General features: G+C 33.8%; 1 protein-coding gene across 1 annotated transcript; it reads right to left on the bottom strand.

Moving 5' to 3' along the window:
- Positions 1–15323: 15323 nt before the first annotated feature.
- Positions 15324–41894, bottom strand: LOC139902189 (lon protease homolog, mitochondrial-like). The gene is made up of 11 exons (XM_071884841.1): positions 41670–41894; positions 41475–41540; positions 38769–38951; positions 16929–16994; positions 16768–16809; positions 16568–16683; positions 16272–16377; positions 16129–16194; positions 15949–16035; positions 15821–15860; positions 15324–15508 (listed from the first exon to the last, which is right to left on the bottom strand). Exons 1-11 carry the CDS (start codon positions 41892–41894, stop codon positions 15324–15326), a joined length of 1182 nt encoding a protein of 393 aa, XP_071740942.1.
- Between the last annotated feature and the right edge of the window lie 30195 nt (positions 41895–72089).

Here is a 72089-nt window from a genome sequence, read left to right on the forward strand (position 1 = left end):
TGATTATTACATTGTATTAGAATGATAAACTACTGTAAGAAACAAAGATTTCTTGAGGTTGGATGATCACCTTACAAGATTGGAAGTGAGCTAGCAAACTTGAAAGTATTCTTGATTTTATGAAACTAGAACTTTTGGAATTTATGAAGAACACTTAGAACTTGAAGATAGAACTTGAGAGAGATCAATTAGATGAAGAAAATTGAAGAATGAAAGTGTTTGTAGGTGTTTTTGGTCATTGGTGTATGGATTAGATATAAAGGATATGTAATTTTGTTTTCATGTAAATAAGTCATGAATGATTACTCATATTTTTGTAATTTTATGAGATATTTCATGCTAGTTGCCAAATGATGGATCCCACATGTGTTAGGTGACTCACATGGGCTGCTAAGAGCTGATCATTGGAGTGTATATACCAATAGTACATACATCTAAAAGCTGTGTATTGTACGAGTACGAATACGGGTGCATACGAGTAGAATTGTTGATGAAACTGAACGAGGATGTAATTGTAAGCATTTTTGTTAAGTAGAAGTATTTTGATAAGTGTCTTGAAGTCTTTCAAAAGTGTATGAATACATATTAAAACACTACATGTATATACATTTTAACTGAGTCGTTAAGTCATCGTTAGTCGTTACATGTAAATGTTGTTTTGAAACCTTTAGGTTAATGATCTTCTTAAATGTTGTTAACCCAATGTTTATAATATCAAAAGAGATTTTAAATTATTATATTATCATGATATTATGATGTACAAATATCTCTTAATATGATATATATACATTAAATGTCGTTAGAACGATAATCGTTACATATATGTCTCGTTTCAAAATCATTAAGTTAGTAGTCTTGTTTTTACATATGTAGTTCATTGTTAATATACTTAATGATATGTTTAATTATCATAATATAATGTTAACTATATATATAACCATATATATGTCATCATATAGTTTTTACAAGTTTTAATGTTCGTGAATCACCGGTCAACTTGGGTGGTCAATTGTCTATATGAAACCTATTTCAATTAATCAAGTCTTAACAAGTTTGATTGCTTAACATATTGGAAACATTTAATCATGTAAATATCACTCTCAATTAATATATATAAACATGGAAAAGTTCGGGTCACTACAGTACCTACCCGTTAAATAAATTTCGTCCCGAAATTTTAAGCTGTTGAAGGTGTTGACGAATCTTCTGGAAATAGATGCGGGTATTTCTTCTTCATCTGATCTTCACGCTCCCAGGTGAACTCGGGTCCTCTACGAGCATTCCATTGAACCTTAACAATTGGTATCTTGTTTTGCTTAAGTCTTTTAACCTCACGATCCATTATTTCGACGGGTTCTTCGATGAATTGAAGTTTTTCGTTGATTTGGATTTCATCTAACGGAATAGTGAGATCTTCTTTAGCAAAACATTTCTTCAAATTTGAGACGTGGAAAGTGTTATGTACAGCCGCGAGTTGTTGAGGTAACTCAAGTCGGTAAGCTACTGGTCCGACACGATCAATAATCTTGAATGGTCCAATATACCTTGGATTTAATTTCCCTCGTTTACCAAATCGAACAACGCCTTTCCAAGGTGCAACTTTAAGCATGACCATCTCTCCAATTTCAAATTCTATATCTTTTCTTTTAATGTCAGCGTAGCTCTTTTGTCGACTTTGGGCGGTTTTAAACCGTTGTTGAATTTGGATGATCTTCTCGGTAGTTTCTTGTATAATCTCCGGACCCCTAATCTGTCTATCCCCCACTTCACTCCAACAAATCGGAGACCTTCACTTTCTACCATAAAGTGCTTCAAACGGTGCCATCTCAATGCTTGAATGGTAGCTGTTGTTGTAGGAAAATTCTGCTAACGGTAGATGTCGATCCCAATTGTTTCCGAAATCAATAACACATGCTCGTAGCATGTCTTCAAGCGTTTGTATCGTCCTTTCACTCTGCCCATCAGTTTGTGGATGATAGGCAGTACTCATGTCTAGACGAGTTCCTAATGCTTGCTGTAATGCCTGCCAGAATCTTGAAATAAATCTGCCATCCCTATCAGAGATAATAGAGATTGGTATTCCATGTCTGGAGACGACTTCCTTCAAATACAGTCGTGCTAACTTCTCCATCTTGTCGTCTTCTCTTATTGGCAGGAAGTGTGCTGATTTGGTGAGACGATCAACTATTACCCAAATAGTATCAAAACCACTTGCAGTCCTTGGCAATTTAGTGATGAAATCCATGGTAATGTTTTCCCATTTCCATTCCGGGATTTCGGGTTGTTGAAGTAGACCTGATGGTTTCTGATGCTCAGCTTTGACCTTAGAACACGTCAAACATTCTCCTACGTATTTAGCAACATCGGCTTTCATACCCGGCCACCAAAAATGTTTCTTGAGATCCTTGTACATCTTCCCCGTTCCTGGATGTATTGAGTATCTAGTTTTATGAGCTTCTCTAAGTACCATTTCTCTCATATCTCCAAATTTTGGTACCCAAATCCTTTCAGCCCTATACCGGGTTCCGTCTGCCCGAATATTAAGATGCTTCTCCGATCCTTTGGGTATTTCATCCTTTAAATTTCCCTCTTTTAAAACTCCTTGTTGCGCCTCCTTTATTTGAGTAGTAAGGTTATTATGAATCATTATATTCATAGATTTTACTCGAATGGGTTCTCTGTCCTTCCTGCTCAAGGCATCGGCTACCACATTTGCCTTCCCCGGGTGGTAACGAATCTCAAAGTCGTAATCATTCAATAATTCAATCCACCTACGCTGCCTCATATTCAGTTGTTTCTGATTAAATATGTGTTGAAGACTTTTGTGGTCGGTATATATAATACTTTTGACCCCATATAAGTAGTGCCTCCAAGTCTTTAATGCAAAAACAACCGCGCCTAATTCCAAATCATGCGTCGTATAATTTTGTTCGTGAATCTTCAATTGTCTAGACGCATAAGCAATCACCTTCGTTCATTGCATTACTACACAACCGAGACCTTGCTTTGATGCGTCACAATAAATCACAAAATCATCATTCCCTTCAGGCAATGACAATATAGGTGCCGTAGTTAGCTTTTTCTTCAATAATTGAAACGCTTTCTCTTGTTCATCATTCCATTCAAATTTCTTCCCTTTATGCATTAATGCAGTCAAGGGTTTTGCTATTCTGGAAAAGTCTTGGATGAACCTTCTGTAGTAACCAGCTAGTCCTAAAAACTGGCGTATGTGTTTCGGAGTTTTCGGGGTTTCCCACTTTTCAACAGTTTCTATCTTTGCCGGATCCACCTTAATACCTTCTTTGTTCACTATGTGACCGAGGAATTGAACTTCTTCCAACCAAAATGCACACTTTGAAAACTTAGCGTACAATTCTTCCTTCCTCAATACTTCTAACACCTTTCTCAAATGTTCACCGTGTTCTTGGTCATTCTTTAAGTAAATAAGTATGTCATCAATGAAAACAATGACAAACTTGTCAAGGTATGGTCCACACACCAGGTTCATAAGGTCCATGAACACAGCTGGTGCATTAGTTAAACCAAACGGCATGACCATAAACTCGTAATGACCGTAACGTGTTCTGAAAGCAGTCTTTGGAATATCATATTCTTTCACCCACATTTGATGATACCCGGAACGTAAGTCAATCTTTGAATAAACAGACGAGCCTTGTAGTTGATCAAATAAGTCGTCGATTCTCGGTAGTGGGTAGTGGTTCTTGATGGTAAGTTTGTTCAACTCTCGGTAGTCGATACACAACCTGAATGTACCATCTTTCTTCTTGACAAACAAAACAGGAGCTCCCCACGGTGATGTGCTTGGTCGAATGAAACCACGCTCTAAAAGTTCTTGTAATTGGCTTTGCAGTTCTTTCATCTCGTTGGGTGCGAGTCTGTAAGGAGCACGAGCTATTGGTGCAGCTCCTGGTACAAGATCTATTTGAAATTCAACGGATCGATGTGGGGGTAATCCCGGTAATTCTTTCGGAAATACATCGGGAAATTCTTTTGCAATGGGAACATCATTGATGCTCTTTTCTTTAGTTTGTACTTTCTCGACCTGTGCTAGAACAGCATAGCAACCTTTTCTTATTAGTTTTTGTGCCTTCAAATTACTAATAAGATGTAGCTTCGTGTTGCCCTTTTCTCCGTATACCATTAAGGGTTTTCCTTTTTCTCGTATAATGCGAATTGCATTTTTGTAACAAACGATCTCTGCTTTCACTTCTTTCAACCAGTCCATACCGATTATCACATCAAAACTCCCTAACTCTACTGGTATCAAATCAATCTTAAATGTTTCGCTAACCAGTTTAATTTCTCGATTCCGACATATATTATCTGCTGAAATTAATTTACCATTTGCTAATTCGAGTAAAAATTTACTATCCAAAGGCGTCAATGGACAACTTAATTTAGCACAAAAATCTCTACTCATATAGCTTCTATCCGCACCCGAATCAAATAAAACGTAAGCAGATTTATTGTCAATAAGAAACGTACCCGTAACAAGCTCCGGGTCTTCCTGTGCCTCTGCCGCATTAATATTGAAAACTCTTCCGCGGCCTTGTCCATTCGTGTTCTCCTGGTTCGGGCAATTTCTAATAATGTGGCCTGATTTTCCACATTTATAACAAACTACATTGGCATAACTTGCTCCGACACTACTTGCTCCGCCATTACTCGTTCCGACACCATTTGTTCCTTTTGTTCTATTAACCCCTGGTCCGTAGACCTCACACTTCGCCGTGCTATGACCGTTTCTTTTAGACTTGTTGCAAAATTTGGTGCAGAACCCCGAGTGATACTTTTCACACCTTTGGCATAGCTGCTTCTGATTGTTGTTGTTGTTGCGGTTATTATTGTTGTTGGGATGATTGTTGTAGTTGTTGTTGTTGTTGTTGTTGTTGGGCCGTTTGTTGTAGTTGCGATTGATGTTGCGATTGTTGGGATAATTGTTGCGATTATTGTTGTAATTGCTGTTGTTGTTGTATTGGTGATTCTTATCACCGTTTTCCTCCCACTTTCTTTTGACTTGCTTCACATTGGCCTCTTCAGCAGTCTGTTCTTTAATTCTTTCTTCAATCTGGTTCACTAGTTTGTGAGCCATTCTACATGCCTGTTGTATGGAGGCGGCTCGTGTGAACTTATATCTTCTTGGATTCTTTCCGGTAATCCTTTCACAAACGCGTCGATCTTCTCTTCCTCATCTTCGAATGCTTCCGGACACAATAGGCACAATTCTGTGAATCGTCTTTCGTACATGGTAATATCAAATCCTTGGGTTCGTAACCCTCTAAGTTCTGTCTTGAGCTTATTGACCTCGGTTCTGGGACGGTACTTCTCGTTCATCAAGTGCTTGAATGCTGACCACGGTAGTGCGTACGCATCATCTTGTCCCACTTGCTCTAGATAGGTATTCCACCATGTTAACGCAGAACCTGTGAAGGTATGCATAGCGTACTTCACTTTGTCCTCTTCAGTACACTTACTTATGGCAAACACCGATTCGACCTTCTCGGTCCACCGTTTCAATCCGATCGGTCCTTTGGTTCCATCAAATTCCAAAGGTTTGCAGGCAGTGAATTCTTTGTAGGTGCATCCTACACGATTTCCTGTACTGCTAGATCCAAGGTTATTGTTGGTATGTAGCGCAGCCTGTACTGCGGCTATGTTTGAAGCTAGAAAAGTACGAAATTCCTCTTCATTCATATTCACGGTGTGTCGAGTAGTCGGTGCCATTTCCTTTAAAATAGTCAAATGGAACAAGTTAATCATACAGAATATTAAGAGTAGTTAATAGTATTTCATAGCATAATATGAACTCATTTATAAAAGCTTTTTCTTCATATTAGCGTTTTATAAGTTTAAATTCGGGTAGTACCTACCCGTTAAGTTCATACTTAGTAGCTAATATACAATTCAACTACTACAATTCTATATGAAAAACTGATTATAATAATATTTCGCGTTCAAACTTTTATACAATATTTTACAAACTTACAATACCGCTTATTTTACATAAAGCATGAAATATAGCACACAATAACTTTGATACAAGATAGTTGTGAAGATAATTCTAGCTAGTACACAAGTCGTTCAGCAAAGGCAATAAAGACACGTAATTCATACGTCCAGAAACAAGTCATGCATTCTGGTTTTACTAGGACTACTTCCCATCCTTGGTCTTGTGGAACATAACCGTTATGGCCGTTGATAAGACAGCGTGTTGTAACGTCGTCAAAGGGACGAGGGTTACGTAATGTCCAACAGTCCCGTAATAATCTAAAAACCTCATTTCTTACCCCAATTACCGACTCCGTCACTTGTGGGAACGTTTTGTTTAATAGTTGTAGCCCGATGTTCTTGTTCTCACTTTGGTGAGAAGCGAACATTACTAATCCGTAAGCATAACATGCTTCTTTATGTTGCATGTTAGCCGCTTTTTCTAAATCACGAAGTCCAATATTCGGATATATTGAGTCAAAATAATTTCTTAACCCGTTGCGTAAAATAGCATTTGGGTTCCCCGCAATATATGCGTCAAAGTAAACACATCGTAACTTATGGGTTTCCCAATGTGATATCCCCCATCTTTCAAACGAAAGTCTCTTATAAACCAAGACATTCTTGGAACGTTCTTCGAATGTCTTACAAACTGATCTCGCCTTAAATAGTTGTGCCGAAGAATTCTGACCGACTTTAGACAAGATTTCATCAATCATGTCTCCGGGTAGGTCTCTTAAAATATTGGGTTGTCTATCCATTTTGTATTTTTATACTGTAAAATAGACAAGAGTTAGATTCATAAAAAAAAATACTTATTAATACAAGCAATTTTTACATATATCATAAAGCATAAGCACACTATATTACATATATTACACCACACGAATACAACTATCTTATTCCGACTCGCTTGTTTCTTCTTCTTCGGTTTTGGTTCGTTTTGCCAAGTTTCTAGGGATATATGATGTTCCCCTAATACGAGCCATCGTTATCCACATTGGTTTAGAAAAAACCTGGTGGTTTAGAGGTTCCCGGGTCATTGTTACAACTTAAGGACTTCGGGGGTTGACGATACATATAAAGTTCATCGGGGTTGGAATTAGATTTCTCTATTTTTATGCCCTTTCCCTTATTATTTTCTTTTGCCTTTTTAAATTCAGTTGGGGTAATTTCTATAACATCATCGGAATTCTCGTCGGAATCCGATTCATCGGAGAATTGGTAATCCTCCCAATATTTTGCTTCCTTGGCGGAAACACCGTTGACCATAATTAACCTTGGTCGGTTGGTTGAGGATTTTCTTTTACTTAACCGTTTTATTATTTCCCCCACCGGTTTTATTTCTTCATCCGGTTCCGATTCTTCTTCCGGTTCCGATTCTTCTTCCGGTTCCGACTCTTCTTCCGGTTCCGACTCTTCTTCCGGTTCCTCTTCGGAAACTTGTGAATCAGTCCACGAATCATTCCAATTTACATTTGACTCTTCATTATTATTAGGTGAGTCAATGGGACTTGTTCTAGAGGTAGGCATCTATCACATAATATCAAACGCGTTAAGAGATTAATATATCACATAATATTCACATGTTAAAAATATATAGTTTCCAACAAAATTTGTTAAGCAATCATTTTTCAAGTAAACACGGTCGAAGTCCAGACTCACTAATGCATCCTAACAAACTCGATAAGACACACTAATGCAAAATTCTGGTTCTATAAGAGCAACGCTCGGATACCAACTGAAATGTCCCGTTCTTATTGATTAAAAACGTTCCATATTAATTGATTTCGTTGTGAGGTTTTGACCTCTATATGAGACGTTTTTCAAAGACTGCATTCATTTTAAAACAAACCATAACCTTTATTTCATCAATAAAGGTTTAAAAAGCTTTGCGTAGATTATCAAATAATGATAATCTAAAATATCCTGTTTACACACGACCATTACATAATGGTTTACAATACAAATATGTTACAACAAAATAAGTTTCTTGAATGCAGTTTTTACACAATATCATACTAGCATGGACTCCAAATCTCGTCCTTATTTAAGTATGCGACAGCTGAAGCTCTTAATAATCACCTGAGAATAAACATGCTTAAAACGTCAACAAAAATGTTGGTTAGTTATAGGTTTAACCTATATATATCAAATCATAATAATAGACCACAAGATTTCATATTTCAATATACATCCCATACATAGAGATAAAAATCATTCATATGGTGAACACCTGGTAACCGACATTAACAAGATGCATATATAAGAATATCCCCATCATTCCGGGACACCCTTCGGATATGATATAAATTTCGAAGTACTAAAGCATCCGGTACTTTGGATGGGGCTTGTTGGGCCCTATAGATCTATCTTTAGGATTCGCGTCAATTAGGGTGTCTGTTCCCTAATTCTTAGATTACCAAACTTAATAAAAAGGGGCATATTCGATTTCGATAATTCAACCATAGAATGTAGTTTCACGTACTTGTGTCTATTTTGTAAATCATTTATAAAACCTGCATGTATTCTTATCCCAAAAATATTAGATTTTAAAAGTGGGACTATAACTCACTTTCACAGATTTTTACTTCGTCGGGAAGTAAGACTTGGCCACTGGTTGATTCACGAACCTATAACAATATATACATATATATCAAAGTATGTTCAAAATATATTTACAACACTTTTAATATATTTTGATGTTTTAAGTTTATTAAGTCAGCTGTCCTCGTTAGTAACCTACAACTAGTTGTCCACAGTTAGATGTACAGAAATAAATCGATAAATATTATCTTGAATCAATCCACGACCCAGTGTATACGTATCTCAGTATTGATCACAACTCAAACTATATATATTTTGGAATCAACCTCAACCCTGTATAGCTAACTCCAACATTCACATATAGAGTGTCTATGGTTGTTCCGAAATATATATAGATGTGTCGACATGATAGGTCGAAACATTGTAAACGTGTCTATGGTATCTCAAGATTACATAATATATAATACAAGTTGATTAAGTTATGGTTGGAATAGATTTGTTACCAATTTTCACGTAGCTAAAATGAGAAAAAATTATCCAATCTTGTTTTACCCATAACTTCTTCATTTTAAATCCGTTTTGAGTGAATCAAATTGCTATGGTTTCATATTGAACTCTATTTTATGAATCTAAACAGAAAAAGTATAGGTTTATAGTCGGAAAAATAAGTTACAAGTCGTTTTTGTAAAGGTAGTCATTTCAGTCGAAAGAACAACGTCTAGATGACCATTTTAGAAAACATACTTCCACTTTGAGTTTAACCATAATTTTTGGATATAGTTTCATGTTCATAATAAAAATCATTTTCTCAGAATAACAACTTTTAAATCAAAGTTTATCATAGTTTTTAATTAACTAACCCAAAACAGCCCGCGGTGTTACTACGACGGCGTAAATCCGGTTTTACGGTATTTTTCGTGTTTCCAGGTTTTAAATCATTAAGTTAGCATATCATATAGATATAGAACATGTGTTTAGTTGATTTTAAAAGTCAAGTTAGAAGGATTAACTTTTGTTTGCGAACAAGTTTAGAATTAACTAAACTATGTTCTAGTGATTACAAGTTTAAACCTTCGAATAAGATAGCTTTATATGTATGAATCGAATGATGTTATGAACATCATTACTACCTTAATTTCCTTGGATAAACCTACTGGAAAAGAGAAAAATGGATCTAGCTTCAATGGATCCTTGGATTGCTCGAAGTTCTTGAAGCAGAATCATGACACGAAAACAAGTTCAAGTAAGATCATCACTTGAAATAAGATTGTTATAGTTATAGAAATTGAACCAAAGTTTGAATATGATTATTACCTTGTATTAGAATGATAACCTACTATAAGAAACAAAGATTTCTTGAGGTTGGATGATCACCTTACAAGATTGGAAGTGAGCTAGCAAACTTGAAAGTATTCTTGATTTTATGAAACTAGAACTTTTAGAATTTATGAAGAACACTTAGAACTTGAAGATAGAACTTGAGAGAGATCAATTAGATGAAGAAAATTGAAGAATGAAAGTGTTTGTAGGTGTTTTTGGTCGTTGGTGTATGGATTAGATATAAAGGATATGTAATTTTGTTTTCATGTAAATAAGTCATGAATGATTACTCATATTTTTGTAATTTTATGAGATATTTCATGCTAGTTGCCAAATGATGGATCCCACATGTGTTAGGTGACTCACATGGGCTGCTAAGAGCTGATCATTGGAGTGTATATACCAATATTACATACATCTAAAAGCTGTGTATTGTACGAGTACGAAAACGGGTGCATACGAGTAGAATTGTTGATGAAACTGAACGAGGATGTAATTGTAAGCATTTTTGTTAAGTAGAAGTATTTTGATAAGTGTCTTGAAGTCTTTCAAAAGTGTATGAATACATATTAAAACACTACATGTATATACATTTTAACTGAGTCGTTAAGTCATCGTTAGTCGTTACATGTAAACGTTGTTTTGAAACCTTTAGGTTAATGATCTTCTTAAATGTTGTTAACCCAATGTTTATAATATCAAAAGAGATTTTAAATTATTATATTATCATGATATTATGATGTACGAATATCTCTTAATATGATATATATACATTAAATGTCGTTACAACGATAATCGTTACATATATGTCTCGTTTCAAAATCATTAAGTTAGTAGTCTTGTTTTTACATATGTAGTTCATTGTTAATATACTTAATGATATGTTTAATTATCATAATATAATGTTAACTATATATATAACCATATATATGTCATCATATAGTTTTTACAAGTTTTAACGTTCGTGAATCACCGGTCAACTTGGGTGGTCAATTGTCTATATGAAACCTATTTCAATTAATCAAGTCTTAACAAGTTTGATTGCTTAACATGTTGGAAACATTTAATCATGTAAATATCACTCTCAATTAATATATATAAACATGGAAAAGTTCGGGTCACTACATGCACAAGGGAAGAGCAATCTCTAGTTGGGACTTGGTGGCCATCCTAAATGTATCTAAGTGTGTTTTACGATTACAAGTCATTTCTAGTTTAATCTTGAGAGCATGGTTCTTCATTTAACCTTAATTAATCACTAAGTCATTTCTAATAGCAATTATTGTTCTAGTGATATTGGCTTAAGTGTGTTGGTACTTGATGATCATACTAAGGATATTTAGATAAGAATTAAGATCACAAGTTGTTGATTAACACTTATGTGTTATGCCTAATCTTGGATAATTTGTCATTAAGATGTCATTAGGCGTAATTAATCACAATTAGTGTTTTTATGATCAAAACTCAATTGAGTATGGAGAAGGCATATATTCTAAGCATGTTGAGAAAGGTTTCATGAATTATAGATGTCGGAAACTAGTCAAACTTTATTTGGTCAAAAATGGTGACATAAGAAACTGCGGTCGCACTGCGGTTGACCGTGGTGGCGACCGTGCAACTTATTTTCACAAAACTGCGTTGCAATTCAGTTTGGGGTTTCACGGTTGACTATGAGGTCGACCGTACCTCGACCGTGTGTTTTCTGAACTTTTAATTTCATTCTTAATCCTATGTTTGACTTGGTCGTTTGCAAGATAAAGTATGGATTAGTGACCTTGCGTGTTTTATGTTAAGATGTCAGTCATCACTTATGCATATGTATGTGTCATCATCAAAACATATTCTTTGGTTAATTACACTTTGATTAATCATACTTAAGTTTATTGTTTAGTGTATTAACACACATTCAACCAACAGTAATAACACACATACAAAAGTAATCTAGACATTGTATTGATGTTTGCTCACTCACTCATTTGCAAATATTCATCCTACATATCGGGAGCAGTTACATACGCCAATTGGCGTATAGCCGACGTACATTTTTATAAAGTAGTAAATGTAGGCCTACCGATAGCATCAAAACGTTGAGAAAAGTAACTACAATATTCTGGCATATTATCGCTTTGAAAATTAGTTATACCTTGCACTATCCGGAGAAATAATTGTATCCGCATACGGAAACGCCTTTTAATTTTTTTTTTTTTGTGTGGTTATTTTGGCGTCTCACAAAAATAATCATTCCACAAACGTTCTGCAGCAACCTCACTTTCTCTCGGAATGTAACCTTTAACTCTCGGAATAGACGGTGCCGATTCGACTTCGGAGTCATCTTCTTCTATTTCTTGAATTAATTGAACAATCCGCAAATCTTCGATGTCGGAATTAGACCCCCGTAACCTTAAACCCATTTATAAAATTGTAATGTTTTATAAAAAATATAAAGAGAAAAAGAGTAGAATGAGAGGTGTAAAATTGAAATGGTGTTTGGTGTTTATATAGATATAAAAAATGATTTAAAAAAAATAAAAAATAAAAAAAATTAAAAAGGGTAAATATCTGTTGGGTAACGGATATAATTCCCCAACCAACCAAAAGCTGCCAAGTGTCCTTTGAAGCCCCTTTTTTCGTTGAATTTTAAACTGACGCCCCCATGCGTCAGTTTTTGACGCCGCGATATAGGCGTCAGGGGCGTCAGATTTGGCCAACTCAGTTGACGTGGGCCAATCTGACGCCACGTTAGGATTGGCCTTAGTGATGGTGGCGAAACCGGGTATAGGAGGGAAGGAGGGAGGAAAGATGTAGATCTAGGGTTTGTGTGTACTTAGAGATAAAAATGAAATGTACTCCGTAATATGCTAGCTATATAGTTTAATACTTCAAGATTAGGGGAGGGTAAACTTTAGACAAAATTGCGCTGTTGGTTCTTGAACTTTGTTCAGAATTGCACGTATGAACCTAAAGTATTTTTTTTGATGCGGATGACCATAATGTTTACACATGTTGCATGATTGATACCTGACTCTAACGATAGTTGATCAAATTCCGTTAAGTCACCTTACATGTCAAGTACATGAAAATATTTTTTTCATTTTATCATCCTTCATCACCTCCATTCTCATCTTCAATCCCTACTAAAAGTTATAACCCTTTTTTTTATCTCCAATTTTATTAACTAACACTAATAATCAAAATAAAATATCCAAAGTCAAATTCAAATTAAAACCTACAAATTAATAACCCTACTGCACTTCAATTACTCGATTACCTGTTGCACTACAAATTAATAACCATACTCCGTTTCCAGTATGCTCATCAGATGGCCGATTCGAATAAGTTGTCAAAAACTCGATTCCACCATTGGTCAAATACCAGTAGTAACACACCCTTAATCACCTTGTAGATTAGGTACATTAATTTCCAGATGCTTCGCCAGTTTGTATGCTTGGTACAATTGCGGCGGAAATATAAGTAAAAGCCATAACTTCGATTCAATAATAAAAAACGCAGAAGTGAGTACCATATACATATTTATATGTACGTATATATAATTATGTGTGCGTTAAGTGTGTGTTTATGTGGAGCCGTGGAGGTGCAAGTTATATCACGAATTCACGATGCCTCCTCTTTGTTTCTATTTCCCCCCATAATCACATTTTTATTCCAGCCTAGAAAGATTGAATGACAATTATACGTAATTTGTTAAATATATCTTTTTCTGTTCGATACTTCGATCAAATTCCTTTTAGTTGTTCTGTTCAATTTGTTAAATACATTTTTGTTATATCTTTTTCTGGGTTTGTTTATGCAGTAGGATGAACTAAAGAAGAAATACGTAAACGACGTCTTTACCCTCATGTGTCAAGCACATGACTAATTTTAGCTAAAAAATCTAACAATCATTAAAGTCTGGTATCAACCGCGCAACACGTGTAAACATCAAGGTCATCCGCATCAAAAAAAAAATACTTTAGGTCTATATATGCATTTTTAGACATACTTTAAAGACCAACCACACAATTTTGTCTAAACTTTATTTGAGGAGTTTTATTAATTAATTAATAATTAATAATTAATCAATAGTTACTTATAAATGGATTGATGCACAAACATATCGTGTCATTTTTCTTGAAGTAAACATCTACAAATAATAACGTGTTCACAAATGATAAATAAAAGATTTTTAATTTGTTATAAAAAATTAACGTAATTATTTAGTTTGTTATTTGATTTATATTTTTTTATTTTTAAATTACAAAGCGCAATAAACAACTAAGACCCTTCTTTTTTTCATTCAATTATTTTTTTAAATAAACATTTAATTAATTGACCTTAAACCGGTTTTTTAATTTTCAATTAACCGACCAAACCAACCCACAAATGGCCGTCAACCGTTTTTTAAGTGTTAAGTTGACCGACCAAAACTACCCGCATCGAAGCGCGGTCTTTAATCCTCGTTTGATACTACACATCCTATATCCCATCCTATAATACAATATCTTAGTGCGAAAATTTAATAAGTTTATCATTCAAAATAGTTAATATAATATCACTACATAAAAAATTATATAAATATGAGTTGTATTCCCTTGAAACCAAAAATTTGCTTGAAATTCAATGGACCAATCAGAGCGCGACATGTGGCGCGACAATCACATGTGATTGGGAAAAAAAAATTAAATTTTTTTTAAATTTTTTTTTAAAAATTTAAAAAAAAAAGTTTCGAAATTTTTTTTTTATGAATTTTTTTTTTTAAAATTTAGCATGTCAAATCCAATCACATGTGATTGTAAAACCCAATCACATGTGATTGTGGAACTCAATCACATGTGATTTTGCATATCAAATCCAATCACATGTGATTAAAAAAATTTCAACCGGAAACATACTTTAATCGGTGATTTGATCAAGTTTGTTAGCGTTTCGTGATCGTATCTTCAAAATTTTAGACTTTAATTCGGTGATTTGATCAAGTTTTGATCAAAAACTTGGTGTTTGAAGGTTTTAGCACAAATTTAGTGAAATTCGTCATTATTCGTCATTTTACTGAATTTTTTTTTCCAATCACATGTAATTGAATTTGACATGCGATAATCACATTTGATTGGGTTTTACAATCACATGTGATTGGCATGCACAATCACATGTGATTTACTGCATGTCAAATTTAATCACATGTGATTGGAAAAAAAAATTAAAAAAAAAAATTTCGAAAAAAAAAATTTGAAATTTTATTTTTTTCGAAAAATTTTACTTTTTTTTGAATTTTTTTTCCAATTACACGTGATTATCGCGCCACGTGTCGCAATCTGATTGGTCCCTTGAATCTCAACTTAAAAATTGGTCTCATTTGAATATTTCTCATATAAATATATATAAACATAAAATGCAAGTATATAAAAACATGCCACTTTTTATGCAATTCAAAGCACGAGCTTTTGACTCCCCTACTTACTATTTACTAACCCGGGCGGGGTAAGGCACTGAAAGCTATCAAGATATCTCCGTGTAACATTGAATTCCCATGAATTGGCTTCCAAAAGTTGCAGTTTCTTCAGTTCTTCTTCGATAGCATATAGAATATGAGGTGAGATTTTCTCCTTGTTTGCATCGATTCTAACCCGATACTTATCTGCAACAAAAACAAACTTATTGTCCAAGAGTTACAGTTATATGTAAAAATCGGTTTTAAAAGCAGGCGGTAAATCTTACTAAATCGAAGATATGAACCGGTCCACGTGTATAAATAGGTAAAAAGTCAGATTTAGTCCAGTTAAAGGTCAGATTTATTCAATCAAAGTTGGAATAAGTAGATCAAAAGTCAAAGTGAGTCAACATCTGTGAATTAGCCGATTAATCCCTACAATGTCCCGACTGATCAATTCCCGATTAGTGATTTTTACAACTTGCATCCACATCTTATAAAAATGAACAAGAAAGTTACCAATGAGTGCTGTTTTTTCATCTATTTCAAGCCCTAATTCCTGCATCAAGATGGGTTATAATCCGAGGAATTTGAAAGGTGGTGCAAACATAAATTGCAGAAATAGAGAAGAAAAAAAAAGAAGCCACCTTTTTGATAGTCTTAAACTGTTCATTTAACAAATATTGGTGCCGTTCCTTGATTACTTTCTCTTTGATAGATTTTGCTATGCATTCCTAAACAAAAAACAAAGAACAACATTAAATAAAATGATATAAAAACCTATTATTTTTTTCTAAATATGCATGTAATAAATCATCGGAACTTGCCTGAGTCTTATGTATCTCCATTTCTTTCTTCAATAGCTCCAGACTTAGTAACAACCGTTTGTGCACCTACATTGACAATTATAAGGATACTTTTAATCAGTATGCACCAAAAATACCTTTACGGAATATTAAATGTTACATACATCTAGCTCTTCAAGCACTTGCTGACATTGTAGTTTGTTGGAATAAGATATTGCAGCAGCAAAGTCTGCTAATTTTGGATAATTAGAATCACCAATAAACTGTAAAAAAATATAAGAAAAAAGTTAGCACCGTAATTTGGTTAATCTTTTCAATAAGCTAGGTACACGATAAAAGCAGATGGAAATGTAAAAGTATTTCAGATTGATACAGACACATAACATATACCAATCAAACTTTCTTAAATTCGTTATGGAATTAATTATCTAACCATAAACACCAAATAAGACAACATTTGTAAGTTTTAACACGACCCCTCCAAAGAGAACACGTCTTCATAACATCTCTAATGGTTGTTAAGACCTCAAAAGATGTTGCCTTACACACATCATCATCCTTGTCGTATGCTGAATTCTGAAATACAGAGAGATTTATACAAATATAAAACCCTGCGAGCGAGTGATAGTGATGAAAAGCATTATCTATCATATTTCCTACCTTAAGATGATCCACTTGGACAGTAAGGGGATCTTCACTGACCTGTTTATAATGCAATGGTTACATTACAGTCTAACAAAAGAAAATGATAAAAAACAGAGTAAAATTATGTTCAAATCGAGTTACTTATATAAAGAAACTATCCACTCAAATCCACTCACCATCTCTGTTATCCGAAGCCGCTTATGACCGATAAGAACAACCCGATCTCCTTGAATACTTGTAATCTACAGTACTTAAAAAGATCAAAAAACATAAAAAGTAATATATAGTATGTTGGAAGCTTTGACGAGCCCAACACACCCACTATAGAGGATCTAGACTATACTAGACTCACTACACCAACACTTTGACGTTGATTAGCCTTTAATTTTATAAATCCTTAGTGCACAATAATACTTAGGCGACAGTGTCGACCATATATCGTTCAGGCGGTATAACCGATCATATATCACTTAGACGGCAGAGCCGACCATATAATAAGAACAACACAAGTGCACTAAGAACTTAAACACAAACTAAGGCTTAACCGGAAAACTTAACAAAGAACACTTTTATTAATACAAAATACAATTACAATATTACTTACTTACAAGCTTTTCTTCTCTACTCACACTCTTCTCACTTCTTACTTCTTCTCTACTTCTCAACTCACTCTTTTCACAACTTATACACAAATGAAATCTTCACCCCTATTTATACTACTCCATGGAAGTTTCTAGAGACTAGATATTTCCATGGATATATAAAAATATCTAGATATTTTTATACATATAAATATCTAGATATTTCTTACACATATAAATATCTAGATTTTTCTTTACATTTTAATATCTAGATATGTTTCATATACATATTAATATCTAGATATTTTATCCATATACATTTACTAATTCCATATTATTCTAAATTTGCATTGTATTTTAACACTCCCCCCTCAATGTAAATTTTCTTCCAACGATGTCTTGCAGACCATTCCAAGTGCTTCTCTGAATTTTTCAAACTTTGGTTTACTTAGGCTCTTGGAGAATATATCTGCAACCTGTTCATCTGTCTTTGTTGGCACCATCTTGATTTTTCCTTCAAGGACCTTCTCACGAACATAGTGATAGTGCACTTCTATATGTTTTGTTCTTGCATGAAAGACTGGATTTTCTGCTAGTCGTATAGCTGATAGGTTATCGCAAAGAAGATTTACTTGATAATCTGTTGATTGATGAAGATCTTCCATTAGTTGTTTCAACCATGTAATTTCTTGTGTTGCTGATGATGCCGATCGATATTCTGCTTCAGTGCTTGACAAGGATACTGTTGGTTGTCTCTTGCTGCACCATGATATTACTCCTGATCCAAGACTAAACATGTATCCAGTTGTTGACCGTCGTGTATCATAGTCTCCAGCGTAATCGGCGTCACAATATCCAGTCACGTGACATTCTTTTGTTTTCTTGTATAAAATAACAAAGTTGATAGTGCCTTTAACATACCTTAAGATGCGTCGTACAACATCAAGGTGAGGCTTCTTCGGATTGCTCATGTATCGACTAACCACTCCAACTGCATAAGATATGTCTGGCCGGCTTAGTGTGAGATAAATAAGACTTCCGACCATCTTTCGATACATGGTAACATCTTGAAGACTTTTTCCTTCATCTGCTCGTAGTTTTGTATTCGGATCCATCGGAGTTGAGATAGGTTTACAATTAAGCATTCTGTACTTTTGTAAAAGATCTCGCGCATATTTCTGTTGTCCCAGAAATAATCCTTCTCTTTTCTGCTCTATTTCGAATCCAAGAAAATGTTTGAGTTCTCCAAGCTCCTTCATATGAAATCTGATAGACAGATTCTCTCTTGTTCTTTGGATCTCCTCATAGTGATCTCCCGTGATGATTAAGTCATCCACATATACTAGCACTATGGCTAGTTTTCCTTGATTTTGTTTCACAAATAAACTAGAATCTGAAGGAGCAACTGTAAAACCACTTTGTACCAAGAACTCACCAATTTTCCCGTACCAAGCTCTTGGAGCCTGCTTTAAGCCATATAGTGCCTTCTTTAATTTGCAGACATGCTCAGGATGGATCTTGTTCTCAAAGCCTCTTGGTTGCTCCATATAAATTTCTTTGTCAAGTTCTCCATGTAAGAAAGCGTTCTTGACATCCATCTGCCACAACTTCCAAGATTTGCTAGCGGCTAAAGCTAGTAGAGCTCGAATTGTTGTGATCTTTGCCACTGGACTAAACGTTTCTTCATAATCCAGCCCATATTGTTGAGAAAAACCACTAGCAACAAGTCGAACTTTATACCTTTCAATGGAGCCATCTGATCGAGTCTTCACCTTGTAAACCTATTTACAAGATATTGGTTTTACATCTTTTGGCTTTGGAACTAAACTCCATGTCTGGTTTTCTTTTAGTGCATTAATTTCTTCTTCCATCGCTTTCTGCCATTCTCGATTTTGCGCTGCTTCTTCATAAATAGAAGGCTCAATAGGTATTGATTCATCCACATGAGCAGCATTGGCATACCTTGGATTAGGTTGTCTCGGCCTTGGTGACCTCCTTAATTCTTGTGTATGCTCCTCGACTTCCTTTTGGCTTGGACGAATCTCCTCGGATATAGATTGATGTACACCTGTTTTCTATGGACTCTTTTCCTTAGAGTACGACCCTTCTCCTTCTTTTATTGGATCCAATATCTGCTCTTTAGGTTCTTCTTTTTCTTCTGGACCTTTGATAGTGCTCCAAATGAACATATATTTAGTAGCAATATCCTTCCGATATGTAAAGTTTTCAGTTGCAATTTTTCTATTTTCAAGTAATATTCGTTTAAATAAATAAGTGCGAAGACAAAAGGCGAAAACGAAGATTTGAAGACAAAAACGTCTAAAAAGCTCAAATGTACAAGATACAATCCAAGTGGTTCAATTTAATGATGAGAAACGTCTAAAAATTACAAGAGTACAAGTTACAAAACGCAAAGTACACGATATAAAATAGTACGCAAGGACGTTCGAAAATTCGGAACCAGGACATGAGTCAACTCTCAACGCGCGACGCAACGGTGCAAAAATTACAAGTCAACTATGCACATAAATAAAATATAATATATAAATAATTCTTAAAAATTATATATATATTATATTATTATTTAATAACGTCGACAAGCAAAGATCCAAAATGATGTGAGCTGGAAAATCAAACTCCGCGACTCGCGGAGTTTGAAGGCTTAAAATGTCGCGACTCGCGGAGCTGCAAAATTCAGAAATGGCCTATAAAAGCTCGAGCATTCTGTCGATATTTTTACACAATAATAATAATACTCTGTAAGATATAATAAATAAATATATATATAATATATATATATATATATATATATATATATATATATATATATATATATATATATATATATATATATATATATATATATAGGGTAGTTTTATATTAGACTAGTTCGGGTTATGTAAAGGTTATTTTACGGGTTTTTGAAGTCGAAATTCTATCCGTGTAACACTACGCGATAAATACTCAATGTAAGTTATGTTCTCCTTTTTAAATTAATGTCTCGTACTTAAGTTATTATTATGCTTATTTGAGCCAAAGTAATCATGATGTTGGACTAAATATTAAAGACGGGGTAATTGGGCTTTGTACCATAATTGGGGTTTGGACAAAAGAACGACACTTGTGGAAATTAGACTATGGGCTATTAATGGACTTTATATTTGTTTAACTAAATGATAGTTTGTTAATTTTAATATAAAGATTTACAATTGGACATCCCTATAAATAACCATATACACTCGATCGGACACGATGGGCGGGGAATTTATATGTACGAATAATAGTTCATTTAACCGGACACGGGAATGGATTAATAGTCACTAGAATTATTAAAACAGGGGTGAAATTATGTACAAGGACACTTGGCATAATTGATAATAAAGTATTAAAACCTTGGGTTACACGCAGTCGATAACCTGGTGTAATTATTAAACAAAGTATTAAAACCTTGTTATATTTTAAGTCCCCAATTAGTTGGAATATTTGACTTCGGGTATAAGGATAATTTGACGAGGACACTCGCACTTTATATTTATGACTGCTGGACTGTTATGGACAAAAACCATACGGACATATTAAATAATTCAGGACAAATGACAATTAACCCATGGACATAAAACTAAAATCAACACATCAAACATCATGATTACGGAAGTTTAAATAAACATAATTATTTTATTTTATATTTCATCGCACCTTTAATTATTCGTCATTTATATTTTTTGTTATTTATTTTATTTTGTTAATTAAATTTACTTTACGCTTCGCTTAAAATATAAAATAGACAAACTGGTCATTAAACGGTAAACCCCCCTTTTATATATTATTATATATATATATTTATATATTTTTGTACAAATGTAATTATATAAAAATATAGTGTAACCGTCTCCCTGTGAAACGAACCGGACTTACTAAAAACTACACTACTCTACGATTAGGTACACTGCCTATAGTGTTGTAGCAAGGTTTAGGTATATCTATTTTGTAAATAAATAATTAAAACTTGTGTAATATTTCGTCGTATTTCGTATTAAAATTAAGTAAATCGGGTGAAAAACTATATTTTTGTAAAAATATATTATTTCTTATTTCGTAAAAATATTTTCTTATTTATTATAAGTGTCCAAAAATAAAAAATAAAAATAAAAAATTTTAAAAAATTAAAAATCGAAAAAAAAAATATATATATTTATTTTTTTAGATTTCTATTTATAAAATTATAAAGTATTTATATTTTAGTTTTTAAATATAAGTTTTATTTAATTAATATAAATATTAAAAAAAAACGAAACTTGTCATTTTATTTTCAAATCTCCGCGACTCGCGGAGTTTGTTGCCAGGCGGAACCGCGACTCGCGGAGCCGCCTTGTCAGGCCACCACAAACCCTAATTCGCATTAAGTACGGAGTAATTATTATTTATTATTTTTTTTATTTAACCCTATTTATTTAATTATTATTATAATTAGTTTAGTTTTATTAATTAATTTGTAATATTAATTATAATTAGTTTTAATATATATAAAAATTAATACTTTTATAAAATAAATATAAAAATAATATTTTTATAAAAATAAATAATTTTATCAATTTTAAGCTTAGTTTTATTTTTGTATCTTTTTATTTGTTTAATCGTAATATTTGTATTTTTGTCGTTTGTATCTAGTTTTAAGATTAGTGTTTTTATTTCTAGATTTTTAGGATTTGCCGTAAAATTCCTTAAGTGCTTATTTCTTTAGACTAAAATTTAGGTGCTTTAGAATTTTGCGACGCTGTTTATAAATTTTAGTACCTTTTAAGTTACGATGCGCTATTTTCTTATTTTTATTTTTCGACGTTTTTTGACGCTCAATCTTTTTCTTTCTTATTTCTCGACGCTTTAGTTTTTAGGACTTAGAAATTTTCTCTACTTCTTATCTAATTCTGCAAACGGAAAGAAAAATTATTTTAAGCGGTTAAATTGATAGACATCCAAATTTTCTACTTCGTAATAATAGTTGGATTTGTTAGTGGCTGAGTTGTGAGCTTCCGATTTAAAGGGTTCTGGCTCCCTGCTGCATCTATTGGCTATTCGAAACGTGGGCAAAAGCAGAAAAGTCTATTAATTTGATAACTTATATAATTTTTTTTATTTTATTTTATAACTAATAGGATAATTAGTAAATGCACCACATTGTAGCTAAAATTTGGTAATAAACGCATTATGGAAAATCTCGAAAATATCTTAGAAACTCTTTATGACATCCGAAATCAATTTCATCAATACTCTCAAACAGGTGTTGATGACAATTCATTCGGTCAATCTTGGATCACGAATGACGAAACAATAACTGGTTGTGAAATATGTGGAGATTATCACTCAACATGGGAATGTTATTATTACGTTCCTATGGAAAATTATGAACCCATAGAACCTGAATGGAATGATTATGAGGAATACAATTCTAATTGGGATTATTCCCAAGAATATATCCAAACTCAACAACCAGAGGACGAGAAAAAGTATGTGTCTGAAAATTCTTTAGATTATATGAAAATCAAACTCGAAGAACTTCATGCTCAAAATGAACAAATGAGAGAGTTTGTAAATAGGCAAGTTGAAAATCTATCAGATTATACAGCTGTTGATCTGAGGAGTAGTGTGCAAGAAAATCTCAGATCATCGAATTTTGATGAATTCGAGAGCTCCGAAATCACCAACTATCCCGATGATACTTTTTATTCAGTCTTACCAATTTCACAACATATCGACACATTAGCCTCTACCGACAAAATCATCGATCCATCAATGAATGAAGAAGAAGTAAGGGTGACAAATTGGTACTCTTGGGAAAACGATAACGTTGAAAATTTTACCCCCGAGACCAAAATGGTGAGACCAATAAGTACCATTAATGAAGAAGAATTTGCTTTGATCCCGAAATTCACCATTCCACAACCTTCCAACCCAATATTCTCAATAGACGAGTCATCCACCGGAAATGAACTACGAGCTGTAATAGATAATGACACCTCGAGTTGTAAGACCCGAATATTCGTAGTGTACATATGTGTATATGAGTTACTCAAGTTTGGGGTTTTTGTTGCACATAATTAAAAAGACAAAAGATGCTGAACAGGGAGGTCGCGCGCCGCGCGGCTAGGTGGCTCGCCGCGCCATCTGTCTGCGACAGATTCCTTTCTTCTTTTTAAAATAGATATTTTGAGGGCGATTGTGTAATTTTACTTTGGGGCCGAATTTAATACCCTAGATCAGTTTTGGGGAGCTCATTTACTACTCCCACAACAACCTCATCTTCTCCAATTAAATTCTAGAGAGAGAGTGCAATCCTTGAGAGAGAAAGATCCATTAAAGGGTAAAAGAGGTTGAATCGGGTCTCGATGCAAGTTATAAAGTCGTTCATCTAGTCGATAGCTACGTGGTGATTGTGTTGGTAAGTTATAAAACCCAATTTCTTACTTTAATTGCTTTAAGGGTTAGGGTTTGGGCTAGTGATGAACCAAAGACCCATTTTGTTAGTATTTTGGGGATTTTGGGTGAATATGGGTTATGAAGGCTCATTGATGACTAACCTAGGGTTTGAATGTGTTAATTGGACTTTTGAGTCTTAAATTTAGTTAGTTAGTGCTAGAACACTTTAATAATATGTAAATGGGTGTTATTGGGTATGGATGACCCAAATGGGTGTGTTGACCTTGAAATGGGTCAAATGAGTCTTTAATGACCAAAGTGGCCTAGCAATTATGAAAACGAGTTAGCCTTGTGACCTAAATGTGTTTTAAACCCATCTTGACGAATGATTAGGGTTTTGGTGTGTGTTGACCCAATTTAGGGTTAAGGGTGCAAATGGGTTGAAATTACACCATTGGGTCAAAATGGCTTAGAATGGTGAAAGAGTTTGGTTGACCGACTTGAGTTTGCGTTTGATGATGTGTATAATATGATAGGTACGTTACTTTGAGGTCTTGCAAGCTCGGGTATCTTTTCACAAGACTTTGAGGTGAGTGGAGTAATTATATGCGTATGTATATAATGTATCTATTTGTTGTAGCGTGAAAGGTGTAGTGTTGAGGTGTTAAGACACCACGTTTCACGTGAAGAGTGTAGCATCGAGGTGTTAAGATGCCACTCGGGTGTAGCATCGAGGTGTTAAGATGCCACCTAGGAGTGTAGTGTCGAGGTGTTAAGACACCACTCCGTAAAAATAATGAGTGATGCATCGAGGTGTTAAGATGCCACTCGGGGTGATGTGCCGAGGTGTTAAGGTGCCACCCTAGGGGTTAGTGGTGCGAGGTGTTAAGTGCCCTAACGGATGTTATGAACACCGATGGCGTTTTCGCGAGCGCCGTTCCCTTGTACTATTGGTCGACCATGGTTATTTGTGTTGTAAGCATATTATATTATTCGAGTTATATTCATATGCGGTTATTATGCTAGCTTGTAGTATTGGTGATTTATAGCTCGTTATTGTGACGGTAAGCTAAGTGTGTATGCTAGCGTGTTTGCGGTTTGGTGTGTAAGTGTATGCAAGTAGGTATAATTATATATGTATTCGTATAATTATTGCATTCACTAAGCTTTGCTTACCCTCTCGTTGTTTACCATTTTATAGGTTCGGTTTTGGACAAGGGTAAGGGCATCGTTTTGGACTAGAGATTCCGCTTGATGCTAGGGGACGCTTTTGGCTTTAGTAGCTCTTGGAGTTTGACCGATAGTTGGGTAGTTTAATCCCAAACGCCATGCTCATTGTGTAGTTTGGAACTTAAACTTTTTGGTGGTCGAAACTCGTAGATTGTATTAAACTCGTAAAACGGCCGATGTGGGCCCCACTTGTAAAACATCATTTTTATGTTTGAATCGTGATAGTTTTACATATTTGAATGTGTGGTTAAAAGCGGGTCGTCTAAAAATGTCGGGAACTAGCCGATCTTTTTCGCATTTTAAAACTTTCCGGACAGACCACTTTGGCGCGCCGCGCCCTTACCTGGCGAGCCGCGCGGGTATGCTGCACAGGAAATTTTTTTTTTGTATTTTCGCGTGGTTTGGTCGAGGGTTGGTTTGGGTTGTTACAAGTGGTATCAGAGCATGGTCTAAGGGATTTAGGTGACTTGAGATAGGCGCCTAGACTTAGACTTTTTGTGTGCGCGTTTATGCGGGACTTGTAGGACTTTGGGTCGGATCGGGATGGTTAGTGCATAGGTTTATGTGAACTAATCATGCGCTATTTGTTGTGTTGTGTTTAGCAATCATCAAGCGAGATGGACGTTGTACTAGCGAGTTAACGCGACGTGCTCGCGTAGTAATGACTAGCTACCATCACTACAATTGCAAATCGTGTCAAACAAGTAATGTACGACGATTGTTGAGTGAGATGGAGTAGTGTGGAGTATATGTATGTATATATGTAATCTGTCCTTCCGTTTTGTGGTTTAACCTAATTCGTTTTATAGAATGAAGACGAGAAACGGTCCCGAACATGATAATGGAAGTACAAGCGGGGACGCCGAGTTCTCAACCAAGGTTGAGGCCATCTTTAAGAAGTTAAAATCGGATTTTCTTGCGGACGTTCGAAAGGTCTTCCAAGATTCGGTTGATGAGCAAATAACCGATCTAATTAATGAACGAATGAAGGCCACTATCGAAGAGGCCCTTGACGCTAGGAATATCTACCCTCGCGGTGAAGGAGGTGAAGGAAGGCGGGACTTCCACTACAAGAACTTCAAGGATGCTCAACCCCCGATGTTTAATGGGGTGCGAGATCCTTTAAAAAGTACATGTTGGATCTCCGATATTGTGGGAGCTTTCCGTACCGCAGAATGTCCTCCCAAAAGGAAGACGAGGTATGGTTCTAGCATGTTACGCGAAGAAGCTAAGTTGTGGTGGGACGATAAAATCAACTTGTATGGTGAAGAACAATGTATGGGCTTGACATGGGAGGAGTTCAAGAAAGAATTTTTCAGAGAATACCGAACTTCATCCGATCTCGATAGAATCCGGGACGAGTTGCACCATTTGCAACAAGGTTCCATGGATTTGGTTACCCTCAAGTCTACATTCTTAGCAAAGACTCGTTTTTGCCCGGAATATGTGGGTGATGATCATAAGCTCATGAAGGATTTCTACCGTACTTTGAATGATGAGTACAAGGGGAAGATTAGTCGGGGTATGGCTAAGTCTTTTGATGAATTGTTCGAGTTGGCTCAGGGTTTTGAGCCGGAGGTTCCAAGAAAGAGTGATTTCATGTTTTCCAAAAGAAAGTTTGAAGGTTCTAGTTACTCTAACGCCTCAAGCAAGAAGAGCAAGAGCAAGAGGGGGGCCGAAAGTGTCAATAGTACGAAGAAGGGCACTACCGGCGGGTTTTCTTATACGTGCTACAACTGTGGGCAACCTGGTCATATGGCTCGTGAGTGTCCGAAACCACGTTCCGGAAACAAAATTACTTGTTTTAATTTCGGCAAAGAGGGGCATAAGAAGCCGGAGTGTCCCGATTTGCGAAATGATAATGTGAAGTGGTTAGAGAAGGTGGCGGGTACGGCTAGGGGTCGCAACTACTTGATGACTAATGATGAAGCCAAACAATCGAACGAAGTTGTCTCAGGTACTTTCATGGTTAATTCTAATCCGGCGAGGATTCTTTTTGATAGCGGTGCAAATTTTTCGTTTGTGTCTCCTAAATTTGTGCCTAAACTTGATAGACCATTAGCTAAGTTGAGTCGTCCGGTAGAAGTCGAAATAGCGAACGGCAAGACGGTGCTAGTGGTTGATGTGTGTGAAAATTGTGATGTTGTTTTTGGTGCCGAAACCTTTAAAATTAATCTTATTCCAATGACCTTGGGCGACTTTGATATTGTCATTGGTATGGATTGGCTTGATCGTTATAGAGCCGATATTGCATGCCATGATAAGTTTATTCGTGTGAAGACCCCAAGTGGGGGAGAGTTGATTATTCATGGTGATAGGCGGAGGAGACCGGTGCCGATATGCACTTTTGCACGGGCACATCATCATGTTGTTACCGGTGGCATGTCTTTCCTTGCTCATGTTGTTGATACTCGTGATGAGCCGCCACCCATTCGTGGAATTCCGGTTGTTAGTGATTTCGAAGACGTTTTTCCGGACGAATTACCGGGTGTTCCGGCGGAAAGACAAGTCGAATTTCACATCGAGTTGGTTCCGGGGGCTACCCCCATTGCTAAAACTCCTTATCGTTTAGCGCCAACGGAGATGCAAGAGTTGTTAAATCAAATTCAAGAATTGCTCGAGAAGGGTTTTATTCGACCGAGTGCTTCACCGTGGGGTGCTCCGGTGTTATTTGTGAAGAAGAAAGATGGTAGTATGCGTATGTGCATTGATTACCGTGAGTTGAATAAAGTGACGATCAAGAATCGTTATCCATTACCTAGGATTGACGATTTATTTGATCAACTTCAAGGTGCAACGTATTTCTCTAAGATCGACCTACGGTCTGGCTATCACCAAATGCGGGTCCGTGAGGAAGATATAGAGAAAACGGCTTTTAGAACGCGGTATGGGCATTTTGAGTTTATGGTAATGCCTTTTAGCCTTACGAATGCACCGGCGGCATTCATGGATCTTATGAACCGAGTGTGCCAACCTATGTTGGACAAGTCGGTAATAGTGTTCATTGACGACATACTAGTCTACTCGAAAAGTATGAACGAGCATGAACGTCATTTGCGTGAAGTATTGAAGACGCTACGAAAGGAGAAGTTGTATGCTAAGTTCTCCAAATGTGAATTTTGGCTAAGGGAAGTCCAATTCCTTGGTCATATTGTGAACAAAGACGGTATTCAAGTAGATCCGGGGAAGATAGAGACGGTGAAGAGTTGGGGACGACCGACTACACCTACGGAAATCCGAAGTTTTCTCGGATTGGCCGGTTATTATCGTCGGTTTATCCAAGACTTTTCTAAGATTGCTTCTCCATTAACGAAGTTGACGAGGAAGAATGCTAAGTTTATTTGGGAGAACGAACAAGAAATTGCTTTTCAATTGTTAAAAGTGAAGTTGTGTCAAGCTCCGGTGTTAGTATTACCGGAAGGTGTGGAAGATATGACGGTTTATTGTGATGCTTCGCTAAATGGGCTCGGGTGTGTTCTAATGCAAAGAGGTAAAGTCATCGCTTATGCCTCTCGATAATTAAAGGAACACGAAACAAGATATCCGACTCATGATCTTGAGTTGGCGGCGGTAGTGCATGCATTGAAAATTTGGCGCCATTACTTGTATGGTGTCAAGTGTACGATTTATTCGGATCATAAGAGTTTGAAACATCTCTTTAATCAACGAGATTTGAATTATCGCCAACGTAGGTGGATGGATGTGGTGAAAGACTACGATTGTGAAATACTTTATCATCCGGGTAAGGCGAATGTTTTCGCGGATGCGTTGAGTCGAAAGAGTCAACATCCAGCGATAAAAGTGGGGTCGTTACGTTTGATTATTTCCAACGATTTTCTTGAGAAGCTTGGCGAGATTCAAATAGAGGCTTACGTTCACAATAAGCATGTGGAACGAATTGTGGGCCAATCGGAGTTCATTACTATGGGCCCGCGTGGTTTGTTGTCCTTTCAAGGAAGGGTGTGGGTGCCTAAGATGGGTGATTACCGACGGGTGCTACTTGATGAAGCACATAAGTCAAAATATTCCATTCATCCGGGCGCGACAAAAATGTATCATGACTTGAAGAAAGATTATTGGTGGCCGGGCATGAAACGTGATGTTGTGAAGTATGTTGAGCAATGTGTCACGTGTTTACAAGTAAAAGTCGAACACCAAAAGCCGTATGGTAAGTTGCAACCGTTAGAAATCCCGAAATGGAAATGGGAGCACATTACCATGGATTTCATTACAAAGTTACCTAAAACGGCGAGAACCCAATTCGATTCGATTTGGGTTATAGTTGACCGATTGACAAAAAGCGCTTTGTTTCTTCCCATTAAAGAAGCGATATTGTCGGAGACCTTGGCTAAGTTGTTTATCAAGGAAGTGGTCTCGCGACATGGGGTTCCTATATCTATTATTTCGGATCGAGATACCCGTTTTACATCTCGGTTTTGGGAAAAGTTTCATGAAGATATGGGTACGCAATTGAAGTTGAGCACGGCGTATCATCCTCAAACGGACGGTCAAACCGAACGTACGAATCAAACTTTGGAAGATATGTTACGAGCGTGCATCATTGACTTCGGTGGTAGTTGGGATGAGCATTTGCCTTTGGTGGAATTCTCGTACAATAATAGTTATCATACTAGTATCGGGATGCCACTTTACAAAATGCTTTCTGGGCGTAGGTGTCGAACTCCCGTTTGTTGGGGAGAAGTGGGTCAAAGAGAGATCGGGAGTACCGATTTGGTTTTAGAGACAAATAGCAAGATCGATTTGATTCGGGAACATTTGAAGAAGGCTCAAGATAGGCAAAAGTCGTATGCCGATAGACGTAGGCGATTGATTGAGTTCCAAGAAGGCGATATGGTGATGCTTAAGGTTTCGCCATGGAAAGGTATTATTCGATTTCGAAAATGGGGAAAGTTAGCTCCTCGGTTTATTGGACCGCTCAAGGTTTTAGCTCGTGTTGGTGAAGTTGCATATCGATTAGAATTACCCGAAGAGCTTGCAGGGATCCATAATACATTTCATGTTTCCCACCTCCGTAAGTGTCTTGCGGATGATTCCTCATGGATGCCTTTAGACGAGATCGAGCTAAACAACAAGTTAGAATATGTCGAAGAACCGATTGCTATCCTTGACGAGAAGGTGAAAATGTTGAGGAATAAAGAGGTGAGGACCTTTAAGGTTCAATGGCGATGAAGTAAAGGTTCCGAGTTCACTTGGGAGCCCGAAGAGTTAGTGTTAGTTTATCTTCCCTCGTGTCATGCGGCTGAGATTGCGAGGACGCAATCCGAATAAGTGGGGGAGAGTTGTAAGACCCGAATATTCGTAGTGTACATATGTGTATATGAGTTACTCAAGTTTGGGGTTTTTGTTGCACATAATTAAAAAGACAAAAGATGCTGAACTGGGAGGTCGCGCGCCGCGCGGCTAGGTGGCGCGCCGCGCCATCTGTCTGCGACAGATTCCTTTCTTCTTTTTAAAATAGATATTTTGAGGGCGATTGTGTAATTTCACTTTGGGGCCGAATTTAATACCCTAGATCAGTTTTGGGGAGCTCATTTACTACTCCTACAACAACCTCATCTTCTCCAATTAAACTCTAGAGAGAGAGTGCAATCCTTGAGTGAGAAAGCTCCATTAAAGGGTAAAAGAGGTTGAATCGGGTCTCGGTGCAAGTTATAAAGTCGTTCATCTAGTCGATAGCTACGTGGTGATTGTGTTGGTAAGTTATAAAACCCAATTTCTTACTTTAATTGCTTTAAGGGTTAGGGTTTGGGCTAGTGATGAACCAAAGACCCATTTTGTTAGTATTTTGGGGATTTTGGGTGTATATGGGTTATGAAGGCTCATTGATGACTAACCTAGGGTTTGAATGTGTTAATTGGACTTTTGAGTCTTAAATTTAGTTAGTTAGTGCTAAAACACTTTAATAATATGTAAATGGGTGTTATTGGGTATGGATGACCCAAATGGGTGTGTTGACCTTGAAATGGGTCAAATGAGTCTTTAATGATCAAAGTGGCCTAGCAATTATGAAAACGAGTTAGCCTTGTGACCTAAATGTGTTTTAAACCCATCTTGACGAATTATTAGGGTTTTGGTGTGTGTTGACCCAATTTAGGGTTAAGGGTGCAAATGGGTTGAAATTGCACCATTGGGTCAAAATGGCTTAGAATGGTGAAAGGGTTTGGTTGACCGACTTGAGTTTGCGTTTGATGATGTGTATAATATGATAGGTACGTTACTTTGAGGTCTTGCAAGCTCGGGTATCTTTTCACAAGACTTTGAGGTGAGTGGAATAATTATATGCGTATGTATATAATGTATCTATTTGTTGTAGCGTGAAAGGTGTAGCGTCGAGGTGTTAAGACACCACGTTTCATGTGAAGAGTGTAGCATCGAGGTGTTAAGATGCCACTCGGGTGTAGCATCGAGGTGTTAAGATGCCACCTAGGAGTGTAGTGTCGAGGTGTTAAGACACCACTCCGTAAAAATAATGAGTGATGCATCGAGGTGTTAAGATGCCACTCGGGGTGATGTACCGAGGTGTTAAGGTGCCACCCTAGGGGTTAGTGGTGCGAGGTGTTAAGTGCCCTAACGGATGTTATGAACACCGATGGCGTTTTCGCGAGCGCCGTTCCCTTGTACTATTGGTCGACCATGGTTATTTGTGTTGTAAGCATATTATATTATTCGAGTTATATTCATATGCGGTTATTATGCTAGCTTGTAGTATTGGTGATTTATAGCTCGTTATTGTGACGGTAAGCTAAGTGTGTATGCTAGCGTGTTTGCGGTTTGGTGTGTAAGTGTATGCAAGTAGGTATAATTATATATGTATTCATATAATTATTGCATTCACTAAGCTTTGCTTACCCTCTCGTTGTTTACCATTTTATAGGTTCGGTTTTGGACAAGGGTAAAGGCATCGTTTTGGACTAGAGATTCCGCTTGATGCTAGGGGACGCTTTTGGCTTTAGTAGCTCTTGGAGTTTGACCGATAGTTGGGTAGTTTAATCCCAAACGCCATGCTCATTGTGTAGTTTGGAACTTAAACTTTTTGGTGGTCGAAACTCGTAGATTGTATTAAACTCGTAAAACGGCCGATGTGGGCCCCACTTGTAAAACATCATTTTTATGTTTGAATCGTGATAGTTTTACATATTTGAATGTGTGGTTAAAAGCGTGTCGTCTAAAAATGTCGGGAACTAGCCGATCTTTTTCGCATTTTAAAACTTTCCGGACAGACCACTTTGGCGCGCCGCGCCCCTACCTGGCGCGCCGCGCTGGTATGCTGCACAAGAATATTTTTTTTTTTTTGTATTTTCACGTGGTTTGGTCGAGGGTTGGTTTGGGTTGTTACACGAATTTCACCCAATTGGGTAATAGAGGTGAAACCTTTGATCCCGAGAATGAACGGAAGGAAATGTTAGGAATTGTCCGCCCTATAATATGTATGTCGATGTATATCGATCCATTTGACCAAGAACCAGAAAAGAGACATATCCATTTACTAAAAGCTACACTTAAAAAAGAATTAAGTAGTGACGATCGGGAGAGTCTAAACTTTAAACCCATTGATATATTATACACCACCCGAGATGTAAATAACTGGCTCACTATTCTAATTCGTGGAACTTATTCTACCGACTTCACATGTCGTCAGCTAAGTGTGGGGAAGTCTAACCCCACTTAACGTTAAATTAGGGGTTCGGGTTAGTACATAACTAGTTAATAAAAATGCACTATTAGGGTAAAAGACGCATTTTCAAAAATTAGCAAACAGTCCAGAAAAGCAACCGTTTTTGAAGAAAAACATGTGTGATAAAACAAGAAGGAATGAACGATGAGGCGCGCCATCTATCATTCGACGAGCTTTGTAATTACAAACTGGGTATTTTTAATCACTTTTCTACACTTATCACCCTCGTGAATTTATAATTATAGTCTGATTTCATGCAAATGAGGGCATTGCATGATCTCAAGTGTGGGGAAAGGTTATAAATTCTCTCGGGTTTGCACTTAGTTTATTTGCCAAATTTTGTGAAAATTTTAAAAATTTTCAAATAAATGAATTCAAAATCATGTTTTTACATATTTATGAATGATGAAAATTAGGTGTTAATACCGAAATTATCGTTACCTCGGAAAGGACATAAATTGAAAAACACCCTAAAACGATTGAATTCATTTAAAATGGAATAAAGGAGAATAAAAAGGCAAAGAAAGAAACTAAGTGTGGGGAGAATGTACCAAGTTATTCAATTAAAAACTATCTATCATATGTTTCTGTAAAGTTATTGCAGGTACTTTTGTTTTGAACGATTTTAATCAGTTTTACCCGATTTACTGTAATATATTTGAAATAAAAGATGGATCTACACGATGAATCAATTCCATCATTAAAAGGAAGTAAAGTCTTCCGAAAAAGACACGCGCTTCTTGATTTAGGTCAGAAAGTTGTCGTCCAGACCAGCTGTAGGTTGACGAAAAATCTAGAAAGGTCATCACTAAAATCAGCAAGAAATCCACGGACCTCAGCATCAAACAGGGTCGCCAAGTGGTCAGATTTATCCTAACCATGAGAAGGATTTATCTCGTACAATGAGGGGCACCGTGCAAATTAGCTTGATAAGACTAATGAATCAGATCCCCAGAAAGGATAATCTCCTTAAAGATTAAAAATCAGCTTTTAAGCCTGATATTACTCAATCCTTGAGATTGACCTTAAAGATTGAGAATTACAAACTCATGGAATTCAAAGATATCTAAACTCGAGCTTGAACGAGAAAATATTTTGATCAAAATTAAAACCGATTTGTTTTCTGAAAACCTATTTTCAATGCGTTCATTACCATTGAACGTAAAATCCTAGGAATTCACCTGAAATTCATTAGGTCACCTGAACCAAATCGGGTGTCAACCGTAAGAACGGTGGTTGCATAGCATGGTCGGAGACAGGACCTTGTGCCAGACCAAAAAATCATAGGATGATCTTTACTATTGCTCCTACAAAGGATAGTACTAGCATCCGACACGTTTATAGACCATAATCAAAAGCAAGTCACGGGACATTGCCTTAACAGTTGCTTGTTCATCGCTTTCCTTTACAACCGGATGGTAGTTTACCGAAAGGTAATATACGGAGCAAGTATACTGGACGTGTTGCTTTCCTAATACAAGGTTAGCAAGTGGGTGACACAAAACCATAAGTTTTGAGCCAAAATTTTCAAATCTGAAACCCACAAAAACATTTTGCAAACACCGGGGAAAGGTTATTCCGGAAAACTTATCTAGGGTAAAAGCTAGAATAAATTTTCAAAAGATCAAATGTTTTCATAAAAATCCAATTTCCTTAAGGATCTAAATTTTCATAGTCATGTGGGACTGTAAACCACATCGTTACTACCATTGTTCATACCGCCATATCAAAATCACTGATGTACAAAGTGTGAAGAATAAAGAAGTGATTCGTGTGATGTATTATATTATTTCAAGTTATGTATTGCTTGAGGACAAGCAACGTTCAAGTGTGGGGATATTTGATAGTGCTCCAAATGAACATATATTTAGTAGCAATATCCTTCCGATATGTAAAGTTTTCAGTTGCAATTGTTCTATTTTCAAGTAATATTCGTTTAAATAAATAAGTGCGAAGACAAAAGGCGAAAACGAAGATTTGAAGACAAAAACATCCAAAAAGCTCAAATGTACAAGATACAATCCAAGTGGTTCAATTTAATGATGAGAAACATCTAAAAATTACAAGAGTACAAGTTACAAAACGCAAAGTACACGATATAAAATAGTACGCAAGGACGTTCGAAAATTCGGAACCAGGACATGAGTCAACTCTCAACGCGCGACGCAACGGTGCAAAAATTACAAGTCAACTATGCACATAAATAAAATATAATATATAAATAATTCTTAAAAATTATATATATATTATATTATTATTTAATAACGTCCACAAGCAAAGATCCAAAATGATGTGAGCTGTAAAATCAAACTCCGCGACTCGCGGAGTTTGAAGGCTTAAAATGCCGCGACTCGCGGAGCTGCAAAATTCAGAAATGGCCTATAAAAGCTCGAGCATTCTGTCGATATTTTTACACAATAATAATAATACTCTGTAAGATATAATAAATAAATATATATATAATATATATATATATATATATATATATATATATATATATATATAGTATAGGGTAGTTTTATATTAGATTAGTTCGGGTTATGTAAAGGTTATTTTACGGGTTTTTGAAGTCGAAATTCTGTCCGTGTAACACTACGCGATAAATACTCAATGTAAGTTATGTTCTCCTTTTTAAATTAATGTCTCGTACTTAAGTTATTATTATGCTTATTTGAGCCAAAGTAATCATGATCTTGGACTAAATATTAAAGACGGGGTAATTGAGCTTTGTACCATAATTGGGGTTTGGACAAAAGAACGACACTTGTGGAAATTAGACTATGGGCTATTAATGGGCTTTATATTTGTTTAACTAAATGATAGTTTGTTAATTTTAATATAAAGATTTACAATTGGACGTCCCTATAAATAATCATATACACTCGATCGGACACGATGGGCGGGGAATTTATATGTACGAATAATAGTTCATTTAACCGGACACGGGAATGGATTAATAGTCACTAGAATTATTAAAACAGGGGTGAAATTATGTACAAGGACACTTGGCATAATTGATAACAAAGTATTAAAACCTTGGGTTACACGCAGTCGATAACCTGGTGTAATTATTAAACAAAGTATTAAAACCTTGTTACAGTTTAAGTCCCCAATTAGTTGGAATATTTGACTTCGAGTATAAGGATAATTTGAAGAGGACACTCGCACTTTATATTTATGACTGATGGACTGTTATGGACAAAAACCAGACGGACATATTAAATAATCCAGGACAAAGGACAATTAACCCATGGGCATAAAACTAAAATCAACACATCAAACATCATGATTACGGAAGTTTAAATAAGCATAATTATTTTATTTTATATTTCATCGCACCTTTAATTATTCGTCATTTATATTTTTTGTTATTTATTTTATTTTGTTAATTAAATTTACTTTACGCTTCGCTTAAAATATAAAATCGACAAACCGGTCATTAAACGGTAAACCCCCCTTTTATATATTATTATATATATATATATATATTTATATATTTTTGTACAAATGTAATTATATAAAATATAGTGTAACCGTCTCCCTGTGGAACGAACCGGACTTACTAAAAACTATACTACTCTACGATTAGGTACACTGCCTATAGTGTTGTAGTAAGGTTTAGGTATATCCATTTTGTAAATAAATAATTAAAACTTGTGTAATATTTCGTCGTATTTCGTATTTAAATTAATACTATTTCATATACACCTCGCATTACATCAACCTTCTTCTAATCCATGAGATTCTGAAAGCTCTATATTTTGAGGTGACCACCATGAAGAAGCTTCATCAAATACCACATTTCTTGAAGTATGACACTTTTCGTTATTTAGATCACAACATCTCCATCCTTTTCTTGATTCATCATAACCGACAAAAATGCACCGAATTGCCTTTTTATCAAATTTGCTTCGGAGATGATCTGGCACGAAGACGTAGCATACACATCCAAAAACCTTGAGATGGTTGACGGTTGGCTTGATCTTCCATAATCTTTCATACGGTGAAATATGCCCCAACTTTTTTTGTGGAAGCCTATTTATCACGTATGATGATGTTCTCATACATTCAGCCCAAAATCTTCCTGGCACATACTTACCATGAAGCATACTTCGACAAGTTTCAGCAAGATGACGATTCTTACGTTCTGCCACTCCATTCTGTTGTGGAGTATTAGGGCAAGTTAATTGCCTTCTGATCTTGTGCTTCTCAAGATACATATTGAACTCAGTCGAAAAATATTCTCTTCCATTATCAGTGCGTAAGCACCGAATCTTATAACTGAGCTCACTTTAAATTTTGTTCCTGAACTCTTTAAACTTCATAAAAGTCTCCGACTTTTCCTTCATGAAGTAAACCCACACATACCTTGAGAAGTCATCAATGAATGTCACCATATATTTCATTCCTCCAAGTGATGTTTGTTTCACTGGGCCAAAGACATCTGAGTGTATGAGCTGTAGTGGTATCTTGGACTGATGCGCTGACTCCTTGAATGTCAATTGGTGAGCTCTGCCAAATTGACATCCAGCACATATTGTATCTGTTCGGATATCAATTTGAGGAATTTTTCTTCTTATTGGTGAAGAATGCATCTTCTTCATCTTTTATGGTTACTTCATTCATCTGCTTGGCTAATGCCTCTTGATTAGCCAATAGATTCTCCAGCTCTATTAATGATGGTTGAGTAGGCCATCCTCTCACAGCGGCTATAAATCCATTATACTCGGATCTTAAGCTATGGATGATAATTCTCTTCATCCTTGCATCACTCACTTTCTCTTCAGGAGCAAGTTGAGATATCTCACGACAAATAGAGTTCACCTTAGTGAAATACTGGGAAATAGACAAACTTCCTTGTGAGATACCTGCGAGCTCATTTTCCAAGAGCTGGAGGCGTGCTTCATTCTTCTTTGAAAATAATTTATCAAAAGTTTCCCAAGCTGCCTTTGGTGTTTTCTCGTCACGGATGTGCTCCAATAGATCCTCCTCTATTGTAGTCTTCAATATAAATAAAGCCTTCCCAGCCTTGATGTTCCATTTTCTCAAGGCTTCAACATTTTCTTTTGGTGGAGGCGTTGTGTCACTGCCAGCAACTATTTCCCATAAATCCTGTCCTTGTAGGTAGGATTCTATACAGGTCCGCCAATAACCATAGTTGTGGTTATTGAGACTCTTGATTCCACTGCTCGTACTTGCAAGATCTGCCATCTGACGTCCAATAAGCTTGGTCCAACGTCCAATAAGCTTGGTCCCAGACCGATGAGCTTTCACAGTCCCTAACTGTGCTCCTACAGAATCTCCTTTAGAGCTTCGATGAAGTAAACGTCCAACGTTTACCGATGTTTTCCTCCACTAGAAATGGTCCCGAACGACCCGCTCTGATAACAATTGTTGGAAGCTTTGACGAGCCCAACACACCCACTATAGAGGATCTAGACTATACTAGACTCACTACACCAACACTTTGACGTTGATTAGCCTTTAATTTTATAAATCCTTAGTGCACAATAATACTTAGGCGACAGTGTAGACCATATATCGTTCAGGCGGTATAACCGACCATATATCACTTAGGCGGCAGAGCCGACCATATAATAAGAACAACACAAGTGCACTAAGAACTTAAACACAAACTAAGGCTTAACCGGAAAACTTAACAAAGAACACTTTTATTAATACAAAATACAATTACAATATTACTTACTTACAAGCTTTTCTTCTCTACTCACACTCTTCTCACTTCTTACTTCTTCTCTACTTCTCAACTCACTCTTTTCACAACTTATACACAAATGAAATCTTCACCCCTATTTATACTACTCCATGGAAGTTTCTAGAGACTAGATATTTTCATGGATATATATAAATATCTAGATATTTTTATACATATAAATATCTAGATATTTCTTACACATATAAATATCTAGATTTTTCTTTACATTTTAATATCTTGATATGTTTCATATACATATTAATATCTAGATATTTTACCCATATACATTTACTAATTCCATATTATTCTAAATTTGCATTGTATTTTAACATAGTACAAGATTACCACGACTAATTAACAATATTCGCATCACACGTACCTGGGCCAGCGTACCTACTTCATGTAGACGGTTTAATAAATCTTTGCCCTTAAGCTCATATATACTTTTCTCTGTATGTGAGCCGGTCGGCTCAGATCTTGTGTCATCCTTTACAAGAAACCCACCAACGTAAGGAGCTTGTTGTTCCCCATTATTAACCAATGAAGCTAGTAATTTAGCATCCTGGAAGGTATAATTGCATAAGTAGAAGTTAGAAAAACACATTATGATACAGAAGTAACTTCTGATGAATGTAAGGTTATAAGGTCGGATGAAACATGGAGGCAGAACTTGAGTTGTAAACAAAACAAGTAAACTTCACTGTGGTTTGGGATGGGATTAGCATCAGGGGTGGATTAATGAATTCAGTGTCGTTTACATGTATTTATATATGGTTCAGTATGATCAATTATGGATTTCCTATGTTTTTAACCTCTTTTAATGGAAGAATTTAATTTGAAGTTGTAGGAGGCTTTGTTGGAGAAGACAACCAATTGACCCCCACTTTTTCTACCAATTTCATATGAACTCCTTTATTTCTTTTCAAGTCCTAAACTATATAAAACACCAATCAAGCCCTTATTTTAGTTGAATTACTATTATATATTTAATACTAGTGAAATGACACAGTGGAACCACGAGTTTGTTTAAACAAAACAGTTTAATGATATATTTTAGGTGTTAAGTGAATGTAAATACTAATGTCTTTTAATTTAATGAACCGTGGAACCAAGGATTCCAACTAAGAAACTTTCCGTTTTCACAAACATATTGATATACTTAATTTGGTAAGAATAAATGAATTACATTTATTCTCCCGCCACCCTTTTTCAATTTTCATCATAATTACTATTTTTCTTGTTATAAAAGCCTACATTACAACCTTTTATTGAGGTATTTCGCATACATATGTAAGGTAATTATACCTATGTACTAAAACACACCCCGGATTTTTGTCGCTTCAGTTGTTTCGGATTGTCGTTTTGAGTTTGCGTTCACACTACAAACGGTCCCTCAACTTCGGTTCAATTTACACAACGGCCCCTCAAGTTTACACTTTTACAGGGGTAGAAAGTGTAAATATATAATTTTATTAAAATAAAAGAAACTAATTCCACCCGAATTTATAACGGGCTCTATCTTCTCGCTCGGTGTGAGTTAAATTTTTTCGAGACCACCGTTCAACTCGAAAAGATCTGACGAACCCAACAGGGCTAATTATATGCGAAACGGACACTTCTCAAAAAACGCTAAACACCTCGGGCTATTTTCAATACATATACATACACTTATAGTACACAACCCAAATTACCTACCTCATATCGATCATGTTTCCATTTTTTACACAATTTTCCTGATGTTAAAAATGCATATGCCATTAGATATACTAGATACTAACGACGTGTATCCAAAAACACCCGTAGCAAAGCGTTTTTATTTCCGTAAATACATAACGCTACGTTAATTATGATTATGTAACCCGAAAGGCACCGCGGCATCGAGCGGGCCACTTTCTAGTTAATCCCGTAAAGAGAACCCATATTTGGATAATAATAATATAATAATTATAATTATAATTATAATTGTATTTATAATAATTATAATTATAATTATAATTATAATAATAAAGTTTGCTTTAAAATTGAGTATTTATATTTTTAACAATAATTATTAGTAACAATAAATGTCTCTTGAAATTTTTTCAAAAACTAAAATAGAATTATTATACGAAGTTTGTACAATATGTTTCAAAGTTTGTACATGTGTTCATATGGTGTTTTGTGAAAGAATATACAATTTGTTTTAAAGTTTGTACATATGGCCATGAGGGTGTTTTATTATGAGCTTGTACATAATGCTAACCATATTATGCATATGGTTATGAGGGTATTTACCATAAGGTTGTACATAATGTTTCAAATATTATATGTATGGTCATAAGGGTGTTTTATCATAAGGTTGTACATAATGCTTCATATATTATACAATTAACATGTTAATATTTTTATTATATATAATTAATTATTTTAATTTTAATGACATCATCATGGGGCTTAGATTTTTTCTATTTATTTTTGAATTTAGTTTTAAGCTTAAATAATCCTTATTTATGATATCATCATTTTAGAGATTTATACAATACTATAGATATTTGTTATTATTAAAACTGAAAAGTTAAATAAGATTTCTAAATTACTAACTTGAATAATAGATAATAGACATCATCATAATATCATATCATAATATACTAATATAATACTAATATTTAAAATACAATGTTATATCTTTTAACTATTTGCGAAAATTTGACATTGTATGTGTATATTTAGAGACTATAAATTCTAAGATAACAAAAACTACTTCGTATTGGACCACAGATAACGCGGTGTTCGTAGCTCTACTCACTGTGACATGTCTCCACAAACGCCTCACAAACGCCCCACAAACACATGTAATGGGGTTTGTGGCTAAAATCCTCGAAGGCGTATGTCAATCAAAATTAAATGCCATGTTAGCGTCATCCTTTCCTACAAACGCCCCCCATTACAACTCCTCCCTTCCCTTGTCATAGCCATTTCAGCGACAATACCCAAAAGTACCTCTTCCACTCCACATATGCGTCACCATTATCCGCGGTCTTAAGAGCTACTAACCCAATCAGAAACAAAAGCAAAGCAAAGCAAAGCAAAGCAAAAATGTCAGTACCTTGATATATGTTGGGATACAAAATCCTGGAAATAATGGTCGATGTGCTAATGGCAATGCTAACACCTGCAAATATAGAGATACATAAATTACACAGATTAAAAATAGGAGTATTCATTTATTTGTTCTGTAAACTGAATACACACGAATCCTAAAATTGTACTAAATCAACACCAAGTAAAGAAATAGTAGAACCTTAACAATTTCATGTGGCTGTTTCATTAGTGTAGGAAGCATTGCCGCAGCTGATTTTGATTCAACAGCGGGAACACACTCCGAACCGAGTCCATCACTAGAATCCGAACATAAAAAACGTCTTTGTAACAAACGAAGCACTCTCCCAAGGTGTGAGCGTGAGGGTAAACCTGATGTAAAATTGGCTTGTTGTAAGCACGAAGAAGACCTTAAACTCTTCAACATTAGGATTTATGTAAATTCAGGGCTACGCTGTATGAGAACGAAACGAAGGAATGATTGTTTATACTCCCTTCCTAATTTATGTTACACTATTTTTAGGAAGGGGTTGGACCAAACTAATTGGGTTCGTTTCATTTTGAGTCATGTTTTATACTAATTCACTCTCATTACAATACAAATATTCACTTAGGTCTGTTCCGGAGTTCAATTTTTAACGGAAATGAAAGGGTTCAGAGAGAAGCGGAAGGATTGCATCAAAAAACTAGTGTTCCTGAGTTTGGATAGGAAGGAAAGGGAAGGGAGGAGACGGAAGATTTCAGTGTAATTTTCCTTCAGCCCTTTCCTTCCAAATTAGAAGGATACAAGTTCCTTCCCTTTCACTCCTCTCCTTTTCTCTTCTTCTCATTTCTTTTAATGAAAAACTGGGGAACAGACCCTTATTTTTTACATACAGTTTTAAAAAATCTTACTAACTTTATTCACCACCAATCAGAAATTTTTTATCTCCAGAATAATCTTTTCTGATTGATTGAAATACAAAGCGGACACTTGAAAAGAGACATCTCAAAATGGAAATATGAACACCTATGGTGAGACGAAGTGAGTAGCAAAAAGTGGGACTAAAGACTAAAAAGTGGAACTAAAGACTGCATTATATAATGTTGGTACGGTTCGATTTGATTTTTAAAAATTAGGTTCGCTTATGGAAAAGAACTATCCCATTCTCATAATCATAAGATATTTAAAAAGTACACAAAAATTATAGAGTATTAGAGTATGTAATAATTGAATATCACACGTTTCATACATATACGTAATAATACACTTCTTAACAAATATACATTATCATAATATCATAATATAAAATAAATCGTGAGTTGATATTTTTATGTTAGATTAAACAAATAAGATCCATTGGGATTCGAATCCTTTGATCTTAATTCGCAGAACATGAATCTTTCTCATGTGGAGGCCACATAATATCATGGTGGGTTACTGAAATCATTCGTTTTTTGTTGTATTATTCATATGGTCTTATTTAACTTTCATATATTTACATGGCACCAATTCGACAAGCAGATAATAAACAAATTATTGCAAGGTACTACAATAAAAAAGTAAAGTATGTGGAGTATAAAGAAGCGGATTTGGTTTTAAAGAACAATGAAGCAAGTTGACAAGCGAATCAAGAAAAGTTGGGACCGGAAAGGACCATACAAGATAGCAAAGGTAAGTGGAAACGGAGCATATACATTGTCGACACCATCAGGAAAGGATTTACCAAAGAAATGGAATGCTATTAATTTGAAGAAATTTTACGCTTAATGCTATACCCTTATGGCAGCCTGATCAACTGTCAAAAAACATGTAGTATAAAGCAAATGTAAAAGTTGAATCTTGTAAGGCAACGAAGAACCGATATTGATTAACCACTGAAATGCTAAATTCTTGAATTGCCAAAAACACAAAACATCAAGTGTTAATCAACTCAAAGAACCAACATCTACCCACTTAAGGGATGTATCTGGCTCCCGGTGGTAGACATCCTCCTAAAAAGTCAAAAGTCATGACAAAAATAAGGATATGATTAAACATATGGCTAAGCGTTTCGTAGTCTAGATATCTACGAATAGCAATGAAATAGTTCTTGAAATATAATGATATAATTAACAAGCCATTATCATGTACAATTGATTGCAAACGTTAACAAAAAAGTCACAAAAAAGAGAAATACAAAGATTCTAAGTGTCAAAGTTTAGTACATCATGTAACGACCCAACCCGTTATCCAACCGAAACACCAAATTTTTCTTTCTTTTATACAGACCATTTGGATGGCGTCCACATATCTGGACGGCATCCAGTAGTGAAGGGCAGGACGTCATCCAAGCTATTTGGACGGGGTCCAAATGAACTGCCAGGGGCTGTCCCCGGAGTCCAACTTAAGCAAGCGGAAAACGCGCTTCCCGACACTTTTAGACGATACGGTTTTCACAACATGTTATAATAATTAAAACTAAGAGATTTCCATAATAAAATCGAGTTTTACAAGATCGAGCCCACATCGACCCAAATTACGTCAAGTGACAATTTCGACCCATTTTAATTTAATATAAAACATAGACCGAGCATGGTGATTGGGGATACGCTACCCAATCCTAATCAAATCCAAAAGCAAGTCTTCTAAAGCGAACTACGCAAGTCCACTAGTCCCCACGCTTACCCGAGCCACCGCCTCCATGCAATCTATAAAAATGTAAACAACGAGAGGGTAAGCTAACACTTAGTGAGTGAGGATATACTACATACATATATATGCATAAAATGAATACGCATCACCAACACACAAGTAGTAAACACATACCGCAATTCGAGTATAACTAAGCAATGTTATACCTAACGTACCACCAAGCCGAATCCGAAAGATTAGCTACAACATACAATAAGTATATATACGCATATACAAAATACATCCGATAATACAACAAGGTTAACCCCTTAACCTTAAACCCACGAAGGTTGGCCGAACAACCCGAGCCTTAGTGAATTCGTACAACCCGAGATTCACTTCCTTCATAACTTCAACAGCCGAGGTTGGCCGAACTACCCGTACCTTAGTGAATTCGTACTACCCGAGATTCACTACCTCATCAATAAGGTGACCGAACAATCCGAGTCATCATGAATCCACACTACCCGAGATTCACTACCTCATCAATAAGATGACCGAACAACCCGAGTCATCATGAATCCGCACTACCCGAGATTCACTACCTCATCAATACCCACATCATCGGGGTTACTCAACCGTGACTCAATACCAATCCCACTACGTCGGGATTATGTAACTCCACATCACAAGTCCATGTGATAACGTACACACGAAGTGTGCACCTCGCCAAAGGTGGTCAACCAAATCGTACAACCGTGCCAATTTGTCACACCCCCAAATAGGGCCTGAGATATTTGTGACTAATTATATCAAATCATAGTTGTATAAATGAGAACGACTCTATATGAGACGTTTTATTGAGTTTTGCAGCGGAAGATAAATAGATTACATTGTATTTAGAACATTAAATGTCTTTAATTGATATGATATGTAATGAAGACTCCAAGCATAGCAAGCAATCATCATCAAAGCAGGAGATATACAGCGGAAGCAATATTTAAGTACCTGAGAATAAACATGCTTTAAAAAGTCAACACTAGGTTGAGTGAGTACATAGGTTTATCATAAATCAATAGTTCAATATAGCATTAGACCACAAGATTTCAGTTTAAAGTTGATTGATACCAATATATCAATCGAAAGAGTTGCTGTTTGTAATATCGCGACTAAACAAAAGTTACCCTGTGACACCTTGTACTGTCAGTGTCGTTGAATCATTATTATGTAACCAAAGACCATCAATCAAATAGTTAGAGACGTCACTCTCAGTAGCGCTACTCACAATAACTAAGTTTGCATCTTATACCTCAGCAGTTAACGATATTACGGCAGGGATTTAGCATGCCAAAGCACGTATATAGCATAAAAGTTTGAGTGCTTGTGTCTAACATGTAAAACAGTTAAAAAAGTTGCGCATGTATTCTCAGTCCAAAAATATATAAAAAGGGAGCAGATGAACTCACAATACGATATTATAGTTTGTAGTAATTATGCGTATGATGGCACTGAACAAGTACAGAGTTGACATCGGATTCACGAACCTATATCAGTTTTATATATATTAATACATATAATCGAAATTGAACAAGTTTATATATATATATATATATATATATATATATATATATATATATATATATATATATATATAAATTCATTAATTATATCCTTTTTATTTTTATATGTTTCATATATTTTCATTTTTTATATATAAAAATATTAATTTTTGTTGTTTATATGTATTAAATATATTTTCATATATATATATATATATATATATATATATATATATATATATATATATATATATATATATATATCATTTGTTTGTTAAGAATAGTAATTATAATAATACTAAAATAATATTTGTAATGATAATAATAATACTCAATAATGATAATAATGTTTATGATTTCTTTAATGGTAATAATAATAATTTAATAATAATAATACTTATAACAATAATAATAATGAGAACAGTTTTTAATAAAGATGAAAAGTTTAATAATAAAAATAATCAAAATTATAATTTTTGGTAACAATAATTAATAATGATAATAATCATATTAATGATAATAATGATAATAATAATACTTATGTTAATAATAATAATAATGGAAATGCTAATAATTATAATAATAATAATAATAATAATAATAATAATAATAATAATAATAATAATAATAATAATAATAATAATAATACATACGTTAGTAATAATAATAATAATAATAACAATAGAAATAACTAGTCCGGACCGGCCCGTGCGTTGCGGCGGGGGCGGTTGGTCCGGTTTGAATGTACTTACTTTCGTTTTGTTGATAAAATTATTTCGAGTCTAACGTTGCTGGCGAAAAAATTTAACTCGTGGCGAGCAGGAAGATACGGGCTGTCGTTGTGTTTAGTTTTTTTTAAAAGGTTTCCGTTTCGAACGTACTTTTTATCATTTGTTCATAAAATTATTTCGAGTAAGACGCTGCCGTCGAAAAAATTTAACTCGCGGCGACTGTAAAGATACGGGCTGTCGTTATGTTTAGCTTTTTTTAAAAAGTGTCCGTTTTGAATGGAGTTAGTTTCATTTTGTTCACAAGAATATTTCGAGCTTAACGGTGTGGTCAGTGAAATTTAACTCGGAGCGAGGAGGAAGATACAGGCTGTCAAAGTGTTTGGGTGGGGTTTTTATTTTAATTTACGAATTTGACGGTTTAAACCCCTAGAGTTTGGGGTTTTTTTTTTGTAAGGTGTTTATAGTTGAGGGGGTAAGAATGAAAAATCAAGAGTGAAAAGGGGGTTGGAAAATAGTCGTTTTGGGCCAGTTGAAACGACCAAGATCCTCGCTTCTATTAGTATATATATAATAATAATAATAATTAATAATAATAATAATAATAATAATAATAATAATAATAATAATTAATAATAATAAATAAATTATAAATTCGATTTAAATACATATAAAAATTGTAAAAATTATTTTTGATCAGAATATTATCATATTAAGGTTAGGAAAACTTTAAAATTATTTTATTCAATTTTTCTCTAATTATTCCTTATTTATATCGTACATACACATATATATTCAATAATTCATTTTAATTACTTAATAATTATAAATCCGATTACAAATAAGTTTATAATATGTTTTCATACTTAATATTAATTGTAGAATAATTATAACATGATATTTATTTTTATTTCAATTACATATAATTATAACATTATTTACATGTTTTGGTAAAAAAAATTACCGAAGTAAATAGTAAAAAGTAAAAAGTAAAAAGAAAGAAAAAAATACTTACTTAGTAGTGATTCTTCAAAGAGAGAATGAGAGAAATTTTTGTGTGAGTTTGAATAAGAAATGAGGGGTATTTATACTTGAAAAAAATTAGGTAAAAAGAATAAAATAATTAAAAGAAAAAATATTTTAATTCTTAATGAGATTTTAATAATTAAAAGTATTAAATATTAGGTCATGGAATCAACTACAAAATAAAATAATAAAAGTAGTAGTCCATTATAATTTTAAAATAAAAACTAATTTATTTCTTTTTTTAAATTTTTTTTTTTTAAATCAAGAAAATGATTTATTATACTTCTAAAAATATTTGTCAATTTATATATATATATATATATATATATATATATATATATATATTAATAAATACGAATTTTTGTGTAAAATATTAAATACTTTCGGTATTTTATATTTTTTTTATAATAAATAATTATGATTTTAATTTAATTATAATTATTAAATTATAGTTTTATTAAGTTTATAAATATTATTACATTTGTATATAATTGAATTTATTATATAGTTAAATACTACATAATAAAAGCGATATAAAGTTTATTTATTATAATTTACTATAACCTTATTATATAATAATTATATTATTAATCAAGCGTACGTTGCTGACTAAAAATTACTATTCGGTCAAAGTTCATTATATCGTATATATAAATATATATAACAACCCTAATTATATAATACGTATAATCAGGCAGTAAACCTTAGGGTCATTTTAGTAATTTCAGAAGTCGAAAGGTGAGGGTTGTCACAGTATCCCCCTGTTAAAAGAAATTTCGCCCCGAAATTTAGTTGTTGTCATCAGTCGGTGTTGTTTATAAATAGGTGAGGATATTTTCTTTTTATTTGGTTTTCACGTTCCCAGGTATACTCGGGGCCTTGCATGAATTTTCAACGGATAGAATATTATTTTATTTCAAGAGTTTAAATCATACGAACCATAATTTCTATGAAGTGCATTTTATTATTAATGCGGAGGTTATCTAAAGGATTTAACAAGAGTGTCATTGATTAGATTTTCTCAGAAAGAGATGATGACGCTATACAAGTATTTCAATACACATGAAATGGGTTATGAATAATAGTGAGCTTATTTAAACCTTGAGCGTTTATGCCACAATATTAGGGTAGACAAAATAGAGAAGAGTTCGTGAAAATCATAGTCATGAAATTTGATAGAGATCGTCATTGTTTACAAAAAGAATGATGAATATGAGTTGAAAAAATAGAGTTTTATCAATATTAAATAATATGGATAAAACGATTCAATTACAGGAAGAGTATAAACGAAGCTATCGTAAAAGATTGAATTGAGGAAATTAAATGTTCGCCTTAACTTTTGACATATTTAAAGTTGATTTCCGGAATTCAAGGGATTTAAAGAAATCTTCATAATCTTTATAAGATTGGATTCTCCGGTAATTAGAGAAATTAGGATTTTCTTTAATTAAATGCGATGAATTACCTCGATTGCTGTGTCTGGAATTTTGCTATAAATTAGCTTCTTCCGTTTCATTATCTTCACCACTTTTATACTTTCTTTCTCAATTCATAATTCCAAAAGATTTGTTAATATGCTCAATCCTGTATTGATACTTGTTATTATATTGACCATATATGCAGTCATTCTTCTTTTTCATTTACCACCAGAGGAATCTGTTTACTTCTACTATGCTCTTGGTTTTATCGTGTTTTTAGTTCTCCTGTGTCTTTATATTGCTATACGCATTGATATACATGGTTTGTAATTTCGGTGTCGTTATCGGGCTTTATATTTTCCCTTATATGTCGAAGCTTCATGCTTTTGTAAAGCAAGTAATGGTCCAGAATTCGTAGGTATGAAGTTTTGAATGATCATAATATACAAAGCAGAAGGAAAGGTAATAGCACGATTTGATTTGCCAAATTACCATAATATCCGAAAAAGATAGAACTATTAAGAAAATATGTTCTTGATATGTTTAGAGATTAAGTAGAATGTAAGAGTCGTGTAACATGGCAAATGATGATTATAAAGTCTAGGAATCATCATCTTCCATTAAAAATTTAGCATGACTTACTGTAATATAATCACGTTGGTCTGACGTCATTATATTATACTAACTCATGCTTCAATTCCTAACAATACTTCAAATCATTCAAAATTTTAATTTAAATTTTACGAAATATAGAAACTTAAACAGTTTTCCTTTATGATGTAATAAAGATATCATAAAGAGATAATTAATTGCGGACAAGAATCGTTATGAAGATATCTTCAGAAATATAGAGGATATTTATGACAAAAGATACGATGATATTTTAGAATTTTCTAAGATCGAATGATAATGATGGAAATTCTTCTGTAAAGATTTAGAATGCGTAAAAAGATCTTCTGTGATTTCCTTCAGAAATCGAATCATCTAGATTCTTTGGTTATAGGTTTAGTCCTTGAGATTTGTCCTCGGTCTCCTTTATGGTTAACTCAATCCGTTTTTCAGTTCCAAATCTGAGCATTTTTAATACGTCATTCTTTATCATCAAACTTTTGACCATTAAGACCATCTATAGCTTTTGCTGCTTCATCAGCATTATTAGGGTTAATGAATCTGAATCGTTGGTTATCAATCCGATATGGTTTCAAGAAATTTTATTTTTAGATGATTAAACGCTGATTGTAATCGTCAACGGATCTAACGGTTGACGAAGAAATGTTGTAAATTTCAAAAGTAATGAATGATAGTTTCGGTGGTTTAATGTGATAATTCATCACAGAATACGAATGAATACAATTCATGAGAATCGGAATTGAAAAATGTACAGTGTAACATATTAATGTGAGATATAAATATTTCTAGGGTATTACCTACCCGTTAAAATATTTTCACAATTAACAGTTTGTACAAAAGAGTTTTAATTACAGTCTTTATGAAAATATACGTACATATATATTTTCCTTCAGATGTAATCATGGATTTAATGAGTTAATATAATATTAAACTCATTTGATTTACGTTTGAAACGAGAATGAATAATCTCCAAAACCTTAGAGATTTCATAATTGTAGCGAAATATTTCGCTAATGAAGTTATGAATCAATACATTTGTCGTTACACTTGATTTATTATGAAATGGAGTTTATTGTGTTGAAGCAGTGATTAACGATTGCTAAGTCATTAACGAAGGATGTACATCATAGCATATTAGTGATATGGATTAACCAAGTAGTACATACTAGTTGAGATTCACACGTAATTGCTTAGTACGACAAGATTTATTATTGTTCCAAATCATATATATATATATATATATATATATATATATATATATATATATATATATATATATATATATATATATATATATATATATATATAAAGTATACATATATAATTCTTCACGAAGAATGAGTCAATACATCTTAACTCATTATTGCTAATATTCCTTGGTATCTTTGGAGTGTATGATGTTGATATTCGAGGTACCGAGTGTGATATTGAGGCGTGGGATGTGGATGTTGTTGTTGGTGGTGATGATGGTACTGGTGGTGCTGGTTATGCTGCTGGTGCTGCTGATGCTTGTAGAATTCGCACCATATTCTCCAGAGCCACCACTCGAGCGTGAAGCTCGTTGACTTCTTCTACTATTTCGGGATGATTGGCGGTTGGAACAAGGGGGTGAATAAGATCTAGAATCTTTGATATTATATAATTGTGACGGGATACCCTGGAAAGAAGAGAGAAAATAGTGTTTCGGACTAGTTCGCTGGTAAGTGCCTCAGGTTCTTTGCCAAGAGGTGAATTCGGTTGGTGGAAGGGATCACCTTCTTCTTGTCTCCATTGATTAAGTCGACTACGAACCCATCCCCAATTCATCCAAAATAGATGATGACTGATTAGTTCGTTCATTCCGGTTACGCTGCCATTGGAGCTTGAGGAGTTCGAGGAATCCATATTATGTGTTTTGGAATAGGGTTTGATATGAAATGGGCGTTGGATATTGAATGATATATTCGTTTCCTTGAATACGCATATATAGCAAAAGATTTCCGTAATTTACGGAGGACATTTAGGAAAAGTGTTAGACAAAGTCTATTGGGATAGATATGATATGATAAGATATGATGTGTTTATACTCCATTTATGTAATAATGGCAGTATGACGTGTCGAGATTTAAAAATGATAAGTATGTAATCAGATAAACTTTTGATTAAAGACTTTCAATTCGTAATGGCCTATTCAGGTCTAGGGGCTTGAGCTACATGATCCTTTAAATTGGTAATCCAAATGTGACGATCGCTCCAAATCCATATGGACGAACACGTCATTCATCGATTTCATTGCGAGGTATTTGACCTCTATATGATACGTTTTGTAAACATTGCATTCTTTTGAAAAGGCACACCATAAATGAATATTTAAATCAAAGGTTTTCGACATCTGATGATTTCTACATATAGACAATCACCGTAAATAACAGTTTACAATAGTACTTCCGTTGACAATGCAGTCAAAATAAGATACATGGTGATGATTTGGTGAATGCAACGTTTCCTTGAAAAATATGCCATGTAAGACTCCATGCACATAGCTTGTCTAACATATAAGCAAACAGTGGAAGACTTTTAGGGAACCTGAGAATAAACATGCTAACAAGTGTCAACACAAAGGTTGGTAAGTTCATAGTTTTAATATTTCGTATAATCTGTATATAAAGGTGGATCACAAGATTTCAGTTGTTTCATCCAGAAACGTTTATTAAAATATTTTACAAGATTGAGCACCCTGGTAACTAAACTTTAACGTCTATATAATAAGTACCCTTGTTTTAACATACATGCAACCAACATGTACAATACACGCAAACCAACGTGTACTAAACTCAAATAGCATACGTTTGTTTTATAGTTCAGGGTAGGGTTTCTATACCTGGAACAGACGGGGATGTCAAGCCTATGGATCCATATATCACTACTCGCGCCTACCAGTTCTTATAACCGGCAGTTACTAGTTACCAAAGCTAAGGGATTTTCGGTTCAAACTCGGTGTAGAATTTAGTATGTACTTGTATCCATTGCATTTAAAATAAATGCATGTATTCTCAGCCCAAAAATATAGATTGCAAAAGAAATTAAAAAGGGAGCAAATGAAACTCACCTTAGCGGCACATAAAGTTGTTCATCGTAATGTGACCGAAACTCGGAATATCAAATAATCGTAGATCTCAACCTAGAGAACATATGTTGGTCAATAAATGTCTATCAAACTAGGTCTGGTCATAGTGTATCACAATCCTAATGCTCGATATCGACATACAAAAGTTAACCAAAGTCATTTCAAAAAGTCAATTTTGACAGTTGTTTAACAAAACGAGACATACCTTATATAAGGATTCATTTACTCGGTTGGTAATATTCAAAAATCCAATTTATCAATCTCGTAAACAAGTTGTTTAAATCTTAATTGTAGATTCAAAAGCAATTTCAATTAACGTCAATCATAATTCAGTTGATCATATCTTTTAATCTGTTCATCTAAATTATTCGATATCTAAATGAAAAGTTATTGATTTTTCGCCAGCTTTCCAAAAACATGTATATCATATACCTTTTACCAGTAATATATGTATTTAATTCGTGATTAATTATAAACTGTTTAGCGACGAAATTTAGCATACAAGCATGTATAAATATATATACTCGAGTACTATACATGGATACACAATTAATATATAAAAGATAAAATATGAGTGCTTACGTACCAATATTGAGATTCAATATTGTAGGAAAGTACGTAGACGCAACAGAGATGATAAACACTAGTTTCGACTTGCCAATACCCACGAATATTACCCATAACCTCCATAGTTATAACCCATAATTTCCTTAGCTCTATCCCGCTCGAAAACCATTTTAAAAGTGACACGCTCATGACCTCGTCGTAGTATTTTATGTATAATATTACTAATAATAATAAGATTAATAATAATATTAATCTTAATAATAATATAAATAATAATAATAATAATAATAATAATAATAATAATAATATAAATATATATATATATATATATATATATATATATATATATATATATATATATATATATATATATATATATATATATATATATATGTTTACAGAGAGAGATAGATGTATTTGTGTATGTGTCTCGAAGCCAAAACTGATCGACTTTATAGATGTTTTGTGGAATCATTCCCCATGCGATCGCATGGGGTTTTAGTCTGTAGGCCATGCGATCGCATGGCTTCATTTTACAGCTCACATCATTTTTTGTCCTACGCTTGTCGACATATTTATTAATTATATTTATAATATATAATTTAGACAAAATTGCTGAAATAGTCCCTGTGGTTTGTATCAAAATGCTAGTTTCGTCCCTGTGCTTTTTTTTGATGGATTTGGTCCCGGTGGTTTGTAAAAGTTGCTGATTTGGTCCCTCTGATCGACGGCCGTCAAAAAAGACCGTTAACTCCAGTCATGTGCCAGACATGTGAGGGTATTTTTGTCAGTTTCTTTCCTTTATTTAAAAAATTGCTGAAATCGTCCCTGTGGTTTGTACCAAAATTGCTAAAATGGTCCCCGTGCTTTGTAAAAAAATTGTTGAAATCTTTATTCTAAAAATGTTTTCTTCCTCACCTTCATCTTTATCGCCAAAAAAACATGAACAAACCCTAAATTCATTTTAATAAACCTACAAACTATAAACTCTAAATTATACTCAAATTCACATCAGATTCTTCAAAATCTATTCATATTATTCAAACCAATTAAAAAATATAATTTCATATATGCAAAAAAAATTTATAAAAAAAACCGAATATGAATCTAGGTTTCGTACTCAGATAAATATACAAACTATAAACTCTAAATTAAACTCAAATCCACCATTTTCACATTCAATTGCAAATTACTAAGTTGATACCTTCAATCGAAAATCGCCGGCACCAACAGATCTGGAAAATAACCAACTGATCTGGAAAATTAAAACTCTCAAGAACACCAAATTCATTTCCATTAAACATTACAAGAACTTATTAAAATCAAATAATCAAATCCTAATCAACACCAAACATAAATTAATTAAATTCACTTCCACCACCGCCCTCCTTTTCCTCTCATCTTCATCCTTAACTCATTAATATGCAAATCCTATTCAAGGAAGTTGCTCTATACAAAACGAAAAGCTAACGCAAATTAAAATAATATTTTGCAATTATGAGTAATATACATCTACATGTACATAACAGTACCACGTGATACTTACAAATCAAGTAGAAACAGAAGACTAGTAGCAGCAGAAAGAGAGTTGGATATTGAATTACCCAATTGTCAAAAGCAAACTTCCCAACCGTCACCATCTCCGGCGAACTTTCGTTTTCTCTGACGAGAGCTGCAACAACCGAGTTTCAAATTTGTAGATCTAATCGGTTTGTAGATCTTATCGCTTTTCAGATTTGTAACAACAATCGATCTTTGATTTCAGATCTGATGTCTGATTGCAGATCTTAATTGAAAATGGGTTTGAAATTAAATGGGTTTATTATTAATTTGATTTCATTTTAGAAGCAAAAAAGTTTAACAGGTTCTCTATGTATTTGTGTGTGAATGTGCCGATTGTAAAGGGGTTCCAATGAAGAATAAAATGTCAAATACTAACAGTCTTTTTATTATTGATTTTGATGAATTTGGTGGCGTTTAATTTATATTTGTGTTTATAGGAACAATATTACAGAGTATTATTTATATATATTTATGAATATAGCTGAAATGTACAGATCATGAATTTGTGTTAATTATGGAATTTGTGATTTGGTACAAATCACAGGGACCAATTCAGCAATTTTAGTAGGGACCAATTCAGCAATTTTAGTACAAATCACAAGGACCAATTCAGCAATTTTAGTACAAACCACAGGGACCATTTCAGCAATTTTGCTAATAAATGAAAGAAACTGACGAAAATACCCTCACATGTCTGGCACATGACTGGAGTTAACGGCATTTTTTGACGGCCGTCGGTCAGAGGGACTAAATCAGCAACTTTTACAAACCACCGGGACCAAATCCATCAAAAAAAAAGCACAGGGACTAAACCAGTGTTTTGGTACAAACCACAGGGACTATTTCAGCAATTTTGTCTATAATTTATATAATTAATTATATATTATATTAAATTCACGTGCAAAGTTGACTTGTAATTTTTGTTCCGATATGTCGTACGTCGTCACTCGACTTATGTCTCGGTTCTGGTTTCTCGAACGCATTTTCGTATGCTTAGAAAACTATCACTTTACGTTTCGTGACTCGTACCTTTGTCAAAATATAGTCTTAAATTATCAATAAACTATACCACTCAAAGTATATCTTAATCTTTCGAGTGTTTTGGTCATTTACTTTTATAAATCATTGTCTCGTTATATATATACATATACATTTTCATTTTGAAATAGTGTTTACTGTAGCAAATAGTAATTTTCGAAAACACTGTAGCTTTTCGGGTACTGTAGCAATTCAAAAATACCGTAGCAAATTAGTGTTTTACTGGTTCATCTTAAACGTTTTAGTTAACATATCTAAATATCAATCGAATCAATAATCGAATGTTACTATCGTTTACTAAAAAACTTGAAATCATATATATATATATATATATATATATATATATATATATATATATATATATATATATATATATATATATATATATATATATGCACATTAAGTTATATATATATATTGTTCGTGAATCTTCGAGAACAGTCAAAGAATAATTGATTACATGAATAGAGTTCCAAAACTTTGAGACTCAACATTACAGACTTTGCTTATCGTGTCGAAAACATTAAATCATTTAAAGATAAAGTTTAAATTTGGTCAGAAATTTCCGGATCATCACAGTACCTACCCGTTAAAGAAATTTCTTCCCGAAATTTAAGTGAGGTCGTCATGGCTAACAATAAAAATGTTTTCATGACGAATATGAGTTGATAAATAGAATTTTATCACCGTTGAATAATATGGATAAAACAATCCGATTTCTCGAAGCGTATGAGAGAAGTTATCGTAAAAGAGTGAAATGAAAGAATAGAGATTTGTCTTAACTTTTGACATAGTTACGATTGATTTCCGGAATTTAAGGAATAGAAAATCTTCATAATCTAAATAAGATTTGATTCTTCGAAATTTAAGGAAATTAAGATTTCCTTTAAATGCGTAATATGCCTCGATTGTTATGTCTAATATTTTGCTATAAATTAACCACTTCTGTTTCATTATTTTCACCACTCCGTCATCTTCTTCCTTATTTCATACTTCCAAAAGATTGTGAAATGCTTAATCCAGTTCTGATTCTTGATATTTTCTTGGCTATCGTATCCTTCATTCTTCTTTTTCATCTGCCACCAGAGGAAGTTGTTTTCTTCTACTATTACCTTGGGGTTATAGTATTTTTCATTCTCCCGTGTCTTTATATTGCTATACGCATTGATATACACGGTTTGTAATATATCTGTTGTTGTCAAGCTTTATATTTTCCCTTATATTTAGGAGCTCCATGCTTTCGTTTTTCCTTCCCGACTTCAAGTCAAGCGAATAATGGTCCAGAATTCGTAGCTATACATTTCGGAATGAACATGGTTAATGTTCTAAGAAAGAAATTGTAATGGCACGATCTTGATTTGTCAAATTACCAGAATATCTGGAAAAGACCGAATCATCAAGAAAAGTATTTTCTTGATATATTTAGAGATTAAATAGAATGAAAGAGTTATGTAACATGGTTCATGATGAGGGTGTGATCTGTGAACCTTTGTCACGTTCCATTAGAAACTCAACATGACTTACTGTAATATAATCACGTTGATCAAGTGTCATTATATTATACTAACTCATGCTTCAGTTCCCAACATTACTTCAAAACATCCATTTTTTCGAATTTTTCAGATTTTAGAAACTAAAATAGTTTCTTTTATGATGTAACACAGATAGCGCGAAGAGGTAATGATTTCAGATAAGAATGGTTTCGAAAAATATCTTCAGAAATATGGAAGATATTCATAATGGAAGATACGATGATATCATAGAATATTCAAGATAAGATGATGATGAAGAATATTGTCCGCAAAGGTTTTAGAGTAAGGAGCAAGGTATTTGCTAAGGATTTCAGCAGACACTGAATCATTTGTATTCTTTGAAGGTAGATTTCATTTTTGTGATTTGTCCACAGCCTCCTTCATGGTCTGCTCAATCCGTTTTCCAGTTCCAAACTTTCTCTTTTTCTCAGCTTTACCACCATACTATTCTTTATCATCAAACTTTTGACTGTTAAGGTCGTTGACAGTTTTTGCTGCTTCATCAGCATTTTTCCAAAATTCGGAGAACTAGTTTCGTAGTTTGGGGTGTTTTTCAGAAACTTCACATTCGAAGTAAGTAAGTCTAGGAGATAGACATTATATGTATATATATAAATGTTGGCGTAGAATTGCTGCAAAATTCGAAATACTGATTGCAAATTCCCGGTAGCTGGAACGGCAACTATTGTTACAAGATGTGGATGAGTACATGATAGGGTTTTAATGAATAAGTATAGTGACTTTTCGAAGAAACTTAAGTCACAGATTAATGAAGTTGCTGGTAAATTTACTGCTAATGTGGTGGGACATGAAAGGTTCCCCTGTAACAAGAACGTATATGTCCAGATTACAATAAAGATAATCTGAAAAGTCGAAGTTGACTGGTTGGAAGTGTGGTAAAACTGGATACTTTGAAAAGGGATTGCAAGATTATTTTCGGTAAAAACAACGCTAAAGGATCTTGCACAGTTTTGAAGTCAAAGTATAGCTTTGAAAGATGTAGAGATCTAAGAGTGATGTCACCGGTTCAGAGTTATGATTTGGATTCTGATCCGTCAATATCAGAATATGTAATCGAATTTGTATGAGAATGATTGTGTATTGCAGTTAAGGTAGTGAGTATAGTTAATGATTTTTGAATCAAAGTTGAAGAATGTACAGTGTAACATATTAATTGTGAACTTATATATTTCCCGGGTATTACCTACCCGTTAAAGATTTCACAAGTAATATTTTGTACAAATGAATTTTTATTACCGTCTTTATGAAAATATATGTATGTATATTTTCTTCAGATGTAATACAGATTTAATGAGTTAATATCATATTAAGCTCATTTGATTTTCGGTTTGACTTAGAAATGATTAATCTTTAAAATATTAAAGATTACATAATCTTTGCGGAGTATTTCGCTAATGAAATCAATACTTCATTATTTATTCTTATTGATATTCCTTGGTGAAGGGTGTGGTACTCGTGGACAATTTGTGTGAACCTTACAAGGCACAGATGATGTTTTCTGGAAAGTTTTGAGTACATCGAAAATGAAAATATAAAATCAATCATGTAATTGAATAATACACCTGGTTTATTATGAAATGAAATTCATTGAGTTGAAACAGAGATTGTAGTTAACGATGGTTAAGTCGTTAACGAAGGATGTACATCATAGCGTATTAGTAATATGAATTAACCGAGTAGTATTTACCCTTTTTCAATTCATACATAATAGCTTAGTACGAAAAGATTTATGATGGTTTTAAAATTTATATATATAAGATATACATATAAATTCTTTAGAGGAATTGAGTTATTACTTCATAACTCATTGATACAATATACTCGTTGTTGACTCGTAATGATGTCCATGATGCTTTCTTGAACTGGCAGAGCTTGTGATGTTAGAGGCGATGTTGACAGCACTGACTGTGCTGGTGAGGCTAAGGGTACTGTTGATGCTGTTGGTAAAACAAGTCTTGCTTGTAAATCGTGCACCATTCCTGTCAGGGTTTCTACTCTTCCTTCTATCATTTCGGTCCACTTATCTGATTTACGATTACGGCTGGAATAGATTATCTCTAAGACTTTAGAGATTACATATTCGCCGCAAAATATTTCTCCAATGAAGTTATGAATCAATACTTCATCGGTTATTGTTGTTGTTACTCCTTGGTATCTATGGTGCGTATGACGTTGATGTTCAAGTTACATATTGTGATATTGAGGCTTGCGGTGTGGATGTTGTTGGTGGTGATAATGGTACTGTTAGTGTTGTTGTCGGTGGTACTATTGATGACGGTGATTCTGCTGGTGCTTGTAACCTTTGCACCATATTCTCCAAAGCCACTACCCGAACGCGAATCTCGTTGACTTCTTCTACTACACCGGGATGATTATCGGTTCGGACGAGCAGATGAATAAGATTCAAAATTTGAGATAGTATATTATCGTGATGAGATACTCTGAAAATGAGAGAGAAAATAGTGTCTCGAACAGGTTCGCCGGCAAGTGCTCTAGGTTCTTCGCCAAGAGGGCAATGTGGTGGATGGAAGGGATCACCTTCTTCTTGTCTCCAATGATTAAGTAGACTACGAACCCATCCCCAATTCATTTAGAATAGGTGATGGCTAATTGGTTGATCCATTCTGGTTACACTGTCTTCGGAATTCAGGTGAATATCCATATCGGAATAGCTGTCGGAGTTTAAGGAATTTGAACTAGATACGGGATCCATCTTGTATAATTAGGGAGATGATTTTTGATATGAATTAGATTATAGAATTTAGTTTGGTATTCTTCAATACATAATTTACATATGTATATATAATACCAAATTCCATAAATCACGGAGAAATTTTCGGAAGATGTCAGGAAAAGTTTAAAGTAACATATACGCTAAGATATGAATTAGCAGATACGCTATGATACGAATTTTGTCTATACACTATTCATACAATAAATGCAGGAAAACATGTCTAGACTTAAGAATGATAAGCACGTAATTTTCGACAAGAAATGATAAGCAAAAATTTTAACATGCAGACACAGTTGAAGTCCAGACTTACTAATACATCCTAACAACTATCAGTTAGACACACTCATGCAAGACCTGGTTCACTAGGACCAACGCTCTGATACCAACTGCGACGATCGCTCCAAATCCATATGGACGAACACGTCATTCATCGATTTCATTGCGAGGTATTTGACCTCTATATGATACGTTTTGTAAACATTGCATTCTTTTGAAAAGGCACACCATAAATGAATATTTAAATCAAAGGTTTTTGACATCTGATGATTTCTACATATAGACAATCACCGTAAATAATAGTTTACAATAGTACTTCCGTTGACAATGAGTCAAAATAAGATACATGGTGATGATTTGGTGAATGCAACGTTTCCTTGAAAAATATGCCATGTAAGACTCCATGCACATAGCTTGTCTAACATATAAGCAAACAGTGGAAGACTTCTAGGGAACCTGAGAATAAACATGCTAACAAGTGTCAACACAAAGGTTGGTGAGTTCATAGTTTTAATATTTCGTATAATCTGTATATAAAGGTGGATCACAAGATTTCAGTTGTTTCAACCAGAAACGTTTATCAAAATATTCTACAAGATTGAGCACCCTGGTAACTAAACTTTAACGTCTATATAATAAGTACCCTTGTTTTAACATACATGCAACCAACATGTACAATACACGTAAACCAACGTGTACTAAACTCAAATAGCATACGTCTGTTTTATAGTTCACGCTAGGGTTTCTATACCTGGAACAGACGGGGATGTCAAGCCCTATGGATCCATATATAACTACTCGCGCCCACCAGTTCTTATAACCGGCAGTTACTAGTTACCAAAGCTAAGGGATTTTCGGTTCAAACTCGGTGTAGAATTTAGTATGTACTTGTATCCATTGCATTTAAAATAAAGTGCATGTATTCTCAGCCCAAAAATATAGATTGCAAAACCAATTAAAAAGGGAGCAAATGAAACTCACCTTAGCAGCACATAAAGTTGTTCATCGTAATGTGACCGAAACTCGAAATATCAAATAATCGTAGATCTCAACCTAGAGAACATATGTTGGTCAATAAATGTCTATCAAGCTAGGTCTGGTCATAGTGTATCACAATCCTAATGCTCGATATCGACATACAAAACTTAACCAAAGTCGTTTAAAAAGTCAATTTTGACATTTGTTTAACAAAACGAGACGTACCTTATATAAGAATTCATTTACTCGGTTGGTAATATTCAAAAATCCAATTTATCAATCTCGTAAACAAGTTGTTTAAATCTTAATTGTAGATTCAAAAGCAATTTCAATTAACGTCAATCATAATTCAGTTGATCATATCTTTTAATCTGTTCATCGAAATTATTCGATATCTAAATGAAAAGTTATTGATTTTTCGCCAGCTTTCCAAAAACATGTATATCATATACCTTTTACTAGTATATATGTATTTAATTCATGATTCATTATAAACTGTTTAGCGACGAAATTTGGTATACAAGCATGTATAAATATATATACTCGAGCACTAGACATGGATACACAATTAATATATAAAAGATAAAATATGAGTGCTTACATACCAATATTAAGATTCAATATTGTAGGAAAGTACGTAGACGCAACAGAGATGATAAACACTAGTTTCGACTTGCCAATACCCACGAATATTACCCATAACCTCCATAGTTATAACCCATAATTTCCTTAGCTCTATCCCGCTCGAAAACTATTTTGAAAGTGACACGCTCATGACCTCGTCGTAGTATTTTATGTATAATACTACTAATAATTATAAGATTAATAATAATATTAACCTTAATAATAATAATATAAATAATAATAATAATAATATAAATAATAATAATAATAATAATAATAATAATAATAATAATAATAATAATAATAATAATAATAATAATAATAATATAAATATATATATATATATGTTTACAGAGAGAGATAGATGTATTTGTGTATGTGTCTCGAAGCCAAAACTGATCGAATTTATAGATGTTTTGTGGAATCAGTCCCCATGCGATCGCATGGGGTTTTAGTGTGTAGGCCATGCGATCGCATGGCTTCATTTTACAGCTCACATCATTTTTTGTCCTACGCTTGTCGACATATTTATTAATTATATTTATAATATATAATTTATATAATTAATTATATATTATATTAAATTCACGTGCATAGTTGACTTGTAATTTTTGTTCCGATATGTCGTACGTCGTCACTCGACTTATGTCCCGGTTCCGGTTTCTCGAACGCATTTTCGTATGCTTAGAAAACTATCACTTTACGTTTCGTGACTCGTACCTTTATCAAAATATAGTCTTAAATTATCAATAAACTATACCACTCAAAGTATATCTTAATCTTTTGAGTGTTTTGGTTATTTACTTCTATAAATCATTGTCTCGTTATATATATACATATACATTTTCATTTTGAAATAGTGTTTCCTGTAGCAAATTTACTGTAGCAAATAGTGATTTTCGAAAACACTGTAGCTTTTCGGGTACTGTAGCAATTCGAAAATACCGTAGCAAATTAGTGTTTTACTGGTTCATCTTAAACGTTTTAGTTAACTTATCTAAATATCAATCGAATCAATAATCGAATGTTACTATCGTTTACTAAATAACTTGAAATCATATATATATATATATATATATATATATATATATATATATATATATATATATATATATATATATATATATATATATATGCACATTAAGTTATATATATATTGTTCGTGAATCTTCGAGAACAGTCAAAGAATAATTGATTACATGAATATAGTTCCAAAACTTTGAGACTCAACATAACAGACTTTGCTTATCGTGTCGAAAACATTAAATCATTTAAAGATAAAGTTTAAATTTGGTCAAAAATTTCCGGGTCATCACATTACCTACCCGTTAAAGAAATTTCGTCCCAAAATTGAAGTGAGGTCGTCATGGCTAACAATAAAAATGTTTTCATGATGAATATGAGTTGATAAATAGAATTTTATCACCGTTAAATAATATGGATAAAACAATCCGATTTCTCGAAGCGTATGAGAGAAATTATCGTAAAAGAGTGAAATGAAAGAATAGAGATTCGTCTTAACTTTTGACGTAGTTACGATTGATTTCCGGAATTTAAGGAATAGAAAATCTTCATAATCTAAATAAGATTTGATTCTTTGAAATTTAAGAAAATTAAGATTTCCTTTAAATGCGTAATATGCCTCGATTGTTATGTCTGATATTTTGCTATAAATTAACCACTTCCGTTTCATTATTTTCACCATTCCTACATCTTCTTCCTTATTTCATACTTCCAAAAGATTGTGAAATGCTTAATCCAGTTCTGATTCTTGATATTTTCTTGGCTATCGTATCCTTCATTCTTCTTTTTCATCTGCCACCAGAGGAAGTTGTTTTCTTCTACTATTACCTTGGGGTTATAGTATTTTTCATTCTCCCGTGTCTTTATATTGCTATACGCATTGATATACACGGTTTGTAATATATGTGTTGTTTTCAGGCTTTATATTTTCCCTTATATTTAGGAGCTCCATGCTTTCGTTTTTCCTTCCCGACTTCAAGTCAAGCGAATAATGGTCCAGAATTCGTAGCTATACATTTCGGAATGAACATAGTTAATGTTCTAAGAAAGAAATTGTAATGGCACGATCTTGATTTGTCAAATTACCAGAATATATGGAAAAGACCGAATCATCAAGAAAAGTATTTTCTTGATATATTTAGAGATTAAATAGAATGAAAGAGTTATGTAACATGGTTCATGATGAGGGTGTGATCTGTGAACCTTTGTCACGTTCCATTAGAAACTCAACATGACTTACTGTAATATAATCACGTTGATCAAGTGTCATTATATTATACTAACTCATGCTTCAGTTCCCAACATTACTTCAAAACATCCATTTTTTCGAATTTTTCAGATTTTAGAAACTAAAATAGTTTCTTTTATGATGTTACACAGATAGCGCGAAGAGGTAATGATTTCAAATAAGAATGGTTTTGAAAAATATCTTCAGAAATATGGAGGATATTTATAATGGAAGATACGATGATATCATAGAATATTCAAGATAAGATGATGATGAAGAATATTGTCCGTAAAGGTTTTAGAGTAAGGAGCAAGGTATTTGCTAAGGATTTCAACAGACACTGAATCATTTGTATTCTTTGAAGGTAGATTTCGTTTTTGTGATTTGTCCACAACCTCCTTCATGGTCTGCTCAATCCGTTTTCCAGTTTCAAACCTTCTCTTTTTCTCAGCTTTACCACCATACTATTCTTTATCATCAAAATTTTGACTGTTAAAGTCGTTTACAGTTTTTGCTGCTTCATCAGCATTTTTCCAAAATTCGGAGAACTAGTTTCGTAGTTTGGGGTGTTTTTCAGAAATTTCACATTCGAAGTAAGTAAGTCTAGGAGATAGACATTATATGTATATATATAACTGTTGGCATAGAATTGCTGCGAATTTCGAAATACTGATTGCAAATTCCCGGTAGTTGGAACGGCAACTATTGTTACAAGATGTGGATGAGTACATGATAGGGTTTCAATGAATAAGTATAGTGACTTTTCGAAGAAACTTAAGTCACAAATTAATGAAGTTGCTGGTAAATTTACTGCTAATATGGTGGGACATGAAAGGTTCCCCTGTAACAAGAACGTATATGTCCAGATTACAATAAAGCTAATCTGAAAAGTCGAAGTTGACTGGTTGGAAGTGTGGTAAAACTGGATACTTTGAAAAGGGATTGCAAGATTATTTTCGGTAAAAACAATGCTAAAGGATCTTGCACAGTTTTGAAGTCAAAGTATAACTTTGAAAGATGTAGAGATCTAAGAGTGATGTCACCGGTTCAGAGTTATGATTTGGATTCTGATCCGTCAATATCAGAATATGTAATCGAATTTATATGAGAATTATTGTGTATTGCAGTTAAGGTAGTGAGTATAGTTAATGATTTTTGAATCAAAGTTGAAGAATGTACATTGTAACATATTAATTGTGAACTTATATATTTCCCGGGTATTACCTTCCCGTTAAAGATTTCACAAGTAATATTTTGTACAAAAGAATTTTTATCACCGTCTTTATGAAAATATATGTATGTATATTTTCTTCAGATGTAATACAGATTTAATGAGTTAATATCATATTAAGCTCATTTGATTTTTGGCTTGACTTAGAAATGATTAATCTTTAAAATATTAAACATTACATAATCTTTGCGGAGTATTTCGCTAATGAAATCAATACTTCATTATTTATTCTTATTGATATTCCTTGGTGAAGGGTGTGGTGCTCGTGGACAATTTGTGTGAACCTTACAAGGCACAGATGATGTTTTCTGAAAAGTTTTGAGTACATCGAAAATGAAAATGTAAAATCAATCATGTAATTGAATAATACACCTGGTTTATTATGAAATGAAATTCATTGAGTTGAAACAGAGATTGTAGTTAACGATGGTTAAGTCGTTAACGAAGGATGTACATCATAGCATATTAGTAATATGAATTAACCGAGTAATATTTACCATTTTTTAATTTATACATAATAGCTTAGTACAAAAAGATTTATGATGGTTTTAAAATTTATATATATAAGATATACATATAAATTCTTTAGAGGAATTGAGTTATACTTCATAACTCATTGATACAATATACTCGTTGTTGACTCGTAATGATGTCCACGATGCTTTCTTGAACTGGAGGGGCTTGTGATGTTAGAGGCGATGTTGACAGCACTGACTGTGCTGGTGAGGCTAAGGGTACTGTTGATGCTGTTGGTAAAACAAGTCTAGCTTGTAAATCGTGCACCATTCCGGTCAGGGTTTCTACTCTTCCTTCTATCATTTCGGTCCACTTATCTGATTTACGATTACGGCTGGAATAGATTATCTCTAAGACTTTAGAGATTACATATTCGCCGCAAAATATTTCTCCAATGAAGTTATGAATCAATACTTCATCGGTTATTGTTGTTGGTACTCCTTGGTATCTATGGTGCGTATTATGTTGATGTTCAAGGTACATATTGTGATGTTGAGGCTTGCGGTGTGGATGTTGTTGGTGGTGATAATGGTACTGTTGGTGTTGTTGTTGGTGGTACTGTTGATGACGGTGATTCTGCTGGTGCTTGTAACCTTTGCACCATATTCTCCAAAGCCACTACCCGAACGCGAATCTCGTTAACTTCTTCTACTACACCGGGATGATTGTCGGTTTGGACGAGCGGATGAATAAGATTCAGAATTTGAGATAGTATATTATCATGATGAGATACTCTGGAAATGAGAGAGAAAATAGTGTCTCGAACAGGTTCGCCGGTAAGTGCTCCAGGTTCTTCGCCAAGAGGGTAATGTGGTAGATGGAAGGGATCACCTTTTTCTTGTCTCCAATGATTAAGTAGACTACGAACCCATCCCCAATTCATCCAGAATAGGTGATGGCTGATTGGTTGATCCATTCCGGTTACACTATCTTCGGAATTCAGGTGAATATCCATATCGGAATAGCTGTCGGAGTTTAAGGAATTTGAACTAGATACGGGATCCATCTTGTATAATTAGGGAGATGATTTTTGATATGAATTAGATTATAGAATTTAGTTTGGTATTCTTCAATACATAATTTACATATGTATATATAATACCAAATTCCATAAATCACGGAGAAATTTTCAGAAGATGTCAGGAAAAGTTTAAAGTAACATATACGCTAAGATATGAATTAGCAGATACGCTATGATACGAATTTTGTCTATACACTATTCATGCAATAAATGCAGGAAAACATGTCTAGACTTAAGAATGATAAGCACGTAATTTTCGACAAGAAATGATAAGCAAAACTTTTAACATGCAGACACTGTCGAAGTCCAGACTTACAAATGCATCCTAACAACTATCAGTTAGACACACTCATGCAAGACCTGGTTCACTAGGACCAACGCTCTGATACCAACTGTGACGATCGCAACAAATCCATATGGACGAACACGTCATTCATCGATTTCATTGCGAGGTATTTGACCTCTATATGATACGTTTTGTAAACATTGCATTCTTTTGAAAAGGCACACCATAAATGAATATTTAAATCAGAGGTTTTCAACATCTGATGATTTCTACATATAGACAATCACCGTAAATAATAGTTTACAATAGTACTTCCGTTAATAATGAGTCAAAATAAGATACATGGTGATGATTTGGTGAATGCAACGTTTCCTTGAAAAATATGCCATGTAAGACTCCATGCACATAGCTTGTCTAACATATAAGCAAACGGCGGAATACTTCTAGGGAACCTGAGAATAAACATGCTAACAAGTGTCAACACAAAGGTTGGTGAGTTCATAGTTTTAATATTTCGTATAATCTGTATATAAAGGTGGATCACAAGATTTCAGTTGTCTCATCCAGAAACGTTTATCAAAATATTCTACAAGATTGAGCACCCTGGTAACTAAACTTTAACGTCTATATAATAAGTACCCTTGTTTTAACATACATGCAACCAACATGTACAATACACGCAAACCAACGTGTACTAAACTCAAATAGCATACGTCTGTTTTATAGTTCAGGCTAGGGTTTCTATACCTGGAACAGACGGGGATGTCAAGCCCTATGGATCCATATATAACTACTCGCACCCACCAGTTCTTATAACCGGCAGTTACTAGTTACCAAAGCTAAGGGATTTTCGGTTCAAACTCGGTGTAAAATCTAGTATGTACTTGTATCCATTGCGTTTAAAATAAAGTGCATGTATTCTCAGCCCAAAAATATAGATTGCAAAACCAATTAAAAAGGGAGCAAATGAAACTCACCTTAACAGCACATAAAGTTGTTCATCGTAATGTGACCGAAACTCGGAATATCAAATAATCGTAGATCTCAACCTAGAGAATATATGTTGGTCAATAAATGTCTATCAAGCTAGGTCTGGTCATGGTGTATCACAATCCTAATGCTCGATATCGACATACAAAAGTTAACCAAAGTCGTTTCAAAAAGTCAATTTTGACAGTTGTTTAACAAAACGAGACGTACCTTATATAAGGATTCATTTACTCGGTTGGTAATATTCAAAAATCCAATTTATCAATCTCGTAAACAAGTTGTTTAAATCTTAATTGTAGATTCAAAAGCAATTTCAATTAACGTCAATCATAATTCAGTTGATCATATCTTTTAATCTGTTCATCGAAATTATTCGATATCTAAATGAAAAGTTATTGATTTTTCGTCAGCTTTCCAAAAACATGTATATCATATACATTTTACCAGTAATATATGTATTTAATTCGTGATTCATTATAAACTGTTTAGCGACAAAATTTAGCATACAAGTATGTATAAATATATATACTCGAGCACTAGACATGGATACACAATTAATATATAAAAGATAAAATATGAGTGCTTACGTACCAATATTGAGATTCAATATTGTAGGAAAGTACGTAGACGCAACAGAGATTATAAACACTAGTTTCGACTTTCCAATACCCACGAATATTACCCATAACCTCCATAGTTATAACCCATAATTTCCTTAGCTCTATCCCGCTCGAAAACCATTTTGAAAGTGACACGTTCATGACCTCTTCGTAGTATTTTATGTATGATACTACTAATAATAATAAGATTAATAATAATATTAATCTTAATAATAATATAAATAATAATAATAATAATAATAATAATAATAATAATAATAATAATAATAATAATAATATAAATATATATATATATGTTTACAGAGAGAGATAGATGTATTTGTGTATGTGTCTCGAAGCCAAAACTGATCGACTTTATAGATGTTTTATGGTCAGTCCCCATGCGATCGCATGGGGTTTTAGTGTGTAGGCCATGCGATCGCATGGCTTCATTTTACAGCTCACATCATTTTTTGTCCTACGCTTGTCGACATATTTATTAATTATATTTATAATATATAACATTCACATCAACTGGTGGCAATTATCATGTCCACATAATTCAATGGTGGCAATTATCATGTCCACATAATTCAAATGTGGCAATTATCATGTCCACATAATTCAATGGTGGCAATTATCATGTCTACATAATTCAATAATAATCCGCAGAACTTCTGTCTGCATAATAATTCCTTCGAGGAATGTTTTGCTTGTGTCTATCTCGTCAAACATTTATAAAAGCATTTCATGTATTCGCAGTCCAAAATATATTTCAAAAGCATTTAATAAAGCAGTGGTAAAAACAGCGCATGTATTCTCAGTCCCAAAAATGTAAAGAGTAAAAGGGATCAAATGAAACTCACAATACTGTATTTTGTAGTAAAAATACATATGACGTCATTGAACAAGTACAAGGTTGGCCTCGGATTCACGAATGTATCAATATTGTGATTCAATATTAGAGGAAAATACGTATACGCGACGGAGATGATAAACACTAGATTGACCTCACGAGCATACCCCCGAACAATACCCATCACCTTCTTAGCTATAATCCATAATTTCCTTTACTTTACTACCAATTTGAAAACCGTATTGAAAATCACTCGCTAATGTCTTATTACAATATATTAACACAATCATCTTGAAAGAGAAAAAAAAATGCGGAGCACATGTAAGTGTGTGAGTGTGCGAGGTGATCACAAAACAAAAAGAGAATTGAAATGAAATATTTATAATCATATTTGTCCGAACTTCACATTATGATAAAAAAAGAATTAATTAATTTTATATTAATTTTCATCATGCGTCCTTAAGTAAAATAATTGGATGTAGGTCACCAATTAGATAGGATAATGATGTGGTTTTTGGAAATATGCAATCAATAAATTCGGTGGGTCGAATTCTTTAATAACATGGCATTTACCATGTAGTAAAGTGACAATTGAGACCCACTTTAGGATCAAATTTATGACTTCTTTCCCAAAGATATTGTCGTTAAAAAAATTTAAAGTGATACTAACAATTGAAAAAAAATCACGTGAGTTAATAACAACAACAAAAATATTTGTCCCGTGATTCATGTTTGAAATTTTAATCCTTGTATATGATATGATAGTATGAGATTGATTCAATAATGTAATTAGTTTATGTCGTAATTAGATCATGAGTAGTACTATGTTTTATTCTCTAGGTGTCACGGACTTCTATTTGATGTCCCATTAGCAATAATAATATCAAAAAAAAAATTTAGAAAAATTTTCAAAATTTAGGACAACGTCAAAATCTTTATCCTTTTCATGATGGCGAAGACAAAAGTTGTTACAAGCGGTCCTAGATATTTATAAAGATTTTACACGTTTTAAAAGAGACGTATCACTCCAAATGTTATAAAAATATTTTCTAACCATATATTTTGAAACGTGGTAAAATATATTACTGTTTTGTAATATAAGTTTGTACGTTTTGTATTTGAAATCTCTTTGCAAACTTATCATTTATACTATTAGTTTTTGATTTGTTTTTCTAACTTTATATATTCAAATTACGTTATAAAATAACAACGTTTTAATAACAAAGTTTCTTTTAGATTGAAAAAAACGTTTTCATACCTTTGATACTTTGTTCTCACAAGAAGATCACTTCACCATTCCTTTCGAATATTTTTAAAAAGGAAAGACTTCTCACATCAACGTGGACCTTACATCAAAGACTTATAATAATATCACAATCCTTAAGGGACTTGATAAATATCTTTTAATTCAAACGTTTAACATTATCCTTTAACTTTGATATCTCAATATATCAAATAGATATAGAAAACAATAATTTTAATGTACGATATCATACACGTAATACTTTGTTAATATTTTTGATTTAGTATATATATATATATATATATATATATATATATATATATATATATATATATATATATATATATATATATATATATATATATATATATATATATATATATATATGCACATCAAGTTACATGTATCTGTTCGTGAATCGTTGGGAATAGTCGAAGGTTAAATGAATACATGAACACAGTTCAAAAGTTTTTGAGACATAACATTACAAACTTTGCTTATCGTGTCGAAATCATATAAAGATTAAGTTTAAATTTGGTCGGAGATTCCGGGTCGTCACAATACCTACCCGTTAAAGAAATTTCGTCCCGAAATTTGATCGAGGTCGTCATGGCTAACAATAAAAATGTTTTTATGATGATTATGAGTTGATAAATAGAGTTTTATCATCATTGAGTGATATGGATAAAACAAATCATTTATGTGAAGAGTACGAGTAAAGCTATCACAAAATAATGGAATGAGGACAATAAATTTTGTCATAACCTTTGACTAGTCATGGTTGAATTCCTAAATTCAAAGGATTTAAAGAAGATCTTGGAAATCTATAAGATCTGATTCTTCGGGATTTAAGGAAATCATGATCTCTCTAATTAAATGCGGAGATCTGCCTAGATTACTGTGTCTGGTATTTCCATTATAAATTAAACTCTTCCGTTCCATTATTCTCACCATTCCTATACTTTCTTTCTTAGTTCATACATCCAAAAGATTATGAAAATGTTTAATCCAGTTCTGATCATTGTTCTCTTCCTTACTATCGCAATGATCGTTCTTCTTTTCCAGTTCCACCGGAGGAATTTGTTTTCTTCTACTTCGCCCTTGGGGTTATAGTGTTTTTAGTTCTCCCGTGTCTTTATGTTGCGATAAACATTGATATACACGGTTTGTAATTTATGTGTTGTTATCGGACTTTATATTTTTCCTTATATTTCGAAGTTCCATGCTTTTGTTTCT

This window comes from Rutidosis leptorrhynchoides, chromosome 3 (genome assembly GCF_046630445.1).
Source record: "Rutidosis leptorrhynchoides isolate AG116_Rl617_1_P2 chromosome 3, CSIRO_AGI_Rlap_v1, whole genome shotgun sequence".
NCBI lineage: Eukaryota > Viridiplantae > Streptophyta > Magnoliopsida > Asterales > Asteraceae > Rutidosis > Rutidosis leptorrhynchoides.

What these genes read in the sequence shown, in the direction of transcription:
- LOC139902189 (XM_071884841.1), bottom strand. Translation starts at nt 41,894, where the DNA reads ATGTTGAAGAGTTTAAGGTCTTCTTCGTGCTTACAACAAGCCAATTTT. An exon ending in GGCTTCGGATAACAGAGATG is followed by an intron (nt 16,810 to 16,928) that starts GTGAGTGGATTT and finishes CATTATAAACAG; the next exon opens with GTCAGTGAAGATCCCCTTAC. An exon ending in TGGAGATACATAAGACTCAG is followed by an intron (nt 16,036 to 16,128) that starts GCAAGTTCCGAT and finishes TTTTTTGTTTAG; the next exon opens with GAATGCATAGCAAAATCTAT.